The sequence below is a fragment of the Loxodonta africana genome, chromosome X, assembly GCF_030014295.1.
Source record: "Loxodonta africana isolate mLoxAfr1 chromosome X, mLoxAfr1.hap2, whole genome shotgun sequence".
Lineage (NCBI taxonomy): Eukaryota > Metazoa > Chordata > Mammalia > Proboscidea > Elephantidae > Loxodonta > Loxodonta africana.
Window position 1 is genome coordinate 89,456,139 of NC_087369.1, and position 72,089 is coordinate 89,528,227.

At 39.3% G+C, this 72,089-nt stretch overlaps 1 protein-coding gene across 9 annotated transcripts; it reads right to left on the bottom strand.

Moving 5' to 3' along the window:
- Nucleotides 1-1,954: 1,954 nt before the first annotated feature.
- On the bottom strand, nucleotides 1,955-59,955 carry CYSLTR1 (cysteinyl leukotriene receptor 1). 9 transcript variants are annotated; one of them, XM_064278586.1, is made up of 7 exons: nucleotides 59,735-59,955; nucleotides 22,147-22,186; nucleotides 21,932-22,032; nucleotides 21,293-21,437; nucleotides 10,459-10,515; nucleotides 9,296-9,381; nucleotides 1,955-3,379 (listed from the first exon to the last, which is right to left on the bottom strand). In XM_064278586.1, exon 7 carries the CDS (start codon nucleotides 3,347-3,349, stop codon nucleotides 2,327-2,329), a length of 1,023 nt encoding a protein of 340 aa, XP_064134656.1. In that variant the 5' UTR covers nucleotides 3,350-3,379; nucleotides 9,296-9,381; nucleotides 10,459-10,515; nucleotides 21,293-21,437; nucleotides 21,932-22,032; nucleotides 22,147-22,186; nucleotides 59,735-59,955; the 3' UTR covers nucleotides 1,955-2,326. The 9 variants fall into 9 exon arrangements, with proteins under 9 accessions (XP_064134656.1, XP_064134658.1, XP_064134657.1 ...); XM_064278588.1 differs by lacking the exon at nucleotides 21,293-21,437; XM_064278587.1 differs by lacking the exon at nucleotides 10,459-10,515.
- Between the last annotated feature and the right edge of the window lie 12,134 nt (nucleotides 59,956-72,089).

The window sequence follows — 72,089 nt, forward strand, 5'->3', positions numbered from 1 at the left end:
GCTTCAACTCTTGGATAGCTGTGAATATTAAAGATTTGAATTCCCTATCAGGTAGTTCTAGTGCCTTTTCTTCTAATGGAATGTCACCTGGTATTTTATTTTGGATGCCTATGGGAACCATCCTGTCCTGTTTTTGTTGTGTTTTATATATTCTGCTGTTTCAGGACATTCAATAGTTATTTTCTTCATTTATTGATTGTAGTTTTATTTCTTTGGTCCTATTTTTTGTCTTATTTGGTTATGTCTGACCAGGTGGGCTGTGTATTCTTTGTTGTTTGCTTCTCTGTGGACACAATACTTTTCACCTCCTTGTCCAATGGGCAGGGCCAGCCGCTCAGCTATGGTGCAGCAGGGCAGTTCTAGCTGAAAGGCAGGGGCTAGGATGGGTTGGTTGTGGCATGTACTGGGGCCGACAGGGTGGGCTGGGAGTCAGCACAAGGCAAATAGTGGCAGGCCGTGCCTGTGCTACTCGGGGGTATAATGCTCAGTGCATGGTACAGGTAGGCAGGAGGGAGGGCAGCAGTTGTGATGTGTGAAACTTAGATGGATATGGGAAAGAAGAGAGAGAGGAGAAACTGGAGCCAAGAAAACAAAACAAAACAAAAAACTGCTGAGGGATCTTGCAGTTGGAGTGGAGAGATGAGAAACTGAGAAATGAAGAAAAATAAAAAGGAAAAAAGAAAAATTAAAAAATAGAAGTGCCCCCAGGGATCCCACTAGCAACCAGGAAGTGGCTCCCTGGCCTTGGGTCATGGCCCGTCAAGTGGTGGAGATTGCACACAGTGCCAGGTACTCAAAAGACAGGAAAAGAAGGAAAGTGGAGAGAAATGGGAAACTGAGAAATCAAGGAAAACAAAAGAAAAAATAAATAAAAAAGAAAGGCCCTCCAGGGATCCCACTGGCATGGCTGCACAGACTGAGGATGTGGATTCCAAGCTGCACAGTACAGCCTGGCTAGAAGAAAAAAAAAATGACAAAAAGAAAAAGAAAGAAAGGACGAAAGAGAAAGAATGAAAGAGAAAGCGAGCAAGAGAGAGAGAGAGAAAAAAGAAAGAAGGAAAGAAAGAAAGAAAAAGAAAGAGAAAAGAAAAGCCCCCAGAGATCCCACTAGTGTGACTGTGCAGACCAGGGAAGTGGCTCCCAAGCCTCACAGTACAGCCTGGCTAGAAAGGGCAGTGATGGAACAAAGTGCCAGGTATTCAGGAGAAAGGAGAAGAAGGGAAGTAGAGAGAGACAAGAAACTGAGAAATGAAGAAAGATAAAAGTAGAAAAAGAAAAAAAAAAAAAGAAATGCCCTAGGGATTCCAGCAACGCAGCTGCGAGGACCAGGGAAGTGGCTCGCAAGCGCACTACAGCCCTGCTAGAAGGGGCTCCCAAGCCTCGAAAAGAAAAAGAAAACAAACAAACAAACCAAAACAAAGAAACAAAAAGGCCCCGGGGATTTCACCAGTGTGGCAGCACGGACTGGGGAAGCAGTTGCCCAGGCAAGCAATGCTTCACAGCCTGTTAGGAAGAGGCAAAGTTGGCACACAGAGCCAGGTGTTGGAGAGAAACGAGGGTCTTTGGAAGAGGTAAAAGACAGGGAAGAAGCCAAAAAGGCAACACCAGCAACAATGAAATGCCACTGAAGAAGCCGGCAGGTGTGGGCAGGGCGAATCCAAGCGGCATGGAGCCAGCGCCTCCCAGGCCACAGTCCACTCCGCTTGCTGGGAAGCTGCGGAGGCCCAGCAAGGGTAAGATGGGTGGGGGTGGGGAAGCGTGTGTTGCTGGTTACCAGGTGTTCTGTTTCCTGCCGGGGCTCCGTGAGGCTGCTTTCTCATACACCCTGCCTGCTGATCTCTGACAGGAGTTTGTTTCTGTTTTATTTAGTTTTTCGAGTCTTTGCTGTGGAGGGACGGTGTGGTACTTCTGTCTATAGTGCCATGTTGGCTCAGCCTCCTTAATTTTAGATTTTAAAGGTATAGTTCTTATCCGTTGTAAAGCTTTTATTTGAGGGAGAATACCTTGACTCAGACCCATTTTTTACAGTACAGAGACAGAAACATTCCCCAGCTATTGGGGAATGGTAAAACAAAACAAAACAAACGACGACAACAACAAACCCCATTTAGAATTCAGTTCATAGTTGTGGAATGAATTTTTAACACTTAAAATATCTTTATGACCTCTAATAATGTGGACACATAAATGAAATAGATTTATAGGCACAAATCTTCAGTTATGTATTTGTAAATTATTAATGAATATTTTTATTTTCATTGTAAATAATCTGAGAAAATACTTATTGGGGGAATTCTTATTGGTTTACACTGGAGATGGTTTTAAACTATTCTTTACATATTTCTTCTCCTTTTTCTGGCAAGGATGCCTTCTTCTTGGGTGCAAAAGTCACGCTGGATAAAGAATGTTTTCTAAATGTAGACAACCTTCTCCTAAAGTTCCCCCCTGAAAAGAAATATAGGAGAGGGTCAAAGCAACAATTTGATGCAGCCAAAGACAAGGTTACGACCACTGACTTCTGCATTCTAAGGACAGAATCACAGGGTTGAGTTTCATTGTGTAAAAAATGAAGGTGGATGGTGCGTTGAATATGATATGGCATGAAGCTGATTAAAAAGGCAGCTGTCACGACTATGATCATTCCTACAGCTTTTCTACGACTTGACAGGTTTTTCTTCATTGAATTTTTCAGTAAGGTCAAAATGATCATTGTGTAGCAGACCGTTATAATAACAAAAGGGATGATGAAGCCAAGAAACAATGACACATAATGTAAGATCAAAACATAATTTTTGGCCTTACTGTCTTTTGGAGGCTCAAAGCACTTGGTATGGTTTTTCTCATCTTTGTAAGATTTGCTCATTAAAAATGGAGAACTGGTCAAAATCACAAAAATCCAAATGCCAATACACACAAACCTGGCTTTTTTCTGTGTAACCAGATTAATGTTCTGGACCGGGAAAACAATTGCAACACACCGGAAAAAGCTCATGGCTGTCATAAAGAAGATGCTACAGTAGAGGTTGACATACAAGGCATAAGTGCTGAGGCGGCACAAAAAGTCACCAAAGAACCAAATGCCTTTATGAACATAATAGACCACACGGAGGGGCAGTGTGCACACACACAGTAGATCTGCCACTGCTAAATTAATCATGTATACTTGGAAGGCTGACTTCTCATGATATGTTTTTATAAGAACATAGAGCACAAAACCATTGCCAAAGAAGCCCACAATGGAGATCATAGAGTACAAGGTGGAATATACTTGATTGCGGAAGTCATCAATAGTGTCATGGCATGTGTTATTACTAGCAGAAGGCACTGTCATATTTATGACATCATCCATGTCCCTAAGAATGTCTGCTTGGTGCCGTGCCTACAATTAAAAAAAAAAAAACTTGTTAATTTTTACCAGACCATAAATTATAGGAATTCCTAATGTTTCATTTCATAGTGTCACTATGTATACTTTTAAAACACAACAGTAAACACTATACTCAACCTCTGCATTATTTCTCAGTTTGCTTCCAAGTTATCTGTCTCTTCCATCATTGGTTCTCTGAACTCAAGTGCAATTGTGGTAAAAAGGGAAAATGCCTGTAGTTAGTTAATCCACTTTTTTTTCGTCAGTCCTGTATTAGGTGTTTTCTCCAAACTGGATGATAGTATGCTATGAGGCACTAGATGGTGCTGTTGAAATTTCTGACACAGCCTTTGAAGAACCACACTTGAAAAAAAATTGATAATTCTTATCATTCCTTACTACGATCATCACCTCTGAATCCATCCTGCTACAAACTCTTTCCAGAATAATTTTTCATACATTACAGCTTTGAATTATGTCATGCCTTTGCTATAAAACCTTCAATCATTCCCCATTGCGTTCAGAATAAGATCCAGACCTCTTAACCTGATATTTAAGGCTCTCTACAAAACCAAAAATAATAATAATAATAATTTTTTTTTCAAATCTGGCTGCATCTTACTTTTCCCAGATTCTCTCTCACTTCTCCCCTTTACACATCCTATAGTTTAATAAAACAACTATTTTGCTACAGGGACATGCCCTGCATGTTTTTCCACCTGCCTGTCTCCTTTTTTGTCTTTTTCTATGGTATTTCTTTTCCAAAAGTGTCCTTTCCTCCATCTATGCTTATGCAAAATATAATAATCCCTTAGCTCAAATTACACCTTCTTGACCGAGCCTTCCCTCAGCCTCTTCCATAGTAATTTCTATCTTTGTTGAACTTCTGCTGTTGGTGGTGGGTGCCATTGAGTCAATTCTGACTCATAGCAACCCCATGTGACAAAGCAGAACTGGCCTCATAGAGTTTTCTTGGCAGCAATCTTTTGGAAGCAGATCCCAGGGCCTTTCTCTTGTGGATCTGTTGGGTGAGTTCGGACCACAAACATTTTGGTTAGCAGTCCAGCACTTAACTGTTGCGCCACCAGTGCTACTTGTTGTACTTCTATGGCACTTTAAATCTATCTTGTATCAATGATTTGTATACAAATGCTATCTTTCCTATCAGGCTGACTGTTGCTGTTGTTGTTAGGTTCCCTCCAGTCACTTCCAACACATAGCAACCATATGTACATAGCAACCATATGTACATCAGAATGAATCACTGCCTGGACCTACACCATCCTCACAAATCGTTGCTATCACTTAAGCTCATCATTGCAGCCACTATGTCAATCCATCTCATTGAGGGTCTTTCTTTTGCTGACCCTCTACTTTGCCAAGCATGATGTCCTCCAGGGACTGGCCCCTCCTGATAACATGTCCAAAGTAAGTTAAAGTCTTGCCACCCTTCCTTCTAATGAGCATTCTGGTTGTGCTCCTTCCAAGACAGATTTGTTTGTTATTTTGGCAGGCCATGGTATATTCAACATTCTTCACCAACACCATAATTTAATGGCATTAATTCTTCTTCCTTCTTCTTTATTTGTTGTCCAGCTTTTGAATGCATATGAGGCAATTGAAAATATCATGGCTCAGGTCAGGTGTACCTTAGTCCTCAAAATGACATCTTTGCTTTTTAACACTTTAAAAAGGTCTTTTGTAGCAGATTTGACCAATGTAAGATGTCGTTTGATTTCTTGACTGCTGCTTCCATGGGCGTTGAGTGTGTATCCAAGCAAAATGAAATCCTTGACAACTGCAGTATTTTCTACGTTTATCATGATGTTTTTTTATTGGTCCACTTGTGAGGATTTTTGTTTTCTTTATGTTGAGGTGCAAACCATACTGAAAGCTGTAGTCTTTGATCTTCATCACTAAGTGCTTCAAGTCCTCTTCACATTCACCAAGCAAGGTTGTGTCATTTGCATATCAAAGGTTATTAATGGGTCTTCTTCCTATCCTGATGCAACTTCTTCTTCACATAGTCCAGGTACTTGGCTTATTTGCTCAGCATACAGATTAAATAAGTACGGTGAAAGGACACAATCCTGACACACACCTTTCCTGATTTTAAACCACGCAGTATCCCCCGTTCTGTTTGAACAACTGCCTCTTGGTCTGTGTACAGGTTCCACGTGAGCACAGTTAAGTGTTCTGGAATTCCCATTTTTCACAGTGTTATCCATAATTTGACATGATCCACACAGTCAAATGCTTTTGCATGGTAAAACAAAACAAAGGTAAACATCTTGCCAGTATTCTCTGCTTTTAGCCAAGGTCCATCTGACATCGGCAATGATACCTCTCGTTCCAGGTCCTCTTCTGAATCTGGCTTGATTTTCTGGCATTTTTCTGTTGATGTACTGATATTAATGATATAGTTCGATAATTTCTTCATTCTGTTGGATCACTTTTCTTTGGAATGGATACAGATACGGATCTCTTCCAGTCTGTTGGCCAGGTAGCTGTCTCCCAAATTTCTTGGCATAGACAAGTGAGCACCTCCGGTGCTGTATCTGTTTGTCGAAACATCTCAATTGTTGTTCCGTCAATTCATGGAGCCTTGTTTTCACCAATGCCTTCAGTGCAGCTTGGACTTCTTTCAGTACCAAGGTTCTTGATCATATGCTACCTCCTGAAATGGTTGAACATCAACCAATTCTTTTTGGTGCAGTGACTCCGTGTATTCTTTCTGACTTCTTTTGATGCTTCCTGAGTAGTTCGATATTTTGCCCATAGAATTCCTCAGTATTGCAACCCGAGGCTTCAATTTTTTCTTCAGTTTTTTTCAGTTTGAGAAATGCCAACAGTGTTGTTCCCTTTTGGTTTTCTATCTCCAGGTCTGTGCACATTTCATTATAATATCTTACTTTGCCTTCTCAAGCTGCCCTCTGAAATCTGTTTAGCTCTTTTACTTCATTTCCTCCATTCATTTTAGTTGATCTATGTTCAACAGCAAGTTTCAGAGTCTCTTCTGGGATCCATTTTGGTCTTTTCTTTCTTTCCTGTCTTTTAATGACCTTTTGCTTTCCTCAGGTATGACGTCCTTGATGTCATCCCACAACTTATCTGGTCTTTGGTCATTAATGTTCAATGCATCAAAACTATTCTTGAGATAGTCTCTAAATTCAAGTGGGATATACTCAAGGTCATACTTTGACTCTCGTGGACTTGTTTTAATTTTCTTCTGTTTCAACTTGAACTTGCATATGAGCAATTGATGGTCTGTTCTGCAGTTTACCCCAGCCTTGTTCTGACTGATGATATTGAGCTTTTCCATCATCTCTTTCCACAGATGTAGTCGATTTGATTCCTGCATATTCCATCTGGCGAGGTCCATGTGTATAGAAAAAAAAATGTGTATAGTCCCTGTTTATGTTGTTGAAAAAAAGTGTTTGCAATGAGTTAGTCATTAGTCTTTCAAAATTCTCTCATGTGATCTCTGGCATTGTTTCTATTGCCAAGGCCATATTTTCATTCTGCTTTGTTTCCAACTTTCACATTCCAATCACCAGAAATTATCATACATCTTGATTGTATATTTGATCAATTTCAGACTGTAGAAGTTGTTAAAAATGTTCAATTTCTTCATCTTTGGCATTAGTGGCTGGTGTGTAAATTTGAGTAATAGTCATATTAACTGGTTTTCCTTCTTGTTGTTGTTCTTAGGTGCCATCCAGTCGGTTCCAATTCATAGTGACCCTATGTGCAACAGAAGGGAACACTGGTGGTCCTGTGCCATTCTCACTATCATTTTTATGTTTGATCCTATTGTTGCAGCCACTGTGTCAATTCATCTCATTGAGGATCTTCCTCTTTTTCATTGACCCTGTACTATTCCAAACATGATGTCCTTCTCCAGGGACTGGTCCCTCCTGATAACATGTCCAAAGTATTTTAGATGATGTCTTGCCATCCTGGCTTCTAATAAGCATCTGTCTGTACTTCTTTCAAGATAGATTAGTTCTTTCTTCTGACAGCCCATGGTATATTCCCAATATTCTTCACCAATATCATAATTCAAAGGCATCAATTCTTCTTCAGTCCTCCTTATTCATTGTCCAGCTTTCACATGCTTATGAGGTGACCAAAAACACCATGGCTTGGGTCAGGAACACCTTAGTCCTTAAAGTGACATCTTTGCTTTTTAACACTTTAAAGAGGTTGTTTGCAGCAGATTTGCCCAATGCAATGCGTCTTTTGATTTCTTGAGTGCTCCTTCCATGGGCGTTGATTGTGGATCCAAGTAAAATGAAATCCTTGACAACTACAATATTTTCTGTTTATCATGATGTTGCTTATTGGCTCAATTGTGGAGATTTTTGTTTTCTTTATGCTGTTGTGTAATCCATACGGAAGGCTGTGGTCTTTGATCTTCATCAGTAAGTGCTTCAAGTCCTCTTCAATTTCAGCAAGCAAGTTTGTGTCATGTGCATATCACAGGTTGTTAATGAGTCTTCCTTGTAGGCTTATGGATATTATCCTAACACTGACCTCATTGTATTAAGGACAGATCTTGAAATGTTCTTTTTGAGGATGACTGCAATGCCAGTCCTCTTGTTTATGAATAAAAACCCACTCCACACAGGGCCTAGCATATATGTACCTTGCTCATAAATACTCAATAAGTTAATTTAATGAATGAACAAATGAATGATGAAACAAGTTTATCATTTGAAGGTATTATCATTTGAATCTTTAGAGTTATGTTCTCATTCTAATATAATTCAAAAGCGTTACAGCTTCAGAGCCTGAAGTTATTCTGTAAGTAAATTGCTTCCAAAAGTATTAAGGAAGGTACTAAATCATAAGGATAATCATAAGGTTAAAACACATCTATACCATTGACACAGACTAAACCAAAGACAAACCAAACCCAGTGCTGTCGAGTCAATTCCGACTCATAGCGACCCTATAGGACAGAGCAGAACTGCCCCATAGAGTTTCCAAGGAGCGCCTGGCGGGTTCAAACTGCCGACCCTTTGGTTAGCGGCTGTAGCACTTAACCACTATGCCACCAGGGTTTCTGACGCAGGCTAAGCATTTGTTTGTTTTATTTAAATCTCTTAAATATTATAAATAATCTTGAAATTTCCAGTTCTTTGAATGAAAGATGCCAAATAAAAGTAATAAATAACTTAATGAAAACATGCAAAGAGACATATGATCTTTAGTCCTATTAATACACTTCCCAACCTTTACTGAACAAAACAAGCTTTTCTAGAAATTTTTATATTTAGGTTCAATTGTTTATTTACAATTGTAATTCAAGGCAATGCCTCATATTAAACCATAAAAGAAGCCTGTAAAAATTATAAACAATTAATGAGTCCTAGCCCTAGAGATGCAGTGGTTAAGAGCTACAGCAAGCTAAGGCTGCTAACCAAAAGATGGGCAGTTTGAATCCACCATCTGCTCCTTGGGAACCCTATGGGGCAGTTTTACTCTGTCCTATGGGGTGGCTATGAGTTGGAATTGACTTGACGGCAACAGGTTTTTTTTGGTTTAGAGGAGTAGAGATCATTCCGTCCAAGCCACTCATTAGCTTTACTTGTCTTAAACAATATTTAATTTTTATAGAATTTAATGAGAGCCTCCCACAATGTGACACACACGATGTGGATATAGAGATGCCTAAACCCCATCCCTGCATTCAAACAGCTCATACTAGTGGTGGAAAGGAGTGATAGCACAAAAAAGTGGATTGATTCAATACAATATAGTAAGAGACATTTTAGCGCAAAAGGGTCATTAATTCATTAACAAAAGAGAGTATAAACATAAATGGAACTAATTTTGTTTTAGTGTAGTTGATGAAGGTAGTTACTTTGTTAAGATAACTAGCAAGTTGAAAAGGCAAGTTTCACTTTGAAAATGGAGCCATACCTGTCGATGGAATTGCAATCCCCTTCACAAGTGTCCCTGGTTAGTGGTCAGTGCTTCTTATGGTACAATATCAAAGGAAGTCCAAGCTGAAATCATAAGATTAAAAAGGAAGTTGGAGTTTAGGAGCAGTCCAGAGAGGTCATGGTAGCTTAACAGCCTTAAACACAGATCCAGGGTTTAAGATGGGAGATCAAAGCTTTATTGACACTGGATTGCATGCCTCCTTCTTTTCCTTCCATCCAGTGTTATATCCCCAAGAGGAAAATTTGAAATACAGACCAGGTCTGATCACAGATATTTGCTGGTGTGTGCACATAATTTCTGTACCTAAAGATGAACACAGTATTGTAAACCTCTCTTCTCTCCATGAAATCATGATATTTCCCTGATTTTTTCTTCTAAACAGCCAAGGAAGAAATAATTTGGAAGTTCACATCCAAGGATCTAGTTTACTAGGGAAAGAGTTACAAGGTTAAAAATATCAAGTATATCTGCCTGGGATGGCTTAAGGACAGTTTACCTTGAAAGAAGGATGGCTTAAAGGATCTTGGACTCTTCTCCTTATAAACTCATAACAGCATTTATTATTTAATATCACTAATTTGGCATATATTATGTATCTTCAGATATTAACTGTCTTGTTGCCTTTATAGTTAAACTATATCAAAGAATATAACAAAGTATTATAAAAATCTCCAAGGAATGAGCAGAGAAAGGCTTTCTTCAAGCATTAGCAGCTGGGACAACATTCCTCTAAATTTTTGTTGCCCTGTGGCAACTTTCATTGCTGTTTTCAAGATCCCCAGAGGCTGGAAACTTTTCTGTTTTTCTGTGGTCCCAGTGCCAACAAAATAAACACTCTCCTGTAGTTTATTTTTAGCAAGTAGAAACAGGCTGGAACTTTCCAAAGAAAATCTACTGGAAAAAAAAAATCTTGGAAATTAAAAGAAAAAAATGCAAAAATATAAAACATAGTCAAGTTTTGAAAGTAGAAACTTGAACCTTCATCTATAGTATTTCTCTTTGAATCCATCCTGTACTCAGATAATAATTTTTCAGATCTCTATACATTAATAAAGATGTACTAAATGAATGTTGAGTATTAAAAACCATTTCTGATTCTGAAATTATATGATTCCAAAAAAAGAGATTATTCATCTTACCTATGGATAAAATTAACCTTGGTTCTGTCACAGCTTTTTATTTAGAAGATCAGGGAGCTTGTCATCACATGGAACAAGAAAGAGAGTTTATGAATTTCTAACACCCATCTATGAGAAGTACTAGTGTACTAACATATTAATTACCCATTTCCATGGTGGCTGTGCAATTACAATTTAGCACAATTTTTACATGCACAGGAGAGGTTGGAGGTTTGTATACACCTAGAGGTGCCTAGAGGTGCCTCAGAAAAAGGCCTGGCAATCTATTTCCCAAAAATCCGTCATTGAAAACCTTTTGGAGCACAGTTCCACTCTGACACACACAGGGTCACCATGAGTTGGAATCAACTTGATGGCAATTGATTTAGCTTTTGGTCATATGCACAAATGAGTAAATGTTGCATTGTCTGGGCAACAGTGTAATGGTTTCTCAAGTTTGGGATTCTGAGGGGTCTTCTATAGCTTCTTTATAAATTCTGAGATTTGCGCATAGCAGGAACTCAATACTTTCACTCCTTGCCCCTCTTTTCCTTTTCAGTTTTTTTTTGAGGATTCTTGTCTCTGACAAGGCACTTCTGCCAAAAGACTTTACCGTTCTTATCTGAGTAATTGGGTGGGTGAAGGGGAGGTGATAAAGTGAGAGTATGGATATATGAGTTCTGATTTCATTTGTTTAAATCAGGGGTTACTCAGACTTTTTATTTGGTTTATCTTAAGTTCAATTCAGTTCAGGTCAATAAACATTTACGGAGACCCTATTCTTACAAAAGAGAGGATACTCTCTTTCCATCAGCCCTCTGCCTCTATTGAACCTATAACCTGGCCAATCTCTAGTAAATGAGGTAAGTAAGAGAGCCCAGAGATATTATAAGCATATTAGTTCCCAATTCATATACCATACAACTTTATTGTTGCTGAAATCTAATTACATATGTGCTTTCTAAGTAGGTCCAGGTACAGCTGGTGATCCCCAGGTATCCCTAGGTAGACCCCAGGCTGGTGTCATCTACTAAATGAAGATGGTAATAGTGCCTCTTTTTTGTTCCTAGACAAACAAAAAAGCCATTCCTGATTCTCTCAACCCAATTTAATATTTCTCTTCTTTGAACTCCTACAATATTTTGTTTGCCCTTTCTTGATAATTTTCATTTATTGGTTTGTGTCATAGTCATCTGTGTGGTCATTGAAATTTCACTTCTCCATCCTTCCCAAACCAGTATCACTAGACTGAAAGGTCAATAACATGTATTTGTCATCTGCTATACATAGTACAGTATATATATATATTTTATACATAGTACAGTGCCTTTTAAATATCGATTGGTTTGAATTGTCATTTCATTGATATCCTATCAAAACCAGAGAGAATCCTTTCATGGAGAAAGGCAATGGTCATGGTGGAAAATTCATGGAATTGGTAGATCAAAGATCTAGATTGTACCTCTGGTTCTGGTGGTTGATTGATTGTATGATTTGGGGAAAATTACCTCCCAGCTCCATGATCTCTTCACTTATCTGTAATATAACAGGGTTGAATTATATGTTCTCTAAAGTTTCTTCCAGTCTGACATTCTATAAATCTATAAAGATAAAGGTATGCATTTTTTGTTTCCATTTTGTTTTGTCTTTTGCTTGGCTTAGTTTTGATCTTGGTCTTGGAAAAAAAAGAGCTAATTAGGATAAGAGATCTATGGCTTTATTAGAGAGGAACATGGGCATAAGTAGTTTGAGAGCTTGATTTAAAATTAGGTGTTCCCTGAGCTACATTTCTTTCAAGTGAACATCATTCACTTCATTCCTCTTTGAATGTATCAGCTGTGCTCAGTGTACAGCGTTGGTTAGGTCCCCTAAGTAGTGCAATAGTCTTAGACTTGAGGGTAGTTTCTAAATTAAGTGCTATTTTTTTATGATTTAAAGTTGTCCCACTTGCCAGGGCCCACAGGTTCTGTTCTTTGTCCTTTTTTTGTTTTACAAGTTACAACATCTCTGATTTTGACAGTAGGATCACTATTCTTCAGGTCTTCTAAGAGAAAAACTCCTCATCTTTGATAGTTTCTTCTTTATCATTCCTTATATAAAGTACATATTTCTGCTTGATCATATGGCTTCAGGGTTCCAGAACCAATAATTCATCCATCTATATCTTAGCTGATGCCTGAAATCTATTTGGCAGAGCTTCTAAGAGATTTTGACTCTTGTTAAAGTCATATTGTCTTTAGGAATGTCAAGTTCCAAATTTATCAGACCCTGTCATCTCAGTTAGATGGAAGAAGTCTGGGATGGTTTTGTTAAAGCTGATGGAGGAAAAAGGAAAAGAGCAGGAAGGCATTGGATATTTGAGACCTGAAGACACTGAAGTTAAAATTACAGATGGAGAAAACAGCATAGATACAGGAAGCTGGGAGTGAAGGGAAGAGGGATCTGACTCCTTCCCAATTTTGCCCAGTTCCAGCCAACCTTTATCCAGTCTGGTACCAAGTTTTGATTGTTCTTTCTCCTCTCTATTCCTCTTCATTCTTACCGCTGCTTATTCAGTTCTGACTCTCATTGTCTCAAACATATATGACTTACAATAGCCTTCTGCTGTTCACATGCATCTTCCTTTAGCCATGCATGCTGAAATGTGTAAATTTCCTGGAGTAGTATTTCATGTCCCCTTAACTTTGGGGCTTTTTCTTATCAAAATTATCTTGCACACTACTGCTAGACTAGTCATCCTTAACCCTTGGTTTCACCCTGTCTTTTACTCAAGAACCTGCAAATGACTGTAATCAAGTCCCAATTTTATATTTCAGGCAGCCCTCTCCACAATCTGACCCTAGCCTCCTATTCAACCTTTTGTCCCACAGAGAAAAGTAAGACTGACAGAGGCCAAACAAGTCTTACTATCTGGAGAAAGGAGAAATCCACTAGTAAGGATAGCTTAGGTGTCTCAGAAAGAGAACCTTGGAACAAGTGGCAACTTTTTGATGTGAAATTATCCAATATGCCATATGATGAAAGTGAAAACTCGAAGTATTGGAATAGTGACTCTTGGGAAAACTTGGTTCAGAAACACATTGTCCTAACATGCTGGCTTAAAATTCTGATTGTGTTCACAGGCATATCCCTTGAGTGCAGTATAATGACTCAACAACGTCAGCCAATATTTTTGTTTTTCAGATGTGCTATTTTGTCCTGAGACCGTATCTTGAAGTACGTACAAAAGTTCAGCTTCTTTTTATGTCATCTTCTCAACATTTACAAGTAACCATCATTCCCACTCCCCCTCCATCCCCCACCTTTGTCCAGCCCTGCCCCACCTGAACCATCTTTTGAGCAATGAAACACTCTTTTGACATTGTTATTTATATAATCTAAAAAAAAAATCATGAACCTTTTTTGTTTCCCTATAAATAATATTCTGGAAGGAAGTCAAGTGTACCTGAGGTATCCAAGAACCCTAATTAGGGGAGATGCCAGGGACAACTCTCACCGCCTGGATAAGCAGTGGGAATTTGTTTGCTTTCATGCATCTGGAGTCTAAAAATTATCTTAAGAGTTGACCTCAATTCTGAATTTGGTTCCCAGAAGGCTGTGAGAAAAACTTTTAAAATATAAGAACAGGAGGCGGAGCCAAGATGGCGGAATAGACAGATGCTTCCAGTGAGCCCTCTTTACAACAAAGACCCGAAAACAAGCAAAACAGTATATTTGTGATAAGCTGGGAGCCCTGAGCTTCAAAGGCAAGCTTAGAAAATGAACTGAGGGGCAGGGGGAGGAAGAGACCATTTGGAAGCGGAGAGGAGTTACTGGACCTGAATCGCGGAGAGCCCTCAGGCACCATTTCTGGAGCGGCAGCAGCGGTGGCAGGCTGGTACTAGCATTCAGCCACAGTTTCCTCAGGGAGAAGCAGCCAGCCACACAGCCCACTCACACCTCCAGAACCTAAGGAGAACGGCACTCTCGGCAAAAACTAAGTACTTGCGTATATTTTAACGTGCCTCCCCCCCACTAACCAACTTCAGTGGCTGAATTCCCTGGGCCTGAGATAGACGCTGTTGAGCACCTAGAGCCATCCTCCTGGCCTTGGGAAGGAAAAAAAAATTTGCAACTGGGGGAAAAAGAAAATTTGCTAGCTTCACTAACTGGGGGAGCTCAGGACAGAAGCAGCACCTGTCCAGGCATAAACCGTCCATGGACTTTGAACACCCTTCCATTCTGCATGGACCTGTGTGGGCCTATTTTGGGACAACAGGCCCTTGCTGGCAGACTCCAACCATTTCAGGTGTGTGGTGAAGAGGTGGGTGTTTGATGTTTGACATTGCTTTTTCTTATTAAACAAGGTCCCCACCTACCCACATCAGGGGTCTAAGGACTGGTAGCTCCACTCAGGTCACCCAGTCACCCACGACAGGGGTCCAAAGATAACTGGTACCTCCCTGTTCTTACAAACAAAAACTTTGGGTGCCCATGGGCCCTCTGCAGAACCCACCCACGAGCATGCTCTAGGGAACAGAGACATGTTTTCCTCAGAGACACTTGGAGGTCGGTTCTCAGCCCCCTGCCTTGTTCAGAGCATGCCCTCCTGCTGCAGTCAGATACTGGTATATACGCTAATCACCCCTGCCCCTCTAAGACTGTAGGACAGAGCCTGTAAAACACACTTGATGATCAGCTACCTGGAAACCTGAGCTGAATTTATAAAAGAAAAATGAATGGACTCCTAGACTGAAATACATGATAACAGCACTAGACATCTGGGGCCAGGACGTCAGAGATCCAAAGGTGAAAATAATCAAGGTAGCTCACTCAAGCAACCCATAGGGGTATACCAAAGCAAAACTAAGCAAGAAGCTATGACACAGTAAGCAAGCACAAACTAATACAATAACTTATAGATGGCTTGGAGACACAGGTCAATATCAAGTCACATAAAGAAACAGACCATGATCACCTCAACAGGCTCTCAAAACAAAGAATCCAGGGATCTTCTACATGAAAGTGCATTCCTGGAATTACCAGATGCATAATAGAAACGTTTAATATCCAGAATCCTTCAAGACATCAGGAAGGAAATAAGACAATATGCCGAACAAGCCAAGGAACACACAGATAAAGCAACTGAAGAAATTAGAAAGATTATTCAGGAACGTAATGAAAAGTTTAATAAGCTGGAAAAGTCCATAGACAGGCAGCAATCAGAAATTCAGAAGATTAACAATAAAATTACAGAAGTAGACAACTCAACAGAAAGTCAGAGGATCAGATTGAGCTAGTAGAAGCCAGAATTTCTGAACTCAAAGATAAATCACTTGGCACTAATATATTTGAAGAAAAGTCAGATAAAAGAATTAAAAAAAATGAAGGAATCTTAAGAATCCTGTGGGACTCTATCAAGAGAAATAACCTATGAGTGATTGGAGGACCAGAACAGGGAGGGATAACAGAACATACAGAGAAAATTGTTGAAGATTTGTTGGCAGAAAACTTCCCTGATATCATGAAAGATGAGAAGATATCTATCCAAGATGCTCATCGAACTCCACATAAAGTAGATGTTAAAAGAAAGCCACCAAGACATATTATAGTCAAACTTGCCAAAACCAAAGCTAAAGAGAGACTTATAAGAGCAGCGAGGGATAAACAAAAAGTCACCTACAAAGGAGAGCCACTAAAAATAAGCTCGGACTACTTGGCAGAAACCATGCAGGCAAGAGGTCAATGGGATGACATATTTAAAAAACTGAAGGAAAAAAATTGCCTGCAAAGAATCATATAACCAGCAAAACTGTCTCTTAAATATGAAGGTGAAATTAAGACATTTCCAGATAAACACAAGTTGAGGGAATTCGTAAAAACCAAACCCAAACTAGAAGAAATACTAAAGGGAGTTCTTTGGTTAGAAAATCAATAATATCAGGTATCAACCCAAGACTACAACACTGGGCAGAGCAACCAGAAGTCAACCCAGACAGGGAAATCCAAAAAAACAAACCAAGATTATATAAAAAAAAACCCAAAACAGGGTAACAGTGATGTAATTATAAAAAAGAAAACAACATTAGCAAAATAAAGAAGGACTAAGAAATGTAATCATACACCTTCCATATGGAGCGGAAGATACGGTGATACAAAGAAATAAAAGTTAGGTTTAAATTTAGAAAAATAGGGGCAAATAATAAGGTAACCACAAAGGAGACAAACTACCCTAATCATCAAAATAAGATACAAGAAAAAAATAGAGACACTGCAGAAACAAAATCAACAACAACAAATACGAGGAAAGGACAATATATAAAGATAATCTACTCAGCAAATAAAATTAAGTGGGAAAAAGAAACTGTCAACAACACACAAAAAAGACGTCAAAATGATACCACTACATTCATACCTATCCGTAATTACCCTGAATGTAAATGGACTAAATGCACCAATAAAGAGACAGAGAGTGGCAGAATGGATTAAAAAACAAGATCCGTCTATATGCTGCCTACAAGACACACACCTTAGGCTTAGAGACACAAACAAACTAAAACTCAAAGGATGGAAATAAATACATCAAGCAAACAACAATCAAAAAAGAGCAGGAGTGGCAATATTAATTTCTGACAAAGCGACTTTAAAGTTAAATCCATCATAAAGGATAAGGAAGGACACCATATAATGATTAAAGGGACAATACACCAAGAAGATATAACCATATTAAATATTTATGCACCCAATAACAGGGCTGCAAGATACATAAAAAACTCTACCAGCATTGAAAAGTGAGATAGACAGCTCCACAATATTAGTAGGAAACTTCAAGACGCCACTTCCGTTGAAGGACAGGACATCCAAAAAGAAGCTCAATAAAGACACGGAAGATCTAAATGCCACAATAAACCAACTTGACCTCATACACATATACAGAACACTCCACCCAACAGCAACCAAGTATATTTTCTTTTCTAGTGCCCATGGAACATTCTCTAGAATAGACCACATATTAGGGCATAAAGCAAGCCTTAGCAGAATCCAAAACATCGAAATATTACAAAGCATCTTTTCTGACTACAAGGCCATAAAAGTGGAAATCAATAACAGGAAAAGCAGAGAAAAGAAATCAAACACTTGGAAACTGAACAATACCCTGCTCAAAAAAGACTGGATTATAGAAGACATTAAGGAGGGAATAAAGAAATTCAGAGAATCCAATGAGAATGAAAACACTTCCTATCAGAACCTTTGGGACACAGCAAAAGCAGTGCTCAGAGGCGAATTTATATCAATAAATGCACACATCCAAGAAGAAGAAATGGCCAAAATCAAAGAATTATCCCCACAACTCGAACAAATAGAAAGAGAGCAACAAAAGAAACCCTCAGGCACCAGAAGAAAACAAATAATAAAAATTAGAGCTGAACTAAATGAAAGAGAAAACAGAAAAACAATAGAAGGAATTAACAAGACCAAAAGCTGGTTTTTGAAAAAATTATCAATATTGATAAACCACTGGCCAAACTGACAAAAGAAAAACAGGAGAGGAAGCAAATAACACTAATGAAAAATGAGGTGGGCTATATTACAACAGACCCAACTGAAATTAAAAGAATCATATCAGATCACTATGAAAAACTATGCTCAAACAAATTTGAAAACCGAGAAGAAATGGATGAATTCCTAGAAACACACTACCTACCTAAACTAACGCAGAGGTAGAACAACTAAATAGACCCATAACAAAAGAAGAGAATGAAAAGGTAATCAAAAAACTCCCAACAAAAAAAAAGCCTTGGTCTGAAGCGCTTCACTGCGGAGTTCTACCAAACTTTCAGAGAAGAGTTAACACCACTACTACTAAAGGTATTTCAAAGCATAGAAAAGCATGCAATACTACCTAACCCATTCTATGAAGCCAGCATATCCCTGATACCAAAACCAGGTAAAGAAACCACAAGAAAAGAAAATTATAGACCTATATCCCTCATGAAGGTAGATGCAAAAATCCTCAACAAAATTCCAGCCAATAGAATTCAACAATATATCAAAAAAAATAATTTACCATGACCAAGTGGGATTGAAATCAGGTATGCAGGGATGGTTCAACATTAGAAAAACAATTAATGTAATAGACCACATAAATAAAACAAAAGATAAGAATCACATGATTTTATCCATTGGCGCAGAAAAGGTATTTGACAAAGTTCAATACTCATTCATGATAAAAACTCTCAGCAAAATAGGAATAGAAGGAAAATTCCTCAACATAACAAAGGGCATTTATACAAAGCAGATAGCCAACATCACCTTCAATGGAGAGAGCCTGAAAGCATTCCCATTGAGATCGGGAACAAGACAAGGATGCCCTTTATCACCACTCTTATTCAACATTGTGCTGGAAGTCCTAGCCAGAGAAATTAGGCTAGATAAGGAAATAAAGGGCATCCAGACTGGCAAGGAAGAAGTCAAAGTATCTCTATTTGCAGATGACATGATCTTATACATAGAAAATCCTAAGGAATCCTCAAGAAAACTACTGAAACTAATAGAAGAGTTCATCAGTGTCGGGATGCAAGATAAGCATATAAAAATCAGTTGGATTTCTCTACACCAACAAAAAGACCATCGAAGAGGAAATCACCAAAGCAATGCCATTTACAGTAGCCCCCAAGAAGATAAAATACTTAGGAATAAATCTCACCAGAGATGTAAAAGACATACAAAGAAAACCACAGTCACAGTACACTTCTGCAAGAAACCAAAAGAGACTTACATAGTGGAAAAACGTACCTGGCTCATAGATAGAAAGACTTAACATTACTAAAAATGTCCATTCTACCAAAAGCAATATATACATTTAATGTAATTCCGATCCAAATCCCAATGACATTCTTTAATGAGATGGAGAAAGAAATCACCAACTTCATATGGAAGGGAAAGAGGCCCTGGATAAATAAGGCATTACTGAAAAGAAGAACAAAGTGGGAGGCCTTAGTTTACCTGATTTTAGAACCTATTATACCGCCACAGCAGTCAAAACAGCCTGGTACTGGTACAACAACATTTACATAGATCAATGGAACAGAATTGAGAATCCAGACATAAATCCATGCACATATGAGCAGATGATATTTGACAAAGTCCCCAAAACAGTTAAATGGGGAAAAGACAGTCTTTTTAACAAATGGTGCTTGCATAACTGGATATCCATCTGCAAAAGAATGAAACAAGACCCATACCTCACTCCATGCACAAAAACTAACTGGAAATGGATCAAAGACCTAAATATAAAATCTAAAATGACAAAGATCATGGAAGAAAAAATAGGGACAATGTGCGGAGCCCTAATACAGGGCATAAACAGCATACAAAATGTTATTAACAATGCAGAAGGAAAACTAGATAACTAAAAAAAAAAATAACTGGGAGCTCCTAAAAATCAAACACCTATGCTCATCCAAAAACTTCACCAAAAGTGTAAAAAGACTACCTACAGACCGAGAAAAAGTTTTTAGCTATGACATTTCCGATCAGCATCTGATCTCTAAAATCTACGTGATACTGCAAAAATTCAATTGCAAAAAGACAAATAAGCCTATTAAAAAATGGGCAACAGATATGAATAGATACTTCACTAAAGAAGACATTCAGGTAGCTAACAGATACATGAGGAAATGCTCAGGATCATTAGCCATTAGAGAAATGCAAATCAAAACTACAATGAGATTTCATCTTACTCCAACAAGGCTGGCATTAATCCAAAAAACACAAAATAATAAATGTTGGAGAGGCTGTGGAGAGATTGGGACACTTCTACACTGCTGGCGGGAATGTCAAATGGTACAACCACTTTGGAAATTGATTGGGCACTTCCTTAAAAAGCTAGAAATAGAACTACCATACGATCGAGCAATCTCACTCCTCAGAATGTATCCCAGAGGAGCAAGAACCTTTACAAGAACAGATATATGCACACTCATGTTTATTGCAGCACTGTTTACAATAGCAAAAACATGGAAGCAACCAGGGTGCCCAACAATGGATGAATGGATAAATAAATTGTGGTATATTCACACAATGGAATACTATGCATCGATAAAGAACAGTGAGGAATCTGTGAAACATTTCATAACATGGAGGAACCTGGAAGGCATTATGCTGAGTGAAATTAGTCAGTTGCAAAAGGACAAATATTGTATAAGACCACTATCATAAGAACTTGAGAAATAGTTTAAACTGAGAAGAAAACATTCTTTTGTGGTTATGAGAGGAGGGAGGTTAGGAGGGTGGGAGGGGGATTCACTAATTAGTTGGTAGATAAGAACTACTTTAGGTGAAGGGAAAGACAACACACAGTACAGGGGAGGTCAGCACAACTGGACTAAACCAAAAGCAGTTTCCTGAATAAACTGAATGCTTTGAAGGCCAGCGTAGCAGAGGCAGGGGTTTGGGGACCATGAATTCAGGGGACGTCTAAGCCAATTGGCAAAATAAAATCTAATAAGAAAACATTCTGCCTCGACTTTGAAGAGTGGCCTCTGGGGTCTTAAATGCTAGCAAGCTGCCATGTAAGATGCACCCATTGGTCTCAACCCATCTGGATCAAAGGAGAATGAAGAACACCAAGGACACAAGGCAATTATGAGCCCAAGAGACAGAAAGGGCCACATGAACCAGAGACTACATCATCCTGAGACCAGAAGAACTAGATGGTGCCCGGCTAGAACTGATGACTGCCCTGACAGGGAACACAACAGAGAACCCCTGAGGGAGCAGGAGACCAGTGGGATGCAGGCCCCAAATTCTCATAAGACCAGACTTCATGGTCTGACTGAGACTGGAAGGACCTCGGTGGTCATGGCCCCCAGACCTTCTGTTGGCCCAGGAGAGGAACCATTCCTGCAGCCAACTCTTCAGACATGGATTGCACTGGTCAATGGGTTGGAGAGGGATGCTGATGAGGAGTGAGCTTCTTGGATCAGGTGGACACTTGAGACTGTGTTGGCATCTTCTGCCTGGAGGGCAGATGAGAGGGTAGAGGGGGTTAGAAGCTGGCAAAATGGACGGGAAAAGAGAGAGTGGAGGGAGAGAGCGGGCTGTCTCATGGTGGGGGTAATTGGGAGTATGTAGCAAGGTGTATATGTTTTTATGTGAGAGACTTACCTGATTTGTAAACTTTCACTTAAAGCACAATGAAAATTATTTAAAAAAAAAACCCCAAAATATAAGAACATCTGTATTTATTAATCTAAATTAGGGGACTTTGTATTACTGATTGCACTTTGTTGAAGTAAAACAAATTACTAGACTTTTATTTGGGGGAAAGGGATTCATTTATTTGCATTGTTAGGGGCCTGGGGGACTAAAATGGTCCACATTAGGGAAGATTGAAAATGTACACTGAGCCTACTTTGCTTTCCAAACTACGGAAATGTAATGGAAAAATTCAAAATTAGAGGAAAGAGATCATAGTTTATTTTAAGGTTAGTTTTTTGTTTTAAAAATATACCTTTTGAAAGGTAGATTTGAGCAATGGTTTTGAGCAGGTAGAAGAAAGTCTCTTCAGTTCACAGCATAAGATGGCAACAGGACTGTAGTTATTTAATTTCCCTGAAAAATTCCACATTAAGGTTATAAACTTTAGTTATTTTAAAGTTTAGAATTTGAAAAAATGTCCAAATAGAAAATCTTCAGTTTAGGTTTTTAAATAAGAATGAGACTTACATAAGTAGCAGAGGACATATTCTATTTTGCCAAGTTGCTTCTGCAATGAGAAAGACACATTTCAATTCTTGTCCTATTGACTGACCATCTATCTAATGATTTGTAATTGTCCTTATTCTTCCTGGAAGTCCTAGTGGCATAGCGGCTAAGTGCTCCAGCTGCTAAGCAAAGGGTCGGTAGTTCAAATCCGCCAGCTCTCCTTGGAAACTCTATGGGGCAGTTCTACTATGTTCTGTACGGTCGCTATGAGTCGGAATTGACTCCACGGCACTGGGTTTTTTTTTTTTTTGGGTATTCTTCCTTGCTTGTATTTCTTGCTAGCTATGTGGAATTTTCAACCTGCATGATCTATGTAGGTTGAGGTAGTACCAAACAGATACCACTTATTGTATGGTTATAGAGAAGAACTTGAGATCTACCTTGTCTGAGCATGGGAAGATTTTGTGAAAGACGAAGTCAAACAATTTTGCCTTTCCTGATGGATCCATCATCTCTGAATTTCACTTTGAGATTATTTTTAGTTTTATTCTATACCATCTCTTCTTTATTTCAAAGTCTCCATTACATAAGCGAAGACTTATTTTTAGTATTCTAAACTACTCCTCCTTCAAGGAAGGAGAAAAATACAGCTTAATTTTTTCTACTGAAGCAATATCAATGTGGATATAGTGGCAAAAACACAATAGGCTTTGAACCAGAATAGGTCTGAGTTTGAATCATGGTTTTTCCACTTACTAGCTGTGTGAGCTTGAGTAAGTTATTTAACCTCTATGATACTGTTTTCTAATCTGTAAAATGAAAATAATAAAGGAAAGATCAAAAGAGTATCAAAGGGAAATAGGGAGAAAAAAACAAACAAAAATGTGTAGTATTATATTATGGAAGCAAAAGAGCAGTTTTAAGAAAGGATGTGGACATTAGTTTCAAACGTTTCCAAAGGATCAAAGAGAAATGAAGTTCATGAAGAGGCAATTGGTGGTAGACTTGGAAAAAACATTTCAATAGAATTTTGAGTATAGAGTATTGGGTTAAAACTTTTAATCAGATTTTTTGGCCTCCATTAGGCAGTCATCATAAAAAAAAAACAGAAAAAAGGATGAAAGAACATGTATTAATTTTCTATTGCTGCATAACAAATTATCACAAACTTAAAACAACACCCACTTATTTCCTCAGTTTCTGTGGGTCAGGAGTCAAGATATGAGTCAGTTGCGTCCTCTGCTCAAGGTGTCAGCCTGGACTGTGATAGCATCTGAGGTTTGGGGTCCCCTTCCAAGATCATTAGTTCTTAGCAGAATTTAATTCCTTGTGGTTGTGATTGAAGTCCCATTTTCTTGCTGGCTGTTGGCCAGGGACCACTTTCAGCTCCTAGAGGCTGCCCTCAGGTCCTTGCCACATTACCCACTCTTCTTACAACATGGCTGTTTGCTTTTTTCCAGGCCACGAGGAGAGATATCTGTCTCTTCAAATCTTTGTGACTTCTCTCTCTGACATCTAGACTTTTAAAAAGCTTAACTAATTAGGTCAGGCCCACTCAAGATAATCTCCTTTTTGATTGACTGTAAGTCAACTGATCAGTAACCTAACCACAGAAGTGAAATCCCCTCATATTCATACGGCCCGCCCACACGTAAGGGGTGGCGATTATATAAGGTTTGTACACCAGTATGTAAAAATCCTGGGGGCCAGCTTAGATTTCTGCCTACCAAAGAAGGAATGACTAGGAGTGTTTCCTAGAGAGGTGGGCCAAAGCCAAGCTAGCAAAATCTGCAAGAGAATGGCAACAATGGAAGTGTGGATTTATAAATACAATTGTAGGGGTGATTGGATAAAGTGTTTCAAGTGGGTGTTCATTTTATCTCAGACATTTTTTTTTCTGGCAAGGTGGGAGTGAAACAGTGTATAGTTTGTATATAAATGTTCCAACAGACAGGGTTTAGCAAAAAAAAAAAAATCTGGCTTGAGTCCAGGTAAAGTCTCCAAAATTATGACAGTTATGACAGAATTATGGGCATACAGATGAAGGTTCTCAGATAAAGGAAATTTCATACAGTATTGAAAGAAGTTCTTGGAAAAAAGGCACAAGATTCCATTAAAGAAGAATCCAACAGGGAAAAGAAGACCAGCCAGTTGCCTGATATCCTTACCTTTGAGCGGAAAGGAAACTAACTTATTTATCTGATTGTTACAGGTAATAAGAATGTAAATTACATTCTCATTAGGAACAAATAAATTATTGAAACTTTGGCAAGAAGATCCTCAGGTATCTGCTCTTAGTGAGTAGTGTGAATTGAAAGTAGCTCATAATCATATGCTCACAAGATCAGTTTATGTTAAGTACTAACAAATATTAATAAAGAATTAAGCTGGCTTTATAAAGAGAAGAGCTCTGTAGCATGATTTAAAATTTTATAAAACATACTTCATAATAAAGCAGGAAAATACAGCCTAAATATAGAATTTATTATTTTCTGCCTAATACTATATTAATTTATTAAAAATTATTTTTCTCAGCCTCTATTATGGCTATTTATGTAGTTGACTTAAACCAAAAAAACCAAACCCAGTGCCGTTGAGTGGACTCCAACTCATAGAGACCCTATAGGACAGAGTAGAACTGCCCCGTGGAGTTCCCAAGAAGCACCTGGTGGATTTGAACTGCCGACCCTGTGGTTAGCAGCCGTAGCACTTAACCACAACGCCACCAGGGACTTAGCTGTTCTTCATTGAAGCTCCTTAGAGCAAGAAGTGTGTCGTACTCATCTTTGTGTTCTTGGCAAGCTTAGCCCACCCAGGGCTTGGGACATGGTAAGCCCTCAATAGGTGTTACAGGTTGGCATTGAATTGGTGACAGGGTCATGCTTGAGGAAGATACCTGACCAGTGTTGGTCTGAGAGTGATGTAGCAATATTTCACAGGGTTAAATGTGGCATGGAGTCCTGGTGGCACAGTGGTTAAGAGTCTGGCTGATAATCAAAAGGTTGGCAGTTTGATTCCCACAGCCACTCCTTGGAAACCCTATGGGACAAGTGGAATTGACTGGATGGCAACAGATTTTTGTTTTTGTCTTTTTTTTTTTTTCAGTTGTGATTTAGGTGAGAGTTTACAGAGCAAATTAGTTTCTCATTAAACAGTTATACACAAATTGTTCTGGGACATTGGTTGCTGTCACGGATTGAATTATGTCCCCCCAAAAATGTGTGTATCAATTGGGCTGGGCCATGATTCCTGGTATTGTGTGATTTTCCCTTATGTTGTAAATCCTGCCTCTATGATGTTAATGAGGGAGGATGGGTGACAGTTGTGTTAGTGAGGCAGGACTCAACCTACAGGATTGGATTGTGTCTTGAGGCAATCTCTTAAGATATAAAAGATAGAAGCAACCAGAGAGACAGGAGACCTCATACTACCAAGAAAGCAGCACTAGGAGCAGAGCGCATCCTTTGGACACGGGGTCCTTGCACCTGAGAAGCTCCTCGACCAGGGGAAGATTGAAGATGATGACCTTCCTCCAGAGCCCACAGAGAAAGCCTTACCCTGGAGCCGACGCCCTGAATTTGGAAATTTGGACTTATAACCTATTAGACTGTGAGAAAATAAATTTCTCTTTGTTAAAGCCATCCACTTGTATCTCTGTTAAAGCAGCACTAGATATCTAAGACAGTTGCCAACACCTCTATGTGTCAACAAACTCCCCTTCTCTATCCCAGATTCCCTGTTTCCATTCGTCCAGTTTTCTTGTCCCTTCTTGACTTCACATCTTTGCTTTTGGGCTGGTGTGCCCATTAGTCTCATATACATAACTGAGCTATAAAGCACATCCTTCACGTTATTCTTGGCTCTATCCCAGGGCCCCAGTTGGCTCTATAGACCTATCTAATCTTTGGCTGAAGGGTGAACCTCAGAAGTGACTTCAGTACTGAGTTAAAATGGTGTCTGGGCCATACTCTTGGGGTTTCTCCAGTCTCTGTCAGACCAGCAAGACTGTTTTTTTTTGTGTGTGTGTGTGAATTTGAATTTTGTTCTACATTTTTCTCCCACTCTGTCCAGGACCCTTTATTGTGATCCTTGCCAGAGCAGTCGGTGGTGGTAACCAAGAACCATCTAGTTGTTCTGGGCTCAGTCTGGTGGAGGCTGTGGTTGGTTTTTGGTTTTGATTTTGGCTTCCTGCTGTGTTCATAACATTCTTGATAATGAGCAAGGAGACAGAATCATTATTTAATGCAGATGTTACTAACTGATGGGTAGGGGTTATAATCCTAAATAGTTTTGAAAATTAAATGTGATGTTGTTGTGTGCCGTAGAGTAGATTCCAACTCATAGTGACCCAATATGAGAGTTGAATTGCCCCATAGGGTTTCCTAAGCTGCCATCTTTATAGGAGTGGATTTCTTTTCTCCCATAGAGCAGCTGGTGGGTTCCAACAGCCAACCTTTTGCTTTGCAGCTAAGCTCTTAACCATTGCTCCACCTGGGCTTCTAGATGAGATAGGAGATGTAACTAAGGTGAACCTCTAGTAAGTTTCTGTAGTTTGTTAAATAAAACAAAAAACTGAACCCACTGCCATTGAGTCGATTTAGATTCATAGAGACTCTATAGGAGGTAGTAGAACTGCCCCATAGGATTCCAAGGCTGAAAATCTTTATGGAAGCAGACTGGATACCTTTCTCCCACAGAGCAGCTGCTGGGTTGGAACTGCTGACCTTTCCGTTAGCAGTTGAGTGCTTTTAACCACTGTGCCACCAGTTTGTTATATACTAGTCAAGAAATGTGCTGTTTAGTTGATTGTTGTTGTTAGTTGCTGTCGAGTCAATTCTGACTCATTGTGACCCCATGTATGCAGGGTAGAATTGCTCCATAGGGTTTTCAAGGCTGGGACCTTTCAGAAACAGATTTCTAGGTCTGTCTTCTGAGCCGCCTCTGAGTGGGTTTGAATCACCAACCTTTCAGCAAGTAGTCAGGTACTTAACTGTTTGCATCAACAAGGGACTTCCGTTTAGTTGTTAGTTGTTGTTAGGTGCTGATAAGTCGCCTCCTAATCATAGCAACCCTACGTACAACAGAACAAAAAATTGCCAGCTCCTGTGGCATCCTCATAATCGTTGCTGTTTGAGCCCATTGTTGCAGTCACTGTGTCAATCCATCTCCTTGAGGGTTTTTCTCTTTTTCGCTGACTCTCTACCAAGTATGATGTCCTTCTCCAGGGACTGGTCCATCCTGATAACATGTCCAAAGTATGTAAGAGGAAGTCTTGCCATCCTTGCTCCTAAGGAGCATTCTGGCTGTACTTCTTCCAAAATGGATTTGTTTGTTCTTCTGGCAGTCCATGTTACATTCAGTATTCTTCACCAACACCCTAATTCAAAGGCATTGATTCTTTTTCGGTCTTCCTTATTCACTGTCCAGCTTTCACATGCATGTGAGGTGATTGAAAATGCAGTGGCTTAAGCCAGGTGCACCTTAGTCCTTAAAGTGATATGTTTGCTTTTTAACACTTTAAGGAAGTCCTTTGTGGCAGATTTGCTCAATGCAAACATTGTCTCATTTCTCAACTGCTGCTTCCATTGGTGTTTATTGTGGATCCAAGTAAAATGAAATCCTTGAGAACCTGAATCTTTCCTGTGTTTATCATGATGTTGCCTATTGGTCCAGTTGTGAGGATTTTGTTTTCTTTATGTTAAGATGTAATCCATATTGAAGGCTATAGCATTTGATCTTCATCAGTAAGTGCTTCAAATCCTCTTCACTTTCAGCAAATAAGGTTGTGTCATCTGCATATCCACAGGTTGTTAATGCCTCTTCCTCCAATTCTCATGCCCTTTCTTCTTCATATAGTCCAGATTCTTGGATTATTTGCTCAGTAAACCGATTGAATAAGTATGGTGCAAGGATACAACCCTGATGCACACCTTCCCTGATTTTAAACCATGCAGTATTCCCTTTGCAGCAGATTGCAAAGGGTAAATCTGCTGCAAAGGACCTCTTTAAAGTGTTGAAGAGCAAAGATGTCATCTTGAAGACTAAGGTGTGCCTGACCGAAGCCATGGTATTTTCAATTGCATCATATGCATGTGAAAGCTGGACAATGAATAAGGAAGACTGAAGAAGAATTGACGCCTTCGAATTGTGGTATTGGCAAAGAATATTGAATATACCATGGACTGCCAAAAGGACAAACAAATCTGTCTTAGAAGAAGTACAACCAGAATGCTCCTTAGAAGTAAGGATGGTGAGACTGCGTCTTACATACTTTGGACATGTTGTCAGGAGGGATCAGTCCCTGGAGAAGGACATCATGCTTGGCAGAGTACAGGGTCAGCAGAAAAGAGGGAGACCCTCAACGAGGTGGATTGACACAATGGCTGCAACAATGAGCTCAAGCATAACAACGATTGTAAGGATGGCTCAGGACCGGGCAGTGTTTCGTTCTGTTGTGCATAGGGTCGCTATGAGTTGGAACCAACTCGACAGCACCTAACAACAACAACAAGTATTCCCCTGTTCTGTTCGAATGGGTGCCTCTGGGTCTGTGTACAGGTTCTGCACAGGCACAATGAAATGTTTTGGAATTCCCATTCTTCACAATGTTGTCCATAATCTGTTATGATCCATACAGTTGAATGCCTTTGCATAGTCAATAAAACACAGGTAAACATATTTCTGGTATTCTCTACTTTCAGCCAAGGTCTATCTGACATCGGCAACGATATGTTTCTTAACAAGTCCTCTTCTGATTCCAGCTTGAATTTCTGGCAATTCCCTGTTGATGTATTGCTGCAACTGTTTTTGAATTATCTTCAGCAAAATTTTCCTTGCATATGATATTAATGATATTGTTTGATAATTTCCTCACTCTTTTGGATCACCTTTCTTTGGAATGGGCACAAATATGGACCTTTTGAAGTCACTAGGCCAATTAGCTGTCTTCCCAATTTCTTGGCATAGACTAGTGAGCCCTTCCAGTGTTGCATTCGTTTGTTGAAACACCTCAATTGTCGTTCGGTCAATTCCTGGAGCCTTGTTTTTCACCAATGCCTTCAGTGATGCCTGAACTTCTTCCTTCAGTACCATCGGTTCTTGATCATATGCTGCCTGCTGAAATGGTTGAACATTAGCCAATTCTTTTTGGTATAGTGACTGTGTATTCATTCCATCTTCTTTTGATGCTTCCTGCATTGTTCAATATTTTGCCCATAGAATCCTTTAATATTGCAACTCAAGCCTTGAATTTTCTCCTCAGTTCTTTCAGCTTGAGAAATGCCCAGTGTGTCTTCCGTTTTGGTTTTCTATCTCCAGGTCTTTGCACATTTCATTATCATACTTTGTCTTCTCGAGCTGCCATCTGAAACCTTCTGTTCAGCTCTTTTACATGATCATTTCTTCTGTTTGTTTTAGCTGCTCTGTGTTCAAGAGCAAGTTTCAGAGTCTCTTCTGACATTTATTTTGGTGTTTTCTTTCTTGTCTTTTTAACGACTGTCATGGATTGAATTATGTCCCCCCAAAAACGTGTGTAGCAATTTGGCTGGGCCATAATTCCCAGTATTGTGTGATTGTTCTCCATTTTGTGATTGCAATTTATGTTAAAGAGGATTAGGGTGCTACTGTAACACCTTTACTAAGGTCACATTCCTGATCCAATGTAAAGGGAGTTTCCTTGGGATGTGGCCTGCACCACCTTTTATCTTAGAAGAGATAAAAGGAAAGGAGAGCAAACAGAAAGTTGGGGACCTCATACCACCAAGAAAGCAGTGCTGAGAGCACAGCATATCCTTTGGACCGGGATTCCCTATGTGGAGAATCTCCTTGTCTGGGGGAAGATTGATGAGAAGGCCAACATAGAGAAAGCTGACACCCTGAATTTGGACTTTTGGCCTGCTTTACTGTGAGGAACTAAATTTCTCTTTGTTAAAGCCACCCACTTGTGGTATTTCTGTTGTAGCAACACTAGATAACTAAGACAATGACCTTTTGCTCTCTTCATTTATGATGCCCTTGATGTCATCCAACAACTTGTCTGTTCTCCCGTCATTAGTATTCAATGTGTCAAATATATTTTTGAGATGGTTTCTAAATTCAGGGGAGATATACTGTTGTACTTTGACTCTTATGGAGTTGTTTTAATTTTCTTCAGCTTCAGCTGGAACTTGCATATGAGCAATTAATGGTCTGTTCTGTACTCAGCTCCTGGCCTTGTACTGACTGATATTGAGCTTTTCCATTATCTCTTTCCACAGATATATTCAGTATGATTCCTGTGTATTCCATCTGGTGAGGTCCACTTGTATAGTTGCCATTTATATTGTTGAAAAAAGTATTTGCAATGAAGTCGTTGTTCTTGCAAAATTCTATCATGTGATCTCCAGCATCGTTTCTATCACCAAGGCCATATTTTCCAACTACTGATCCTTCGTCTTTGTTTGCAACTTTCACATTTCAATCACCAGTAATTAACAGTACGTCTTGTTTGCATGTTTGATCAATTTCAGACTGCAGAAGTTGGTAAAAATCTTCAATTTCTTCATCTTTGGCCTTAGTGGTTGGTGCATAAATTTTAATGATAGTCGTATTAACTGGTCTTCCTTGCAGGTGTATGGATATTATTCTATCACTGACAGCATTGTACTTCAAGGGTGGATCTTGAAATGTTCTGTTTGACAATTAATTCAATGCCATTTCTCTTCAATTTGTCATTATGCATAGTAGACCATATGATTTTCTGATTCAAAATGGCCAATACCACGTCATTTCAGCTCACTAATGCCTAGGATATCAATCTTTATGTGTACCAATTCATTTTTGACTAGTCCCAATTTTTCTAGATTCAGGCTTCGTACATTCCGTGTTCCAATTATTAATGGGTGTTTGCCACTGTTTCTTCTCTTTTTGAGTCCTGCCAAAACAGCAAATGAAGGTCCCGAACTCTTGATTCCACCCATGTCATTAAGGTCGACTCTACTTTGAGGGCCAGCTCTTCCCAGTGGTATTTTGAGTGCCCTACAACCTGAAAGACTCATCTTCTGGCACTATATCAAATAGTGTTTAAATGTTATTTATAAGATTTTCACTGGCCAATTTTTTTAGAAGTAGATTGCCAGGTCGTTCTTCCTAGTTTTAGTCTGGAAGCTCCACTGAAACCTGTCCACTGTGGGTTGCCCTGTTGCTATTTGAAATAGTGGTATTATAGCTACCAGCATCACAGCAACACACAAACCACCATAATACAATAAATTGACAGGCGAGTGGTGGGTTTAGTTGGTAATAGAGCTTAAAAAAGACCTGGAGATAAAAATGGAAAGCAAGTTTAAACTCGTTCATAAATCAGCAATAGAAAAACGTAGTCCTGATTGAACGCCACCTGGACTATATCTTCTCCTTTCTCAGAAGGTGTTTATTACCTACAGGAGAAAGTATATATCTCACCCACTAGATTATATTAATTCTCAGAGTTCCTTCTGTTCCTGTGAATCTGATAGCATAATATCACATTCGTTTTTATATGGTGTCATGGATTGAATTGTGTCCCCCAAAAATATGTGTCAACTTGGTTAGGCCATGATTCCCAGTATTCTGTGGTTGTCCTTCATTTTGTGGTTGTAATTTTATATTAAAGAGGATTAGGGTGGGATTGTAACACCCTTACCCAGGTCACATCCCTGATCCAATGTAAAGGGACTTTCCCTGGGGTGTGGCCTGCACCACCTTTTATCTCTCAAGAGATAAAAAGGAAAGGGAAGCGAGCAGAGAGGGGGGAACTCATACCACCAAGAAAGCAGTGCTGGCAGCAGAATGCATCCTTGGGATCCAGAGACCCTGCGTGGAGAAGCTCCTAGTCCGGGCGAAGATCGATGAGAAGGCAGACAGGGAGAGAAAGCCTTCCCCTGGATCTGACACCCTGAATTTGGACTTCTAGCCTACTAGACTGTGAGAAAATAAATTTCTTTTTTTTTTAAAGCCATCCACTTGTGGTATTTCTGTTATAGCAGTACTAGATGACTACGACATAAGATGTATTCAATCCTTTGAAAAATTCTACTAGTGTTATCTGGGCTCTTTTTACAATAAGTAATGTCAGGACAAAGAGTAACTTAGTAGTGTCCTGGTGTTCAGAATTCCATGAGTTGAGACCAGACATATGACAAAGTGAGTCATATGAGAAGAGATGAAAGCTATGTTTCCACACAATTGTTAGGTGAGCCAAGTCTCTGTGAACAAGTCAATTTAAGGAAGTGTCAGGATACTGGAAATAATCCTCAAACAGTGCTACTCTGTTGAAGAAAGCTGCCGGAAGTGGATATAAAACTCCTGGTTTGGACTGAATGGCCTAGTTTTATAGAATATTAGAGCAGGAAGTGCACTTAGAGAACATCTAGCACAACCCTACTCCTTTCATGACTAAGAAAGATAAAATGATTGCAGACAGTATCAGAGAATTAGTGACGGATCCAGGATGTCTGCCTCAGTCCAGTGCTATTTTCACTACAGCACACTGTTTAGTTTCAGATCCCACAAGGCCTGTCACTAAAACACTGACATAAGACAAATTCATACACTGGTATAAATTATGACAGTTGAACAAACTGTTGTGCAGAGGACTACATAAAAATAAAGGTTTGTTCAGTTTATTTGCTCTCTCTTTTGGTTATAATTTTTTTTATGGAAGTATTTTTTACTGGATGTTAGAAATTACAACTTTCTTTTAGATTTTCTTGTCTCCTGTTCAGTCTGTCCTTATCACTTGGCTAGATTATTCTTCTTAATGCACAGTTTTAATCATATCATTGCTCTCTCAAAGATCTCCAGTGGATTGACCCTTTAATCATTATATAATATCCTTCCTTGTCCTTTATAGTGGATTTTGCTCTAAAATCTATCTTATCAAAGATTAATATTGCCACTTCTGCTTTTTTTGGTTATTGTTTTCTAGACATATCTTTTTCTATCCTTTAAGTTTTAGTTTATTTATATTATTTATATCTTTGTGACCAATGTAATGTTTTTTTAATCCATTCTACCACTGTCTGTCTCTTTACTTATGCATGTAGGCCATTTACATTCAGTGTCATTGTCAATAGGTGTGAGTTATTGCTGTCATTTTCTTATGTTGTTTTGTTTTGTTTTTGTATGTGTGTGTGGTGTTGACGGTTTCTTTGTTCTGCTTAATTTTCTAAGCTGAGTTTTTTAATTGTGTCTTGTCTTTTCATTTCCTTCGTCATTTTTGGTTTTGTGTGTACTGAATCTTTATGATTCTCTTCTTTTATATTTTGATAAGTAGGCTTGTTGACTTTCTTTGTGGTTACCTTGAAATTTACCATTTTTCTTCCTTAAGTTTAAAGTTTAATTTATTTCGTGATATCGCCTTGACTTCCTCTCCATGTGGAAGTTCTTAACCTATACCTTTTATTCTTCCTTTATGTTTCGAGGTGGTCATCAGCTACAGATTGATGTCTCTGGTTCCTTGTTTTCCATCTTTTAGCTTTATTTTATTTTTGAGAGTTCTTCATCTGGGTTGATATCTGTCTGATGTTGTCACGTGTTTTAACCTCAGGTTGTTGTCTGGTGCGTTGTTTGTGTTCTGTCTGAAGGATTCCCTGTAATATTTTTTATAAATTTGGTCTGTTTTTTACCAAGTCCTTTAATTTCTGTTTATCTGGCAATGTCCTAATTTGACCATCATACTTGAGGGAGGGATAATTTTGGTGGTATATAATTCTTGATTGGAACTTTTTTTTTCTTTCAAGGTTTTATATATATTATCCCATTACCTTCTTGCCTACATGGTTTCTGCCAAATAATCAGAACTTAGTCTTACGGATGCCCCTTTGTAGGTGATCTTTTGTTTGTCCCAAACTGCTCTCAGGATTCTTCTTTGTCTTTCGTGTTGGAAAGTTTGATTATGATATGTCTTGGTTTCTTCTGTTAAGATCTATTCTGTATGGGGTTAGTTGTGCTTCCTGTATGGTTATCTTCTCATCTTTCATGACATTAGGGAAGTTTTCTGTCAGCATATTTTCAACAATTCTCTCTGCTTTTTGTTGACTTCCCCCCTTCTGAGAGCCCAATCGTGCATAAGTTATTCCTCTTGATGGTGTCTCACATAACTCTTAGGCTTTCTTCATTTTTCTTCATTCTTTTTTTTTTTTTTGATTGTTTCTTAAACAGATTAGTGTCAAGGTATTGGTCGTCTATTCTGCTGATCCTGTCTTCCATTGTTTCAGTTCTACTCCTATGACTTTCCACTGAGTTGTCAATTTCTGCAATTTTATTGTTAAGCTTCTGAATTTCTAGTTGCTGTTTCTGTATTGTTTCCAATGGTCTGTTCTGTCATTTTGTTCTTGTATTGCTTTCCTGAATTCTTCTAATGCTTTGTCTGTGCTTTCTTTAGTTTTGTCTGTGTTTTCCTTGATTCCTTTGAGCACCCTATACATATGCCTTTTGAATTCCTTATCAGGAAGCTCCATTACCTTTTCTTCCTTAGGGAGGATTTCTTGTTCCTTATTATGGTCACTTGCTGAGGCCATCTCACCCTGCTTCTTTAGATGGTTTGCTGTTGTCTATTTTCTCTGAGACCATAAGGGGCTACTGTATTTATTTTTTATTTATATAATTTTTTACTGGGTACTGTTTTTTGTTTGTTTCATTTTGGTGATTCCTGGCAGGCATGGATGGGGTGGTGCTCTGGTGGCTGGATTGGCTGTGCTGGTGCACCCCCTACTTGTCTTTGGGCCAGCAGAGTGGCAGATAAGTGTGGAAGGTTAAGTCTCTGTTACTGATCTTGTGGGGCAGCTGAAGGTGGGTTGGTTGGGCTTTAGCCTCCGTCTGTCTTCAGTTCAGTGGCTCAGGAGTGGGGAATGGTGCTCTCTGTTCAGGTAGAGTAGCCAATGTGGTGGGCGTGGTGGGTGAGTGGGGGTGTTTTCCTCACCTCTTGCTAGTAGAGGGGGTTGGCACGCAGATGTTCATGAAGTTGCTCTACCTCCACCTCCTCTTGGGCATGAGGAGGGAGAAAGGAAGAGCAAGCAGATGTTCACTCAGTCTTGCTGCATCTGTCTGTTGGTGGTGGGAAGAGGGAGGAAGCTACGGGGGTGGATACATGCGCACTCACTCCTCTTCTGCCCTGTGCTGGGCAGGAGGAGGGAGGAAAGGACCTCGGGGGGCTGTGCACGTAGCCATAGCATCTCTGCCCCTTGCTGGGCTAGTTAAGGGATGGAGTTGCACCTGGCAGATGTACACACACTGGTGATGTCTTGTGTCAGGCAAGGGGAGTGAGGAAGGTGCTGCGGGGGAATGTGCACACAGTCATGGCTCCTCTGCCCCTGGCTGGGTGGGTTAAGGGAAAAAGTTGTGCCTGGCAAATGACAACACAATGGTGCTGCCTTGCATCAGGTGGGAGGAGTAAGGAAGGGGCTGTAGGGGGATATGAGCACAGTCAAGGTTCCTCTGCCCCTGGCTAGGTGTGTTGAGGGAGAGAATTTCACCTGGCAGATGAGAGCACAGTGGTGCTGCCCCATGTCAGTGGGTGGGGGGGGAGGAGGAAGGGGCTGCAGTGGGATGTGCACACAGTCACAGGTCCTCTGTCCCTCACTGGGTGGGTTAGGGGAGAGAGTTGCACCTGGTGGATGCGAGCACAGTGGTGCCATTTTGTCTTAGGTGGGGGCAGGGGAGGAAGTGGCTACAGGAGGATGCCCACACAGTCAGGGCTCTTCTGCCACTTGCTGGGCAGGTTAAGGGATGGAGTTCCACTTGGCAGATGTACACACAGAGGTGCCACCTCATGCTGGGTGGAGGTAAGGAGAAGAGAGTGGTGGACAAGTTCTCACTCTCCAGCTCCCACTGCCCTCCACCAGGCCCTTGAGAAGGAGTAGGTGGCAGGTAGCATACACAGGGGAGCCTAATTTGGCTCAGTGGATGGGCAAGGGGATGTAGTGGATGGGATTGAGTAGGGTAGAGGGGAAGAGGATAAGCTTTTGTTGTGGCCCCCCAGTTAGGCAAGGCAGTCAGGGAATGAGACCCTCTGCTGCTTCTGATCAGGAGGATGGGTTGAGAGGAAGTCCTTTCCTCTGAATAGGATATGTGGATGTCAGGACACCTTGCATCCATTGCAGTCAGTGAGCAGGACCTGCCCTCTCTCTAGTGTGTGTGTGGGGCACCCGGGAACCAGTCGGGTAGGAGCGCTCCCGCAGATACTCCACGGGTCCACTACCTTGTGTGAACCACTTACCCCTGAGGTCAAGGGCTGCCTCTCATGAATATTTCCAGTCCTGGATCTGGCACCCTCCGTCTCTACTTCTTTCTGCGTGAGGTTCTCTGTTGCTTTTGGGTAAGTCGTGAAATTGCCTTACGGTTTTCATCACCCGAGGTCGCTGCTGGCTTTGTCCTAAGTTAGCCACGGTGGGTCCGAATGGCTGGGTGAGCTCATCTGTTCCTTTTTACTCTTCTTTCACTGCCTTCACTCTCTTATTCCTTACAACTGGTGTTTGGTTCAGTTCTTTGACCTTCTTTTTCGATGTTCAGGGTTCCTGGATTGTTATCTGCTTCCGTTTCACTTGGTTTTTGGTGCAGCAGACATTACGGTGCATGTGACTAAACTGCCATCTTGGTTCCACCCCGTTTGGTCTCATATAGGTGATTTTTTAAAGAAGCAGAGTACTTATGGGTGATTTTCATTATTTTTTTGAGCCAATTTGTGATTCCACAGGGATTTCTAGGCTGTAATCTTTATGGGAGCAGATCCCCAGGTCTTTAGCCCATGGAGCAGCTGGGTGGGCTCCAACTGGCAAACATTCGGTTAGCAGCTGAGCACTTAACCTTTGCGCCACTCACTATGTGTGAACTATGTGCTAGATACTTTGGAAAATAAGGCACAGGCCTTGCCTATCAAGGATTTAGGCCTACTAGAGGGAGACACAGATATGTTAAGAAATTAATGCATTTCACTATTGCAGCTGCAGTGATTAAAAAAAAAAGCTTACTGCCATAGAATTGATTCTGACCCATGGTGACCCCATGCGTTACGGAGTAGAACTACTCCACAGAGTTTTCTTGTCTGTAATCTTTATGAAAGCAGTTCGCCAAGCCTATATTCCACAGAGCCTATGAGTCATTTGAAACAGCTTGTACCACCCAGGGACCTCTGCTGTGTTATAACTGTCAAGTGTATAAATGACACAGAGAATGGGAGTAGTAAATGGTGTATGTATGTTAGGAAAGGTTTCACAAAAGAAATACGAGTGGGGCAGGTGGGAGAAAGTAAAATAAGCAAAGGCATGGAGGTGTGAAATAGCTTGGCATGTTTAGAGAACAGTTAACAGTTTGATATGGCTAAAATATAAGATGAAGGGTGTCTGTGTGTGTGTCTCTGGTGTGATTAGACTATGGCATTTAAAAGTGAGAAATTAGGTTGGGAAAAATGCAGGAACTAGAGTGTAAAAAAAAAAAAGAGGGTCTTATATACCATTCCAGATAGTTTTGACTTTATCTTCTAGGGAATGGAGAGCTACTAGAGGGTGCAGAATGAGAAAATAATACTAACAGGTCAGGGAAAGAGGAAATAAAACAGCTAAAGATAGTGGTTGCTCATTCCTGAGAGGTTTAATTTTCTTGATGGAGTGAGAGACAGTGTTATCTGCTGAGAAAAAAGTAGACTGCAATAGAGTTCATGTTTTGTGGAGATTAGTGAAGGTTTAAATAATGGCTTTGGGGAATGCAAGAGGAGTATGATCAAGAACAGACTGAAGGCCCCACTGAGGTTGGAGAGTATGAGTTTTTAATGGTTCTAGTCTGCATGATGGTGTGATTTATTCCAATAGTGTTTAGCAGCCTGGGTGTAGGAGAGAAAAAAAAAAGCAAATGCTCAAATTGATCTAAGGTTAGGGGTTGTAGAGCAAATGCTATGAAAGGACAATGGGGTAAGGAAGTTGAGAATGTTACTGAAAGAATGGTTTGAAGTGAAACCATGAAGAAGTTTAATGTATTGAGAGAAAATGGAGGGATCAAGGGACTGGAAGAGCCACTGAGATTTAAGAACTGGTGTAATGGAAAAAAGAGAGTTAGAGAACTGAAAGTCTATGAGCTGCGATCAGAGAGTGGTACACTGGAATTTCATATTTTGGTTCTGTGATGGTAAATAAGGTTCCAGGTGTGGCTGTGGAATGAGTAAACAAGGTGGAATATGAATGAATGTTGTTCTAGATAAGGTGGTCAAGAAAATTTGAAGTCAGTTTGTTGGGTTGATTGTTAAAATGAAAGATGAAGTTACTAACGTGACAGCAGGATTTGGGTTAGAAAGGAGGCTGGAAGTCAAATGTCAAAGTATTCAGTTCATTAGGGAAACATAATTAGTAGGTTGATAGATGATTGTGTTTATAAGGAAGGTTATAGGGTAGCATAGATAAATGGCTTTTATATTATATAAGAAGAGCAATGGTTTAGAAGTGGTGCTAGGAAGCCAGGAGATAGTCAACAGACTCTACATCTCAGTATATGTGATATAGAAAAATAAGTAGCTTTCTTTTGAAGAGGAGGATCAAGTTTCACTTAAGACAAGCAGGTAGTGGAAGAATTCCTTGAAGAGGTTTAGAATGTAGAGGTAACTTCTTTATAATGGAAACTGTGTTCTAAAGGGCGCAGTGAAAATGTTAGTAGAAAGATCAGAAGTGGAAGGAAGAACTAGGAGAGAGGAAGTAAAGAGTAGATTCAGGATGATAGCAACTTTGGAGAGCCACTGATCAGAGAGGTTATCAGTTCAACCACAGAATTCAACTTTGTTTCTATTTCCTTATTTCTACCTCTTCTTTTTACTTTTTCTTATAGTAATTTGTGTATTTGCCTAGTCTACTACTAAATTATAGACTTTTTTGAGGGCAAAGATCAGATCTAAATATGTATAGTTTCTGAAGACCCTAACAAGGAGCATTACACATACTTGGTGCCCAATAAATGTGTTGAATCAGACTAACTAATCTCAAAATTCCTTTTTTGAAGCACACTATATATATATATATATATATATAATTCATTTATTATATTATTTTCTAATTTCTTTCTTTTGGTGTAACTCTTGAAACAATAACAATACTTTTTTTCAGAACATTGTATCAAAGCAAGAACTTAACAAGTACAACTTTTCACGAAAGCTAAATTGAAACTGATTGTTCCCCATCCAACTAAAGATATAATTAAATCTAACAGCTGAATTATGATTTATTGTGATCAACTGAAAATGAGGCCAGTAATTTCAACTAGATTGCAAATTCCTGGAATGTAGGGATTATATCTTCATGTGTTCTCTTTACTATTTTACTTCTTCCTCACTTTCCCACTAGAGTGATTAGTATTTTGCATACAGCAGGAGTACAATGAATTGCTAGTGAGATTCTATATATTCTTCTTTAAAAAAATTATGTTACTGACCCATGCCAGTAGAATGTGCCCTTTATTATTCCAAGAATAGCTGCAAGTTTGAGCTGGAAGGGAAGGGATCTTAAAAATCTTCTTCCAGTGGACTCAATTTACAGGTGAAAAAACTGAAACCTGGAGGTGTGACTGGGTTGGTGATGACTTGTTCAAGAGCACAAAGTGACAAGGTTGGGACTAGAATAGGGCATTACAATCCTCAGATCAGTGTTCTGCTACAACACTGCTGCCCCAGTTCCTAATTTTCCTTTTGGTCACCTTTCATCAATAACAGAGTTCTCAGATAGCAACTGAGGTTATCAGTGTAGCCTGGATCTGTGAAATGCCAATGTCTGGTTCTCAGTTCTCTCTTTCCTTTGGAGGATCTATGGTTAAAAAGATCACTTGTGAGGCGGAGCCAAGATGGTGGAATAGACAGACGCTTCTGGCGAGCCCTCTTTACAACAAAGATCCGAAAAAACAAGTGAAACGAGTATATTTATGACAAGTTGGGAGCCCTGAGCATCAAAGGCAAGCTTAGGGGTAGGGGGAGGAAGAGACTGCTCAGATGTGGAGAGCAGTTCCTTTACCTGAATCGCGGGGAGCCCTCAGGCACCATTGCTGGAGCGGCGGCAGTGGGCTGGTACTAGCGTTCGGCCACAGTTTCCTCAGGGAGAAGCAACCAGCTGCACAGCCTACTCACACCTCTGGAACCTGAGGATAATGGTGCTCTTGGCAAAAGCTAAGTACTTGCATATATTTTACCGTGCCTCCCCCACCCCCAAGCCAGCTTCAGCGGCTGAATCCCTGGGCCTGAGATAGACCCTGGTGAGCACCTAGAGCCATCCTTCTGGCCTTGGGGAAGGAAAAAAATTGCAATTGGGGGGAAAAGATAATTTGCTAGCTCCATTAACTGGGGAAGCTCAGGACAGAAGCGGCTCCTGTCCAGGCATAAACCGTCCGTGGACCTTGAGCACCTTTTCCTTCTGCGTGGGCCTGTGTGTGCCTATTTCAGGAGAATAGGCCCTTGTCGGCAAACTCCAACCATTTCAGCTGTGTGGTGGAGAGGTGGGTGTTTGAAGTTTGGCATTGCATTGCCTATTAAACAAGGCCCTCACCTACCAACATCAGGGACCTAAGGAATAGTAGCTCCTTTCAGGTCACCCAGCCACCTCTGACAGGGATCTAAAGACAACTGGTACCTCCCACTCCTTACGACCAAAAACTTTGGGTGCCCATGGTCCCTCTGCAGAACCCACCCACCAGCATGCTCTAGGGAACAGAGACGTATTTTCCTCAGAAACACTTGGGGGTTGGTTCTCAGCCCCCTGCCGTTTTCAGAGCATAATCCCCTGCTGCAGTCAGATACCGGTATATATGCCAATCACCCCTGCCCCTCTAAGACTCTAGGACAGAGCCTGTACCACACACTTGATGAACAGCTACCTGGAAACCTGAGCTGAATTCATACAAGAAAACTGAATGAACTGCTAGAGAGATACGCCTGATAACAGATCTAGTCAGCTGGGGACACCAGAGCTCCAAAGGCAAAAATAATCAAGCCAGCTCACTCAAGCAACCCATAGGGGTATACCAAAACAAAACAAAGCCAGCAGCTACGACACAGTAAGCAAGCATAAACCAATACAATAACTTAGAGATGGCTCAGAGACACCACTCAATATCAAGTCACATAAAGAAACAGACCATGATCACCTCAACAGGCTCTCAAAACAAAGAATCCAGGGATCTTCTACATGAAAGTGCATTCCTGGAATTGCCAGATGCAGAATACAGAAGTTTAATATCCAGAACCCTTCAAGACATCAGGAAGGAAATGAGGCAATACACAGAACAAGCCAAGGAACACACAGATAAAGCAACTGAAGAAATTAGAAAGATTATTCAGGAACATAATGAAAAGTTTAATAAGCTGGAAAAATGCATAGACAGACAGCAATCAGAAATTCAGAAGATTAACAATAAAATTATAGAAGTAGACAACTCAATATAAAGTCAGAGGAGCAGAACTGAGCAAGTAGAAGCCAGAATTTCTGAACTCAAAGATAAATCACTTGGCACTAATATATTTGAAGAAAAATCAGATAGAAGAATTAAAAAAAATGAAGAAACCTTAAAAATCTTGTGGGACTCTATCAAGAGAAATAACCTATGAGTGATTGGAGGACCAGAACAGGGAGGGATAACAGAACACACAGAGAAAATTGTTGAAGATTTGTTGGCAGAAAACTTCCCTGATATCATGAAAGATGAGAAGATATCTATCCAAGATGCTCATCGAATTCCACATAAGGTAGATGTTAAAAGAAAGTCACCAACGCATATTATAATCAAACTTGCCAAAACCAAAGATAAAGAGAGAATTATAAGAGCAGCAAGGGATAAACGAAAATTCACCTACAAAGGAGAGCCACTAAGAATAAGCTCGGACTACTCGGCAGAAACCATGAGGCAAGAAGGCAATGGGATGACATACTTAAAAAACTGAAGGAAAAAAATTTCCTACCAAGAATCATATAACCAGCAAAACTGTCTCTTACATATGAAGGTGAAATTAAGACATTTCCAGGTAAACACAAGTTGAGGGAATTCATAAAAACCAAACCAAAACTAGAAGAAATACTAAAGGGAGTTCTTTGGTTAGAAAATCAATAATATCAGGAATCAACCCAAGACTACAACACTGGGCAGAGCAACCAGAAGTCAACCCAGACAGGGGAAAAAAAACAAAAAAAAACAAAGCAAGATTCAATGCCAAAAACAGGGTAACAGCAATGTTATTATATAAAAGAAGACAACATAAAAGAGGGACCAAGAAATGTAATCATACACCTTCCATATGGAGAGGAAGATACGACGATACAAAGAAATAAAAGTTAGTTTTAAATTGAGAAAAATGGGGGTAAATAATAAGGTAACCACAAAGGAGACAAACTATCCTACACATCAAAATAAAATACAAGGGAAAAATACAGACTCAGCAGAAATGAAATCAACAACAACAAATATGAGGAAAGGATAATATACAAAGAAAATCTACTCAGCACATAATATCAAGTGGGAAAAAGAAACTGTCAACACACAAAAAAGACATCAAAATGATAGCACTAAATTCATACCTATCCATAATTACCCTGAATGTTAATGGACTAAATGCACCAATAAAGAGATATAGAGTGGCAGAATGGATTAAAAAACAAGACCCGTCTATATGCTGCCTACAAGAGACGCACCTTAGATTTAGAGACACAAAAAAACTAAAACTCAAAGGATGGAAAAAAATATATCAAGGAAACAACAATCAAAAAAGAGCAGGAGTAGCAATATTAATTTCTGACAAAATAGACTTTAAAGTTAAATCCATCAGAAAGGGTAAGGAAGGACACTATATAATGATTAAAGGGACAATACACCAAGAAGATATAACCATATTAAATATTTATGCACCCAATAACAGGGCTGCAAGATACATAAAACAAACTCTATCAGCGTTGAAAAGTGAGATAGACAGCTCCACAATAATAGTAGGAGACTTCAAGACACCACTTCTGTTGAAGGACCGGACACCCAGAAAGAAGCTCAATAAAGACATGGAAGATCTAAATGCCACAATCAACCAACTAGACCTCGCAGACATATACAGAACACTGTACCCAACAGTAACCACGTATACTTTCTTTTCTAGTGCCCATGGAACATTCTCTAGAATAGACCACATATTAGGGCATAAAGCAAGCCTTAGCAGAATCCAAAACATTGAAATACTACAAAGCATCTTCTCTGACCATAAGGCCATAAAACTGGAAATCAATAACAGAAAAGCAGGGAAAAGGAATCAAACACTTGGAAACTGAGCAATACCCTGCTCAAAAGACTGGATTATAGAAGACATTAAGGATGGAATAAAGAAATTCATAGAATCCAATGAGAATGAAAACACTTCCTATCAGAACCTTTGGGACACAGCAAAAGCAATGCTCAGAGGCCAATTTATATCAATAAATGTACACATCCAAAAGGAAGAAAGAGCCAAAATCAAAGAATTATCCCTACAACTCGAACAAATAGAAAGAGAGCAACAAAAGAAACCCACAGGCACCAGAACAAAACAAATAAAAATTAGAGCTGAACCAAATGAAATACAAAACAGAAAAACAGTTGAAAGAATTATCAAGACCAAAAGCTGGTTCTTGGAAAAAATCAACAATATTGATAAACCAGTGGCCAAAGTGACAAAAGAAAAACAGGAGAGGAAGCAAATAACCCAAATAAGAAATGAGATGGGTGATATGAGAACAGACCCAACAGAAATTCAAAGAATCATATCAGATTACTATGAAAAACTATGCTTAAACAAATTTGAAAACCTAGAAGAAATGGATGAATTCCTGGAAACACACTACCTACCTAAACTAACACAAACAGAGGTAGAACAACTAAACAGACCCATAACAAAAGAAGACATTGAAAAGGTAATCAAAAAAACTCCAACAACAAAAAAAGCCCTGATCCGGAGGGCTTCACTGCAGAGTTCTACCACTTTCAGAGAAGAGTTAACACCACTACTACTAACAGTATTTCAGAGCATAGAAAAGGACGGAATACTACCAAACTCATTCTATGAAGCCACCATATCCCTGATACCAAAACCAGGTAAAGACACCACAAGAAAATTATAGACCTATATCCCTCATGAAGGTAGATGCAAAAATCCTCAACAAAATTCTAGCCAATAAAATTCAATAACATATCAAAAAAATAATTCACTATGACCAGGTGGGATTCATACCAGGTATGCAGGGATGGTTCAACATTAGAAAAACAATTGATGTAATGCACCACATAAATAAAACAAAAGACAAGAATCACATGATTTTATCAATTGATGCAGAAAAGGCATTTGACAAAGTTCAACACCCATTCATGATAAAAATTCTCAGCAAAATAGGAATAGAAGGAAAATTCCTCAACATAATAAAGGGCATTTATCCAAAGCCAACAGCCAACATCACCCTAAATGGAGAAAGCCTGAAAACATTCCCACTGAGATCAGGAACCAGACAAGGATGCCCTTTATCACCACTCTTATTCAACATTGTGCCGGAAGTCCTAGCCAGAGCAGTTCAGCTAGATAAAGAAATAAAGTGCATCTAGATTGGCAAGGAAGAACTAAAAGTATCTCTATTTGCAGATGACATGATCTTATACACAGAAAACCCTAAGGAATCCTCCAGAAAACTACTGAAACTAATAGAAGAGTTCAGCAGAGTATCGGGATACAAGATAAACATACAAAATCAGTTGGATTCCTGTACACCAACAAAAAGAACATCGAAGAGGAAATCACCAAATCAATGCCTTTTACAGTAGCCCTCAAGACGATAAAATACTTAGGAATAAATCTTACCAGAGATGTAGAAGACTTATACAAAGAAAACTACCGTACACTTCTGCAAGAAACCAGAAGAGACTTACATAAGTGGAAGAATATACCTTGCTTGTGGATGGGAAGACTTAACATTATAAAAATATCTATTCTACCAAAAGCAATCTATACATTTAATGCAATTCTGATCCAAATCCCAACAACATTCTTTAATGAGATGGAGAAACAAATCACCAACTTCATATGGAAGGGAAAGAGGCTCTGGATCAATAAGGCATTACTGAAAAAGAAGAACAAAGTGGAAGGCCTTACTTTACCTGATTTTACGACCTATTATACCGTCACAGTAGTCAAGCAGCCTGGTACTGGTACAACAACAGATACATGGACCAATGGAAGAGAATTGAGAATCCAGACATAAATCCATTCACACATGAGGAGTTGATATTTGACAAAGGCCCCAAAACAGATAAATGGGGAAAAGACAGTCATTTTAACAAATGGTGCTGTCATAACTGGATATCCACCTTCAAAAAAATGAAACAAGACCCATACTTCACTCCATGCACAAAAACTAGCTGAAAATGGATCAAAGACCTAAATATAAAATCTAAAATGACAACGATCATGGAAGAAAAAATAGGGAAAACGTTAGGAGCCCTAATACATGGCAAAAACAGTATACAAAACATTATAAAGAATGTAGAAGAAAAACTAGATAACTGGGAGCTCCTAAATATCAACCACCTATGCTCATCCAAAGACTTCACCAAAAGAGTAAAAAGATTACCTACACACTGGGAAAAAGTTTTTAGCTATGACATTTCTGATTAGTGCCTGATCTCTAAAATCTACATAATACTGCAAAAACTCTACTGCAAAAAGACAAATAACCCAATTAAAAAATAGGCAAAAGATATGAATAGACACTTTACGAAAGAAGACATTCAGGTAGCCAACAGATATATGAGGAAATGTTTACAATCATTGGCCATTAGAGAAATGCAGATCAAAACTACAATGAGGTGTCATCTCACTCCAACAAGGCTGGCATTAATCCAAAAAACACAAAATAATAAATGTTGGAGAGGCTGTGGAGAGATTGGAACACTGATACACTGCTGGTGGGAATGTCAAATGGTACAACCACTTTGGAAATCGATTTGGCACTTCCTTAAAAAGCTAGAAATAGAACTACCATAGGATCCAGCAATCCCACTCCTTGGAATATATCCTAGAGAAATAAGAGCCTTTACATGAGAGATACATGCACACCCATGTTTGTTGCAGCACTGTTTACAATAGCAAAAAGATGGAAGCAACCAAGGTGCCCATCAATGGATGAATGGTTAAATAAATAATGTTATATCCACACAATGGAATACTATGCATCGGTAAAGAACAGCGAGGAATCTGTGAAACATTTCATAACATGGGGGAACCTGGAAGGCATTATGCTGAGTGAAATTAGTCAGTAGCAAAAGGACAAACATTGTATAAGACCATTATTATAAGAACTTGAGAAATAGTTTAAACTGAGAAGAAAACATTCTTTTGTGGTTACGAGAGGGGGGAGGTTGGCAGGGTGGGAGAGGGGCATTCACTAATTAGATAGTAGATAAGAACTACTTTAGGTGAAGAGAAAGACAGCACGCAATACAGGGGAGGTCAGCACAATTGGATTAAACCAAAGCAAAGCAGTTTCCTGAATAAACTGAATGCCTCAAAGGCCAGCGTAGCAGGGGCAGGGGTCTGGGGACCATGGTTGTTTCAGGGGACATCTAAGTCACTTGGCATAATAAAATCTATTAAGAAAACATTCTACATCCCACTTTGAAGAGTGGCATCTGGGGTCTTAAATGCTAGCAAGCAGCCATCTAAGATGCATCAATTGGTCTCAACCCACCTGGATCAAAGGAGAATGAAGAACGCCAAGGACACAAGGTAATTACGAGCCCAAGAGATAGAAAGGGCCACATGAACCAGAGACTACATCATCCTGAGACCAGGAGAACTAGATGGTGCCCGGCCACAACTGATGACTGCCCTGACAGGGAGCACAACAGAGAACCCCTGAGGGAGCAGGACAGCAGTGGGATGCAGATCCCAAATTCTCATAAGACCAGACTTAATGGCCTGACTGAGACTGGAAGGACCCCTGTGGTCATGGCCCCCAAACCTTCTGTTGGCCCAGGACAGGAGCTATTCCCAAAGCCAACTCTTCAGACCTGGATTGGACTGGACAATGGGTTGGAGAGGCATGCTGGTGTCGAGTGAGCTTCTTGGATCAGGTGGACACTTGAGACTATGTTGGCATCTCCTGCCTGGAGGGGAGATGAGAGGGTGGAGGGGGTTAGAAGCCGGCGAAACGGACGTGAAAAGAGAGAGTGGAGGTAGAGTGTGGGCTGTCTCATTAGGGGGAGAGTAATTGGGAGTGTGTAGCAAGGTGTATGTGGGTTTTTGTATGAGAGACTGACTTGATTTTTAAGCTTTCACTTAAAGCACAATAAAGATTATTTTTAAAAAAGGTCACTTGTATCAGACACTACTGCCTATTAGATGTCTTGTTTTTTTCTCAATTTCAACATGTTTACAGACAAATGTGTAATCTTTTCTCCCAAATAAACTTCCTCAACTGACTTTTTTGTTTTTTCACTGACACTGAAAGTCTTCTGGTCATCCAGGAATAGAACCTGACAGTCATTTTTTACTTCATCCCACCCTTACCTCACTCTTCACTAGCAAACTCCAAGTTCTATTGATTGTTCCTTTACAGTATCTCCTGACCCTCTCTTTTCCACTAACTTACTTCAGGGCCCTTATCACAACACGCCTCGGCTGTTTGCAGATACTTGAACTATACATCCTCTTTTACCCTTTCATGGTCAAAGAGGTGAACCTGGTAAATTTCTACTTCAAGATTCTGGTTGAAGTTGTCATTCTCTATGAATGCTCCCATGTATGTGATTCTGATATAGCATTTATCATAGTGCTCCCATGTGCATCATTCTAATATTTAACACAATGCTATAATTACCCTTTTGCTTACATGTCTGTCTTACCTATTTAGAGCCCATTAATGGCAGCAAATGTGCTTTATTCATTTTTGCTTTCTTCTCCTAATTGGACAACTTTGGAAGAGTAACAGTGTGATATCAAGTACTTTCGATTAACAATTTTTTTTTAACCTCCCAGGGTGGGCGGGGGGAAGAGCATGTTTTGTTTGGAAATGCAGGCACTATTATGCAGGAATCAAAATAATGATCTAAAGAGGAAGTGAAGTGTGAACACCTCTAAGGGATAAAGTCTATTCAAAAGAAACCTAAAAAATAAAAAACAGCGCAGGTGATCATGACTCCTAGGTGGACACTTTACAAGTCACTTTATGAAGGTGATGGGGCCGATCAAATCCATACAGTTAGGCGGGAAGGGAGGCCAAGTGCTTAAAAAAGAAGGTAGGAGCGATCTGATGGGGTGGGAGGAGAGTTCGAAAGTGGCCTAGGTCAGAGACTGATGAGAATCCAAAGATCTAAGGATGTATCTGACTATAGGGTGTGGGTGAGATAGATGATGGTTGCTTTTGATTTGACCCAATAGGAGACGCTAGAAGATTAAATCAGTATCTGGATGCAGTTTATTATTCTATTAAGTTGAATGTCTCCCCAAGACTTCCTTTACCTTTCTAGTAAATGCTAGCATGCACTGGATGATCTGCGTGTGTTGGAGGACTGCCAACAGGGGTGGGGTGATTAGGGTAAGGCCGAAGCAGAAGAGGAAGTAGGGGAGGCTGGGACTCAGGGCTCAGCCTCCAAAGGCAGATACCTCTTCCACTTCTGTTGAGTAGTGTTAAGATGCAGGAAACTTAGATTTTATGAGAGTGCAGCTCAGCAAGGCCCCACTTTTATTTGGTCAACTCCCTTGTACCCTCTTTCCTCCTCTCCATGTATCCTATTATTGACAAATAAAAAAAAGTTAGTTGTACTATTGATCTTATAAGGCTGAGTTCAGGGAGATTAGGGACACGTTGTATTAATCTTTTGATATACAGATACTTATGTTTGTGAATGGATACAAGAATCAATAGGATAATCAGCAGACACAAATGTTTTGTAAACTAAGAGCACTATGCAAATGTAAAGTGTTACTATTCTCTTTCTTACCTATATTAGGCTCAGCTCGGGTCCCACTTCCTGACAGCTTCTCTGCTCACCCCATCCCACACTTTCAACTTTTATTATATTTATTGTCAGTACCAATAATATGGTACTCAGTATTCTACTACTTTATATTTTTTAATGTGTATGAATCTCTTTAAAAAAATTTTATTGAAAATATACACAACAAAACATAAACCTGTCCAGCAGTTTTTACATGTGCAGTTCAATGACAAAAGGTTACATACTTTACATTGCATCACCATTCTCACCATCTCTACTAATATTGTTTCACCATTGTTAACTGAGACTCTCTGTCACCTTAAAGTTCCTATCTGTGCTTTAGAGTTACTTTTATCAGTCTAATAGATAATTCTTTAACAGAGCACAATTCTTGGTCTCAGGGAACATCTAGCTCAATTGGCATAACATAGTTTATATAGAAAATGTCCTGCATTCTACTTTGGTGAGTAGCCTCTGGGGTCTTAAAAGCCTGTGAGCAGCCGTCTAAGACACTTCACTGATCTCATCCCTTCGGGAGCAAAGGAGAATGACGAAAACTAAAGATACAAGGGAAAGATTGGTCCAAAGGACTAATGGACCACAACTACCACGGCCTCCACCAGACTGAGTCCAGTACAGGTAGATGGTGCCCAGCTACCACCACTCACTGCTCTGGCAGGGATCACAATAGAGGGTCCTGAACAGAGCTGGAGAAAAGTGTAGAACGAAATTCTAAATCACAAAAAAAGGCCAGACTTATGGGCCTGACAGAGACTGGAGAAACCCTGAGAGTATGGCCCCCGGACACCCATTTAGCTCAGTAATGAAGTTGCTCCTGAGGTTCACCCTTCAGCCAAAGATTAGACAGGTCCATAAAACAAAACGAGACTAAAGGGGGACACACCAGCCCAGGGGCAAGGTCTAGAAGGCAGGAGGGGACAGGAAAGCTGGTAATAGGAAACCTAAGGTCGAGAAGGGAGAGTGTTGACATGTCGTGGGATTGTTAACCAATATCATAAAACAATATGTGTACTAACTGTTTAATGAGAAACTAGTTTGTTCTGTAAACCATCTAAAGTACAATAAAAAAAATCTTCAAGGGAAAAAAAGAAAGCACAATACTCAAGGCAAACAATTTTTATTAACTGAGCTAAACTTTTGTTTAGTTTAAAGATGACTTCATGGGATAGTATCGGTGCTATTGTTTCCAGGTAATAGATTCAGGGGTTCACCTGGTCTCAATGGATCTAGTAAGTCTGGTTTCTATGAGAATTTGAAGTTCTAGTCTACATTTTTCCTCCTTTTGATCAGGATCCATCTGTGGGGTCCTTGATCAAAACGTTCAGTCTCAGCTGGGCACCATCCATTTCTTCTGGTCTCACAGTGAAGGAAACAGTTGTTCATGGATGCAATTAGACCTGCAGTCCATTTCCTTCTCCGATTCCTGGGTCTCCTTCTTCCTCTGTTGCTCCAGGTGAATAAGACCAATTGTTGTATCTTGGATAGCCTCTAAGAAGCTTTTAAGACCCCAGACACTACTTACTGAACTAGGAGGTTGTACAGAGACTCTAAAGACAATATTAGGCCAATTGACTGCATAGACCTATGAAACCATGACCCTAAACCTTTGAACCAAGAAAACTGATTCCATGAGGTGTTTAGTTGTACCTCAGCAGTATCAACAGCTGCTGCCTTATTATTATTTTGGCTTTTTTTTAAATTATGAAAGTTGTAGAAGTTTATATTTGTCAATTCACCCACCTCCCCTTTTTTCTGGTGTACAGCTTAGTAATATCAGTTACAGTAGTTAAGCTGTGTAACCATTACCTTTCCAAAAAAACCAAACCAAACCCATTACCATCAAATAGATTCTAACTCATGACTCACTAGACCCTATAGAACAGAGTAGAACTGCCCCATAAGGTTTCCAAGGAGTGGCTGGTGGATTTGAACTACTGACCTTTTGGTTAGCAGCCATAGCTCCCCATAGTTCCTAACCATTGGCCGTCGAGTTGATTCTGACTCATAGCAGACATTACCCTTCGTTGATGCCAGTTTTCCCATCATCATAGACAAAAATTCACTACTTCTCAAAAAATGACTACCCTATTCGTCCCTCCTCCTGCCCCTGGCAACCACTAGTAACCATTGGTTTCCATATATTTATCTATACTTGTTATTTCATATAAGTGAGACAATACAATATTTGTCTTTTTATAATAGAATTATTTCACTCAACATAATGTCTTTGAGGTTCATTCATGTTATTGCATGTATCAAGACTTCATTTTTCTTTAAGGCTGAGTAGTATTCCATAGTATGTAGGCACCACGTTTTGTTTATCTATTCATCTGTTGATGGACACTTAGGTTGTTTCCACCTTTTTGCTATTGTAAATAGTGTTGCAGTGAACATCAATGTACATATGTCCGTTCATGTTACTGCTTTTAGGTCTCTAGGGTATACCTAGAGTGAAATCACTGGGTCATATGGTAGCTATATTTCTCATTTTTTGAGGTATCGTCATACTGTTTTCTACAATGGTTGCATCATTTTACATTCCCACCACCAGCGGATGGGGACTCCAGTCTCCACACATCCTTGCCAACATTACTTTTTTTCTGTTTTCCTGACCATTGCCAATCTAGTAGGGAGTGAGGTGGTATCTCATTGTAGTTTTGATTTACATCTCTTTAATGGCTAATGAAGATGAGCATTGATGGCACAAGAATTAAGTGCTTAGCTGGCAACCAAAAGGTTGGCAGTTTGAACCCACTCAGTTGCTCTGAGGGAGAAAGATATGGTGATCTGCTTTCATAAAGATTACAGCCAAGAATACTGTATGGGGCAGTTCTACTGTCACATGGGGTCACTATGAGTCAGAGTCGACTCAACGGCACCCAACGACGACAGCAGCTAATGACGATGAGCATATTTTCATGTGCTTGTTGGCTACTTAAATATGCTCTCTGGTAAAGTGTCTGTTCATGTCCTTAGCCAATTTTTGATTGGGTTATTTGTCTTTTTGTTAAGTCATAGAAATTTCAAATGTATTTTGGATATTAGACCTTTTTAGGATATGTGGCTCCCAAAGATTTTTTCCCACAGATTGTCTCTTTAGTTGTTTGATAAAGTCTTTTGATGAACAAAGGTATTTAATTTTTCAGGAGGTTCCTAATGTGTGGGAGTCTTGTCTTCCTAAGTGGAGAGTGAACCCCCCATGGCAGGAGAGAAGAAGCCCAGCCTTTTTTTTTCCTTGAGCTCTCTTCTATCACATCTAGATGTTTTGCACATAGAAGAATATGCAATAAATGTTTGTGGAGTGATTGGTTACTAATTAACTGGAGCAAATCTACCCATGCTTCATAAGGATTTAATCTATAAACAATCAGACTTGTATTAATGACCCCAGTGGCTTCCTTTCATAGTGATAAAAGATCTTGGGGAGAAGGCCAAAAAGATCCTCCTTTTTTTTTTTATCATCACTGTAGCTCTATTTTTTTTTTTTTGTAGCTCTCTCATCACAATAAGTAGCTTTCTTAATTGGTATTTCCAGGATAATGCTTGGAAACATTCTCATTGGTATTAAAAACTGTGAGGTAGTTGATTCTGCATTACTGACAGCTCTCAGATGTTCCTTCAGTGATAGCTTATTCATCCTTAAGGGGAGAACATCATACTCACCAAATTTGTCCACTCTGTTATCAGACAGTTGGAATCCAAGGACAGGACATTATCCAGCCCCAAAATAACTTGGATTGTGGCATTCAGGGCTAATGACAAAGTGTAACCCTGTTATAGATTGAATTATGTGCCCCCAAAATATGTGCTGTAAGTCCTAACCTCTATGCCTGTGGTTATAATCCCATTTGAGAATGGGTTGTCTTTGTTATGTTAATGAGGCAGGATTAATGTAGGATATATCTTGAGTCAATCTCTTTTGAGATATAAAAGAGATTAAACGAGCTTGCAGAGGACAGATGGGATAAGACAGGTGCCAAGACACATGGAGATCTCCAAAGAACCAGGAAGCAGAAGCTGAAGACACAAGGACCTTCCTCCAGAGCCGACAGAGAGAAGAAAGCCTTTCCCTAGAGCCAGTGCTCTGAATTTGGACATCTAACCTTCTAATAAGTGCTACGGCTGCTAACCAAAGGGTCGGCAGTTCAAATCCTCCAGGCGCTCCTTGGAAACTCTATGGGGCAGTTCTACTCTGTCCTACAGGGTCGCTATGAGTCGGAATCGACTCAACGGTACTGGGTTTCTGGTTTAGCCTTCTAAACTGGGAGAAAATTAATTTCTGCTTGTTAAAGCCATCTAATGGTATTTCCATTAACAGCAGCGTTAGTAACTAAGACAGCCTTCTTCCGTATTACTTACTGCACCACAGATGTTTTTATACTGTGTAATCAGATTAAAATGATGCATAAAACCAGGCCTGAAGGTAATATAAGTCACAAAAAGCAAGAAAGATCTTGAGGAATGCAGGAGTGTGGGTGAGTTGAGTGTGTAGTGAGAGGGTAAACCTAAACCAGAACCAACAAACCCATTGCCACTGAGTCTATTCTGACTCATAGTGACCCTATAGGACAGAGTAGAACTGCCCCATAGAGTTTCCATGGAGCACCTGGTGGATTTGAACTGCCAACCTTTTGGTTAGCGGCCATAGCACTTAACCACTACACCACCACAATTTCCTGTGACAGGGTACTTCCACCCTTAATCTGGATGATAGAAATGTGTTACAGACAGCTGACGTACTTTTAAACTTTTTGTAAAGCATTAACTACAGAGGCCTACCTTCTTCCAGGGTTACCTGTATAAGCCTCTACCTAATTATCAGCAACCTGGAACCCCCCAAGTTCATTGGCTGTTGCTCACATCTAACTCTGAGGCCTGCTTCTAACTTCTTAGCATTTAGATGCCTGGATCTTGGAAGCAAGATAATTGTTCTCTAAGAGATTGCTTTTTATCGAAGGCCTTTTGTTTTAAGAATCCAAATTTAGATTAAACACAAAGGTTAACCAGTTCACAATGAAACAAAGCTTTTAAGATCTTTGGAGATCTGGGGACTTCCTAGGAACCTTGTAAAAAAATACTTAAGACATATCAGAGATATTTGTGTTGTTACTGTTAGCTTAATTGCAATTAACATGCTGAATCCCTGACAACGCAACAACCCTATGTAAAACAAAGACTGTTAATCTGAAATAGGAAATCCTAACAGGTCTTATATGTTAGAGATCTTGAAATGTGATTCCAAACTAAATTTTTCTTTCCTTTTTAGAAAAAGGGGAATTATAAAAAATAAAAGAATGCTTGACTCTGCCAAGGAACTTTAAGTCTAGATCTTAACTCCTTTTCTATTTTTCATTAGTCACATTTACGTAGGAGCTCAAATGTCTGGGATGTACGAATTTCACAAGCACTCTAAACAAGATAACGTTTTTATTCATCACAAGGAAAACCAGCTCTGTGTTTAAGTGCTCAAGCATCTATGTTTACTCTTCTGTTTTGTCTCATTCCCTCTTTATCTACCAGGGCACCTCTCTGACGTTTTCCCAAACTTGTAAAGACTTTTCTTTCTCTTTGTTCACATATGTGCCCATCCATCCAGAATTAGTATTGGTGGGATACGAAGAAGGAAACGGTCATAATGAAATGGGGTGAGATGGGATGGAATGAGGAAGCAGGACTGAAGAGTTCTGTGGAGCACAGCTTATGTCTAAACAGTGACCAACCAATGAAGAATTTTGAATTAAAGGAGAGGTAACTGTCAGTTTAAGGTATTTTAGCATCTCTATTGTAACATTGGAAACCCTGGAGGCATAATGGTTAAGAGTTCTGCTGCTAACCAAAAAAGGTCATCAGTTTAAATCCACCAGGTGCTCCTTGGAAACCCTATAGGGCAGTTCTATTCTGTCCTATAGGGTGGCTATAAGTTGGAATTGACTGGAAGGCAATGGGTATTGTAACATTAGGGGCCCTGGTGGCATAGTGGTTAAGTATTCGGCTGCTAACCAAAAGGTCAGCAGTTCGAATCCATCAGCAGCTCCTTGGAAACCTTAGGGTGTAGTCCTGCTCTGTTCTATAGGGTCGCCATAAGTCGGACTAGACTCGACAGAAATGGGTTTTTTTTTTAATTGTGACATGAGAGAAGCCCTGGTGACACAGTGGTTAAGTGCTTGGCTGCTAACTGAGAGATCAGTGTTTTGAACCCACCAACAGCTCTGCAGGAGAAAGATGTGGCAGTCTGCTTCCTTAAATATTTACAACCTTGGAAAACCTGTGGGGCAGTTCTACTCTATCCTGTAGGGTCACTACGAGTCCAAATTGACTGGACGGCAATGGGCTTAGTTTTGGGTTTATTATAACATGAGTTAATGGGCCTAAGATGTCTGGCCTTATGTAATCAGGTTAAATGGCTTCTTTTATTGCCTTTCTATAAAGATGAGGATGGGCCGCCATCTGATATGAGTTGATCAGGCTTCTTAACAATGAATGTATTTTCTCACTCCAAAACAATAAATTTGCAGTTGTTTATAAATCCATCTTATAAATGGCTTATAAATCCATCTTTTTTGCAGGGTAAATTAGTATGAACCTATCTCCCAGGCATTTTATCACCCCTGATTGAACCGAGAAAGCTGTTTGTCACTGGCCCTCAAATCATATCATGTAGATATCCATGTATGCTGAAACCGAAATAACACTGGTGTGAGGGATAAAAATAACTTTAAGTCTTTGTGTTTTAGGGAGAGGCACCTGCACTATACGTATGTATATATTCTAGGAAAATGATTTGTGTAATAAACAAATCTGTGGTTGGTTGGACAAGTGACTTTATTACAGAGCATTCTTATGTTCAGTACCTAGTGTAAAATATTATTTTGATACTTAGCCTTTAATATTAAGAATCAGTGGACTTAATGGAAGTAGTAGCTAATGAAAAAAGATACTGTGTTCACAGAAATACTTCTTAAATCCTAATTTTAAATAATTTATTCCTTTTAGAATGCACATTGATGCTTCACAGGCATCGTAAGACTAGCGGCAACTGGACTGATCCTAGGAGCAGGAGGAGATTGCTGAGACTTAGGGTGAGGCCCTTGGCATAAAGGAGTAGTGTAAGGAGCAGAAAGTAACTGGCCTTACTCCCTCCTTATTCAGTTGGTTTTGTTTTGTGTATTATGCTCTAGAAACGGGCTTTAAACAAAACCCTTTTGGATAGTGGTTTGTATTTTCAAGTTGCTTTTATATTTATCATTTCAGAAGATCTAGAAAATATCTCTATAGGCTCATTACTGAATTTTATACACAAGTAAACCAAGAAACACTGATGTTCAATAACTTGCTAGAAAACAGAAAGATGATTAAATGACAAAGCAAGGATGAACTCTCAGTTTTCTGGGCCCAGTTTCCTTCCCACTGAAATCCAGGCAGCAAAGTAGTTTACAGCAGCCACTGTTAGGTGATAAAGAGTTCTTGGGAAGACAGCTTGAAACAAAAATTAACCATGCTTGCTTATGTTAGAATTATTTAACATTTATTGAGGGCCCATGATGTGTATGAGACAGTATGCTAGGTATTGTTGAGTGGGAGAGACTAAAAAAAAATAATAAATCCAAACCCAGGTATCTTATTTAAAGATTCTCAGTATCTTTTGAGGAGAAGAATTAAATTTCTGTGGCTTTTATTTCTATGCACCCCCTTTTTCCTTTTTCCCTAAAGTATAGGCACTGCCAGAGTTTCAGTCCTTAGCTATCTCTTAGATTTGCTTTCTTTGAGTTCAGCCATTCTCATGATCTTGACTATCACAGCTCCCAGATTTAACATCTTACCCATCACTCACATTCAGGGCCATTACTTCCAACTATACATCAGATATTTCTACTTGGAATTCTTGTCAACACCTCAAACTCAATAGATCAAAAACAGAACTTATCATGTCCTGCACTCCCTACTTCCATTACCGGGTTACCTATTTCTATGAATAGTATCAACACTGCTCAGATCCCGCAGGTTTAAAATTTCAGAGACAGCTCTGGTTTATTCCTCTCTTATGCTGCCTGTATCCAATCACTCACGAACATTCATATATTCTTTCTTGTAAAGGTCTTTTGAGTTCCTCTTCATTATGTGTCCACTGCCACTAACCTAGCCTAACACCTCATTAACTTATACCCTCTAAGTAGCCTCTCCAACTCCAGTTGTAGTCAAGACTATCAAACTCTCCCAGATTTATCTGCTCAAAGCAGTTTCCCATCATGTCCTTGCTTATTGAAAGTTCGCTGATATGATTGGCCATTAAAAAATGTCTGGAACTCAGTGCCTTTAATAATCTAGCCTTAAATTTCTCTTTAAATTAGTTTTTTTTTGTTATTCCCCCAACCTAACCCCTTTACTCTAGCCAGATTAGTCTTCTCAGGATATCTTGTAGGTGCTAAGCTGACTTCTGACATGATATATTTCTGACTCAAATTGAATTTAAACAACATATATTGACCACTTGTGTGCACAGCAAGTTTGCTCAGCTTGTTCCCAAATCCTAGATATTCTTTTAGGCCTATCTCATTTTGTCTCCTTTGTGAAGCGGTCTCCGTTCAGCCCAGCCCACTGCTATCTTTACTCTCTAAACTTCTTTTCTATTAAAAATAACAATGGTTTACTCTCTCATATTTTTAAGCTCTGTAGGTCTTGTATCCTGAACAACATTGTAAGCTCCCCAAGGGCAGGGACTATGTATTTCCTTATTTTGTGCCATATGCTGTATTGTTTAATTGGATTATAAGATATTTGAGATGTTTTGATAGGAACATAAGAAATATATTGGATCAAAGTAGAGGTTCATGCAGAGCTATGTTATTTGGGAGATTATGTTACTTACCCTTCATGTTGGGTATGTGCCTTAAGCATTGGTGCCCTCCCTTTAAAATATTATCAGCCAATGATATTGCAAAGCAAATGTATAGTTTTCTGTACCATGCTTTAATTCCAGATAAATAGTTGCCAAACTCATCAAAATCTGGATTAAGGGTGGGAGAGTGAAGGTAGTGGAAAATGAAAATTGATGATTCTGGGATAGGAAGACACTGAAATGTGAAGATTCAGCTTAGACTCAATCTGCAAACTGTCCTTAATCCACCATTCTGGGTGGTCTCACTGTCCCCAGGCTGACTTATTTTATTGTCAGAAAAGGACTGCCTGGTGTAGTCATGTAAATATTATAGTGCTTTTTTTTGGGGGGGGAACAGTTTTTTGTTAAGGGGATGGATATAAATAGAGTACTTGAGGTTGTTTATTTGCTATGTAAACACAGACATCTTTTGGTTCTCATTGGGCCGTTAATAGTAAAACATAAAAAAAAAGTATTTTGGAATGATTAAGACTTGTTGCAATAGATACCAGAAACTTAAAATTGTTTAGAGATTTCACTAATATATTTAAAATACAATTTAGTTCTGAGTCCAGGTTTAGTCACATATTGTTTTTAAATAATCACTTGCTAGATTTATGATTTATGAGCACTGGTGACAGAGTGGTTAAAGTGCTCGGCTGCTAAACAAAAAGTCAGTGGTTCTAACTGACCAGCCGCTCCATGGGAGAAAGATTCGTCGGTTTGCTTCCGTAAAGATTTACAGCCTTGGAAACGCTATAGACTAGTTCTACTCTGTCCTGCAGGGTTGTTATGAGTCGGAATCTACTGTACAGCAGGGAAGTAGGTTTGGTTTGGTTAGATTTATGGAGTCATGACCTCTCTTTAGGCTCCAAAACAATCAGAGCATTGGAAAAAGGAACCACTGAATTCATGGATTTTTAGTTAGAGATGGACCCCTACCGAGCCTTTGTTTATCCTTGAAAACAACTTCCTTCTGCCAAGTTGTAGAATACTCCTGGCCAAAGATTTTCATTAAAATTTACGAATTGTTGGCTCTGTGTAAACCTAGTCTGTGTCTGATATGTTTAATTTCTGAGTTACTAAATAGATTATGCAATTTCCTTGATTCATGTATAGTTAAAAGAGCTATCTGCAGTCTCTAGTCCGAACTTGCCAATTTCTAGCTGTGCAGTGTGTTTTCAGGAAATTACTTACCTTTTCTGAATCTATTTCCTCATTTGTAAAACAGTGATAATAACAACTACGCTGTCTACATTGTGGAGTGTTGAGAGGTTCAAGTGAGATAATGAATGTGAATCACCTTGTGAAAATGCCAGATCATTCTGCACTGTTTGGTTTACCTTCAGCAGTCACTATGTATTTTCTTTCCATATTGAAGGAAACTGCCATTACAGATTAAAGAAACTCCACCGAGCCCTTAAAAACAGGGTTTTCACTTGTGCTCTACATTTCTGGTTTAATTGCAAAGGTGCTGGAGGTTTGGGGAGTGTCTCCTTTGCATTTTGCCACATTGAGCCCCTAGCAGAAGCACTGAGAATACTTGTTGACAAACTGATTAGATTATCAAATCTCTAGTTAAGAAAGGAAACAGAAAAAACCTCATACTTGCAGCCTAATTTAAAGCAGACAAGGCAGATTAGTTATCCCAAACCTCCCTGGAATTTGCTAAAATCTGCCATCCGCAGAATTTTACTACATACTGTTCTGGTCCTAACATTGAACACTGGATCTCCTTACCTGCTACCTTCAAGGTTGACAGTTTAGGATCCTTTTGTGTTCACTCTCAGAAGCAAGCTCCAGGTCTTCAGTAAATCCAATCTACCTGCCCCTTAGAGAGCCAACCCTTGCTGGTGAGCTGCACAGTGAGGGTCCTGAAAGCACACCGCATTCACAGGATGCTTCCTCTTTAAGCAAGAGTCTTTGAAAAGATAAGTTCCTGCTATTTTCAAGAAAGGGAGGGCAGGGCACATTGGCTAGCCAACATATACAGATTCTTCTTCCTCTTTCAGATTAGTCCCCAAACTCAAAGCATGCTTGTGTTTGGCTTCTCTGGTGCAAAGTGGGGGTGGGGTGGGGAGGGAGGAAGAATAGAAACTGGAGACTTGTATCTTGTTGTGTGTATAAATGAGCTTTTATTCCTGGCTCCAGCAACAGAATCCTCAGGAAATCACACAGCTGCTCTGAGATGGGAAGCAGGGAAGAGTGTACTCTGTTCAGCTTAGTTGTCTCTGATTTTTAAAAATATTTTTATTGTGCTTTAAGTGAAAGTTTACAAATCAAGTCAGTCTCTCATACAAAACCTTACATACACCTTGCTATGTACTCCTAGTTGCTCTTCCCCTAATGAAACAGCACACTCCTTCTCTCCACCCTGTATTCCCCGTGTCCATTCAGCCAGCTCCTGTCCCCGTCAGCCTTCACATCTCCCCTCCAGACAGGAGCTGCCCACATAGTCTCATGTGTCTACTTGATCCAAGAAGCCCACTCCTCACCAGTATCATTTTCTGTCTTATAGTCCAGTCCAATCCCTGTCTGAAGAGTTGGCTTTGGGGCTGGTTCCTGTCTTGAGTAACAGAAGGTCTGGGGACCATGACCTCTGGGGTCTCTCTGGTTTTTATGATTGGGGAATGGTTAGACCATTTGTAGGAGGAAAAAATAAGCCTACTAAAAAAAAAGTATATGCTAATATAACTGGCATGTGAAACTTGATCCTATGATCCTAGGCAAAATAAATTTCCTATCTCTCTCTTTCCTTTATGACACTTGTGGCCCTATCCACATTCTAAAAAGCCTTTTCTTTTCTGGTGCATTGTATTTTGGAAAATAATTATTTTAGCCTGAGCTTTGTTTCTTGGAATCTCCAGAATAACCAATTGCCTCCACTAGGTTAAAAGTGGATTTTTTTTCCTGTCTAACTGAGAATGGTCTGGAGTGACTGGGTTCACTGTCAGTGGTCCTATGTGTTAGGAATTTGGGAGCCAGGTAAGTGGTCTTGGGCTTTGGCTAGGCTCTGGGATGTTAGAGCGTGGGGTGTTTATCTGACTTCTATGGAATAGGTAACATGGCAATTAAGCATAACATCAAGGCAGCGATGTTTTGAGCCAGATGGATAAGAACTTGATATGAATTGGTTACTTCAATCATACTGAGTTATATTAGAAGATTCTATATGGGAATGGACATAACTTATGTTCATTTTAACACCTTTAGAAGGTGATCCCACCCCATAACTAATAACTGGTTTAACGTACTCAGTAAAGCATGAGCCTAGCAATCCACTCTGGCTTGCTACCTGCTACAGGAACAAAGCCATTTACTCAACCTTTGCATTTCTAAATACCAGAATTACCTCACAGCCAACCTGGGGCCAGAGTTTTAAGGCCCCTGGAATCTTCATTTCTTTTTGCAGAGTCGTTGGTTGTGGTGGTGGTGGTGGTTGGAGAAAAAGATCATCCAAAAAAATTAAATGTGAGATAATATTTGTATCTAAGATCAGACTTTTAAATCCTTCCCATGGTGTCTTTTACTAAGTAAACTGACATTCCAACTAGAATTTCTTCACCTGAGTTTGAATCCCCAGAGATCTAGGGGAAAGTTCATAAGGGAAACAGAGGGTGAGTATCACTTACCCCCTAGTCTGGAATGTTACAGCCATCTTGAGCTATGGTGAAAGGTGTTCATATTCAGGTAATGGAGAAAAGAGAAAGGGGCTAGATCCTTGAGCTGCAAGATGGCACCACTATAGCTGAGGAGCTTCTTTGTGCTCCATTACTTGTTTCCTCCCTTAGTTGCTTCTCTTCCTCCTGATTTATGGGAAGGGCCATGCTCCACCCATCCCAAAATGGGTTTTTGCCTTGTACAGCTATATCCATTTATACCATATTTGCTGTAATTGCCAGCAGATTCCTTGTCTTTTTTCTTTGTTCATCCTTTCTTTTCTTCCCTGACCATCTTCGTTACGTACCCATCCTCACATCTTTTATTTTTGCAGGAGAAGGTGAAGTGCCCAGGATGATACTGCTTTGCTGCCATATTTCCAATTTTTCTCATTTCCCCAGATTCTTACAGTTGTTACTTTCTCACTGAGGTAGAGAGAACCAAGTAAGGAATGAGTGGGAAGAGGGGAAATAACATGTAGTTGGATGAGGAATCTGCCTTAATGAAGTAGTACTTAGTAGAAAGTTTTTTTAGAAAAAAAAAAAAAAAAACTTAGTAGAAAGTTAGGGTATTTCCAGCCATACAGCATTTACATATTAGCCATCAGCCACAGGATTAATAGCTTACATAGACTCATAGAGCTGGAAGGGGCCTTGAAAACTCATCTTGTTTAGACTTTTTTATTAGATTGAGCTTCTGAGGGTATGGTATATCTGATTCATCATTGTGTCCCCAGCTTTTAGCTCATTGCCTTGTTTGGATTGTTGAATAAATATATCTATTCCACCTTTCTCGTATTACAGATGAGGATACTGAGGCCAGAAAGAAAGGCACTCTGTCAAGATGTATTGCTTTTGCCACACAATCAAGAGGAGTCATATTTTTTTTCCTCTAGGACTGAAAATGTTCCACAATCAAAGGTAATAATATTTTGGAAGCGTGGCTAAAGAGTGTTACCATGCCCATAGCCCAGTTATATACACACATGTACACTAATCTACACAGGCTGAGATAGCCTTGAATACCCTTTTGTTCCAGCTTGTAGCAACTTAGTCAATGACAAAAATCAATCTGTGAAAATATGTCTGTCACCACTTTTTGTCTTCTTCCTGCCCCATGGCCTATCCCATGGGTATGAAACAACCCTAAGTTATCACTTCTGGTGAGGCAGGGCCACTTTGAGAATGCTGGGTGAGTTTAAATGAACCCTGTACAATAGAACAGCATAGAGCACCTCGGAGAGATGGTGCAACTCATTTAAGCCAACACTCCTACATTATTTTGCACTGTCCCATATGGGAAGTCCTGGTGGTGCTGTGGTTAGGCATTCAGCTGCTAACCAGAAGGCCAGCAGTTCAAATCCACCAGCTCCATCTTGGAGACCCTGTGGGACAGTTCTACTCTGTCCTATAGGGTTGGTATGTTTCTGAATTGAGTCGACGGCAAAGGTTTTTTTTTTTTTTTGGTCCAGTATTCTAGCCACTAGCCACATGTGGTTACTTAAATTTAAATGTAAGTTAATAAAATAAACAGTTCTGTCCTTCAGTCACACTAGCCACATTTCAGGTGCTGAATAGGTTTATGCATGGATAGTGACTACTCTATTTGGCAGCATAGGTTTAGAATAGATGTTAAAATTAATGCCTGGTTTGGGACAGGTGGTGTCAGTTATACAATGTCATATAATTAAGTTCCAAAGTTGGGAAAAGAACTCAGGTTTCTGAACTCTTGATCAAGAGTAAGCAGATTTATTTCCACCACTGTGTATTTATTTCTATCTCAGTGTGAATCTATGGGAATTGTTGAGGCACACTGAGTCTATGTGACTTTATATGTGGGTTTTGAAGTTTTTTTTTTTTTTTTTGAGGGAGGCATCTGGTTAGCATGAATAAGGGAACTCCCTTCTATGGTTTTGTATGATTCTTGCCTTTCTTCCCTAACAGGACCAAAAGAGAGAATATACATAAAAGTGTAGTAAAAAAGAAAAAAAAGTTATACAAATAGAGGGTGTAGTAATGATGATAAACTCCAAATTTACTTCCTCCTACTCAGTGTTTGCCCCTGGGTCCAGCAGGAGATGGGTATAGGTTGGGAAGTGAGCTGGGTTGGTGGGTCATTTTGGTAGCTGAACTGAGAAGGAGTCTGCTGGTTGTGTGTGGTTAGGGAACCTGCTAGTGACCTACAACCTTAGGAGCTGGGGTTGGTTGGACTTGCCCCCACCTCAGTTTTTGTCCTAGAAGAGGATCAGGAATGGAGGAATTAGGTAAGGCCTTCAGTGAGAGCTAGGATTTTCCTTAATTGGAGGAAATGTGTACAACCACTTAAAAGTGTGTCAAGTTTAGGTTTTTCCAAGGAAAATGAAAGAAAGATTTCTAAGAACTCATTGTGCTATAAATTCCTAGTGAAAGTGGTGTTATAATTAGAGACTAGTCTACTAAGTTATTTTAGGAGTGTCTGAAAAGTCTGCAGCTCTTTATGCTCCTGATACAGGAAACTTGCTAGCAGAAGCCTGAAACACTTTTACGTGCAGTTCACAACAACAGTCCTTTCTTAGATACCTGTAAATTCAGATGCCTTAAGGAGAGGGGCTGAAGGACTGACTGTCATAGAAGAGGTAATTTACTAAGTAGGAGGCAGGGGTTAGTTGTGAAAAGCATACCCTGGATTATAGAACGAGAGGATTGAGATAATGATGAATTTACACCCCTCTGTAGGTATGAAAGATACAGAAAGAACGTTCATATTGTAGAGTCAACCTCTCACTCCCACTCACCAGGAAGGTGTGGGACTCACAGAGCCTGGCCTAAGTTTCAGCTTGCCCTGCTCTTTCCAGTGAGTCCTACAGAGTCCTGCAGAGTCATAGAGTGTTGGAGCTGGAGGGAACCATAAGGAAATTTGTGATGAAAATTAGCAGTGTATTCTTGGATAAGTTATTACAACATTCTGAGTTTTAGTGTTCTTATTAGAAAAAAATGATGGTTAATATAAGTTCTGTTTCACAGGATTTGAGAATCAAGTTAAAACTAGAGCCATTTAAGGGCTTTGTAAAGCAGGTAAGATTGTTTCATTACCTGTTTCTCCATCTTCCTCCTCAATGCCTTTTCTCACCCTAAATATTGTATGGCTTTTTATAAATAAAAATTCTACGGAGAGAGAAATTTGGGTCACTTTAAAGTGATTTGGAGCCCTGGTTGCACAGTGGTTAATGGGTTTGACTGCTGACCGAAAGGTTGGCAGTTCAAATCCACCAGCTCCTCCTTGGAAACCCTATTGGGTAGTTCCGCTCTGTCCTATAGGGCTGCTATAAGTCAGAATCAACGCGATGGCAACAGGTTTGGTTTTCTTTTTCTTTTGGTTTAAGATGATTTAGGGCTCTATAGGGTGTTATATACAATCTCAGGGCAGGAATTATTGCCATTGAGGATTTAGTTGCAAAGATTCTCTTTTATTCTGAAGCTGTTTGCCATAATGTCAGCATCTGTCGTGTGTATTTTTTATGTGTTTGTTGCGTACGTGGTAGTGGTAGTAAAAATGAGGCTATTAAAATATTATTTATAAAACTGCCTTAGCCACTCAAGCACTCTGAAAGTAAAGTGAAAACATTCATTTGACTCAAAATTAGAATTGCAAGCCTTGGGTTTATGTGACTCCATCACTTTTTATTGTGACCTAGGATAGAACAACGTACTTAAAATCTCTGAGGCTCAGTTTTCCTATTTGTAATTAATGATAGTAGAGGGTTAATAATATCTGCCTTGTCTCTCCACTGGGAATCAATTTGAGCTAATGCATGTGAAAGCGCTTGTGAAGTGTAACTAGCTGTACACACAACCTCATAGTTATTTCCTAGTATGGAAGAAGAAACCCCAGGGATATGCTCAGGAGCTGCCTTTGGCATGTTTCCTTTATCTCAGCAAGAACCAGCCAAATCTCAAGCCAAGAAGATAAATTGATTTAAATATTTGATCTTGAGGCCTAGCCCTTAACTTAGCTTCACCTCTCTTCTGAGGAAGCCTCAATTTAGAAAAATACAAACAAGACTAGCCTTGGGCAAAAATTGTGAAGCAAACCAAGCATGTTTGCAATGATTTCGCTCCCACCCCTTTTTTCCTTTTAGCACATGGAAAGGGTTGGAGGGTAGCAAAAGAAACTACATTCTGAGAGGCTGTATGCCCTAGTGGTTAATAGTTTAAACTCTGGAGGCAGACAAATATGGACTGAATCCTGGTTCCCACATTTACTAGTTGTGCTCTTGGACAAGTTATCCAACCTCTTGTTACCTCAGATTCCTGGTCTATAAAATGGGACCAATAATTGTACAGGCAGTCCCCAATTTATGACATATGTGAGTCATGACAAATCACATTTGCAACCTTATTCTTTTTTTTTTTTTGGTACATCTTATCATTCGTACATTTTCCTGGGAGGAAGTTCCAGGAAAATGTATGCAGTGGATATGGAAAAATAGTGCTGAGTTATGTGAACACACCCCAAATTTTTGATCAGGATAATATGATGGAAGAGATTGGTGGAAAAATTGTACATATGGCAAGAATGCTGAATTTAGAGCTTGATATCACCAATGTGGAACAGCTCATAGATCATAAGGAAGGGAAACTGATACATCAGATCTTAATAGATTTGGAAGAGGAAAGAAATGCTGAAGAAGAAAGAAATAATGAGGAAGAAGAAGGAGCAAGCTGTCAAATGATTTGCTGGAGTTTTATCTTAACTAAATCAGGGGCTTCAGTTGCTTGAAAACATGGACCCAAATGCTGATCACTTTGCTAAAGTCAATAGGCAGATTCGAGAGGCAGTGAGATGTTGCTGCGAAATATATGAAGAGAAAAAGAAAAGGACCTTAAAAGACAACTCTAACTAATTGTGTGACTAGAAATGCCAATCCTTTTCCCAGGGATAATCCAAAAGATCCAGAACCTTCCACGAGTGGAGTTATTACTGCAACTAACAAAATGCCAACGTCATCCGTCCTACTTTTGTTCATTGTTGGAGTAAATCTTTTATGATTTGTGTATTTTTTTGTATGTACGTCTGTATTAAAATATACCTGTAAGTTTACATGTAATGTTTCTAAACCCTAAAGTCAAATAAAAATCAGATTTATAAAGATACAAATAATAAAAGTCAATTACAATGAAAATTAAAAAAAAAAAAGAGGAATTCGACCTACATCAAAACTGACCTAAGACGGAGTCTTCTGAACAGAACCCTGTCATAAATCGGGGACTTCATATGGTTGTTATGAGGCTTAAATGCAATAGTTTCTGGCAGAATTTATGTTCTCAATAAATGTGGCTTTTTAAAAATTCACTCTACTGTTTTTGTTCTCTCAGAGGTATTTATATTTTAGTTAACCATCCTGGAATTAGACACTATTCCAAAGAATGACTTCTGAATTGGAGCCTTAAGAACGTTCCCACATCTTAAACTTACTGGCTTGGAAGCAAGCCCTCAGGCAATAGTGGGGATAAATTTGAATACAAAACAAAATTTCTGTTTTTTTGGAGGATATTTCCATAGCCGTTTCACTTTGGACTTTTTTTGGTGATTTTCTTTTATTTTTGCTTGCAGATGGTCAGAAGTACTTGTCTTCTTTTTTTTCTTTAAATTTTGTTTTGTTGTTGTTGTTTTGAGAATATACACAGCAAAACATACATCAATTCAACAGTTTCTACATCTACCATTTGACGGTATTGATTATGTTCTTCCAGTTGTGCAATTATTCTCACCCTCTTTTTCTGAGTTATTCCTCCCTCATTAACATAAACTCACTGACCCCTAAGGTTCCCATTCAATCCTTCCAGTTGCGGTTAGCAATTTGATCCCAAATAGATAGTTCTTAAAAAAGCATAATGCTCAAGGCAGACATTTTTTTTTTACTAGTTAAGCTAAACTATTGTTCAGTTTTAAAAAGAGTTCAGGGAATATTTTTGGTTCAAGATTCAAAGATTATCTCAGGCAATATTTTCAGGTGTTCATCCACCTTCCATGGCTCCAGAAAGTCTAGAGTCCATGGAGAATTTGAAATTCTGTTCTGCATTTTCCCACTTTTCATCAGCATTCTTTTGTGGAATTGTTGATCAAAATGTTCAGTAATGGTAGCCGGGCACCATTCAGTTCTTCTGGTCTCATGGCAAAGGAAGCAGTTGTTCATGGAGGCAATTAGCCACACATTCCATATCCTCCTCCTATTCCTGACTGTCCTTCTTTCTGTTGTTCCAGGAAAACAGAGACCAATTGTAGTGCCTTGGATGACCACTTGCAAGCTTTAAGACCCCAAGAACTACATAACAAACTAGGAGGTAGAAAAAAGAAAAAAGAGAAGACTAAATACGCTATTAAACCAGTTAACTTGGATGTCCCATGAAACCATGATGCCAAACCTCCAAACCAAGAAACCAAATCTCATGAGGTGTTTGGTTGTACATAAGCAGCCTCAGCAGCTACTGTTTTCTTTGTTGTTGTTGTTGTAAATAAATCTATCACGGAACTTTAGTCAATTCAACTTTTTACTGGTGTATAATTTATTGACAGCAATTAGAATAATCGGCTATGCAACCCTACCCTCAATCAATGCAATTTTCATTGTCATTAACCCCCCCTTTTCCTCCTCCCTCCTGACCCTGGTAACCACTAATGAACTTTGGTCTCTATACATTTGCCTTTTCTTGTCTTTTTATATGAGTGAGGTAATACAATGTGTGTTCTTTTGTGATTGGCTTATTTCTCTCAGCATAATTTCTTCAAGCTTCATCTACACTGTAGCATGTATCAAGACTTCATTTCTCATACTGGCTATGTAATATTCCATTGTATGTATGTACCACATTTTATTTACCCATTCATCTTTCAATGAACATTTAGGTTGTTTCTGCCTTTTGGTTATTATGAATAGTGTTGCAATGAACATTGGTGTACAAGTCTCTTTCTGAGTCTCTGATTTGAAGCCTTTTGGGTATACACCTAAAGTGGAAAGGCTGGGTCATATGGTAGTACTATTTTTAGTTTTTTGAGGAATCGCCACACTGTTTTCCACAGTGGCTGTACCATTTTGCATTCCCAACAGCAATGGGTAAGGGTTTCAATTTCCTCATATCCTTGCCAACATTTGTTATTTTCTTTTTAAATCTTAGCCATCCTAGTGAAAGTGTAATGTTATCTTATTGTGGTTTTGATTTACATTTTTCTTGTGGCTAATGTCGTTGAGAATCTTTTCCTGTGTTTGGTGGTCATTTGAATGCCCTCTTTGGTGAAATGGCTATTCAAGTCCTTTTCCATTTTATGCTTGAGTTGTCTTTCTGTTGTTAAGTTGTCAAAATTTTATATATATTTTAGTTATTAGATCTTGTCAGATTTATGGTTTCCAAACATAGTCTCCCCATCGGTAGCTTGTCTTTTCACTTTTTTGGTAAAGTTTTTTTTTATTGTATTTTAGATGAAAGTTTACAGAACAAACTAGTTTCTCGTTAAACAGTTAGTACACATGTTGTTTTATGACATTGGTTAACAACCCCAAGACATGTCAACACTCTCCCTTCTCGACCTTGGGCTCTCTATTACCAGCTTTCATATCCCCTCCTGCCTTCTAGTCCTTGCCCTTTGGCTGGTGTGCCCCTTTGGTCTCGTTTTGTTTTATGGGCCTGTCTAACCTTTGGCTGAAGGCTGAACCTTGGGAGTGACTTCATTACTGAGCTAAAAGCGTGTCCGGGGGGCCATACTCTCAGAATTTCTCCAGTCTCTGTCAGGGCAGTAAGTCTGGTCTTTTTTTGTGAGTTAGAATTTTGTTCTACATTTTTCCCCAGCTCTGTCTGGGGCCCTCTATTGTGATCCCTGTCAGAGCAGTCAGTGGCGGTAGCTGGGCACCACCTAGTTGTACTGGACTCAGTCTGGTGGAAGCTGTGGTAGATGTGGTCCATTAGTCCTTTGAACTAATCTTCCCTTTGTATGTTTAGTTTTCTTCATGCTTCCTTGCTCCCAAAAGGGTGAGACCAAAGGAGTATCTTAGATGGCCGCTCACAGGCTTTTAAGACCCCTGATGCTTCTCTTGGTAAAGTCTTTTGATGAACAAAAGTTTTTTTTTTTTTTTAATTTTTATAAGGTCTCATCTATTTATTTTGTCTTTCACTGTTTGTGCTTTTGTTATTATATTAGATAACCCATTGTTGAAAGCTTGTCCTGACAGTGTTGCCCCTGCTTGTTCTTCTAAGATTTTATGGTTTTAGTTTGCTCATTTAGGTCCTTAATCCATTCTGAATTTGTTCTTGCTTATGGTGTGAGGCAAGGATCCTATTTTTTTTTCTGCATGTGGAAATCCAATTTTCTTAGCACCATTTATTTAAGAGACTCTTCTTTCCCCATTGAATATACTTAGCACCCTTGTCAAAAATCAGTTGACTATAGATATGTGGGTTTATTTCTGGGCTTTCAGTTGTATTCCATTTGTCTATGTGTCTATTAATGTACCAGTACCAGGCTGTTTTGATTACTGTAGCTGTATAGTATGTTTTAAAATTAGGAGGTGTGAGTTCTCCTACTTTGTTCTTACCTTTCTGCTTTGTTGTAGTTATTCAGGGCCTCTTGCCTTTCCATGTAAAGTTGATGATGGGTTTTTCTATTTCTGTAAAGAATGCTGTTGGAATTTTGATCGGGATTGTGTTGAATCTATAGATCACTTTGGGTAGTATTGACATCTTAACAATATTAAGTCTTCCAATCCATGAACATGGAACATCTTTCCATTTATTTAATCTCTTTCAGCAGTGTTTTATAGTTTTCATTATATAAGTGCTTCATGTTCCTGATTATGTTTATTCCTAGGTATTCTTACGTATTTTATTCTCTTAGGTGATATTGCAAATGGAATTTTTCCCCTAATTTCCCTTTCAGAGTTCTCATTGCTGGTGTATAGAAACCCAGCTTATTTTTGTTTGTTGACCTTGCAGCCTACTACCTTTCTAAATTTCTGTATTAGCTCTAGAAGTTTTCTTATGGTTCTTTTTTTATTGTGGTAAAGTATACAGTAAAATATTTGCCATTTCTTCCATTCTTACGTGTACAATTCGGTCACATTAATTACGCTCACCGTGTTGTGCAACCTCCACTGAGATCCGTTTGCAATTTTTTTCCTTACTCTTATCAGAAACAAAGTGCCCCTTAAGTAATAACCTTCCCTTATTTCTCCCACCCTCCCACTGGTAATCACTAATAAACTTTGATCTCTGTGCATTTGCCTATTCTAGATATTTCACTTAAGATTGGGAGAACTGCTTTACTTGGTATTGATTATCTCCTAATAAGTATGTGTTTTCCTATTCTGTTCAGAGTGACCTCACCACTGGCAACTTGGGGCCTAGATAGGCTGGCCAAGGCTTTGGACTTGACTGAAACAAACCAAGAAACACGAAGCTATTTTCTGTTCTTCAGAGAAAAAAACAGATGGAATGTGTCTCATGGGGCTAAACTGATCCCTAGAGGTATAACATTATGGTTATGGAAGAAAGGGCTCAACTTGTTTAGTTTCATCATATCTAACTTGGGACACCCTTCTATGGATCCTCAAATTCACTTTGTCAGTTTACAGATTGCCTTTTGTTTTCATGAAATTCTACCTAACATTTTATTACTTATCTATAGAGAGAAAATTGTGGGCACAGTTGTGAGGAAGGATGAGCGTGAGGTTCCTGGATGGTTGAACATTTTCTTTATAGAAGGAAAACGTTTTTCCTGGTAGTACCAGGAAAAGAGGAAAATGCACTTAATGGGATGAGGAATAAAGGTTTATCTTGTGTATCAGGCACTCAAATTTTTCACTTTTGTTATATCTTGACATAGAACCTGAGATATTGATTTTTGATTTCTTACTTTTGATCAATGAGGTCTATAACTGCACTTTGAAAATGGGAAAGCATTATAAAATTCTAGATTGTTATTTTTATTATTATTATTTATCAACTTAATGTTGCTTATGGAATACTCTTGTTAAAGAATGTTGACTTTTCTCTTTTGCACCAAGTTATTTTTGATGTCCTCCCTCCTCTGAAATGGTTCTAATATCCACTTTGATTTCTAAATGAAGTACATTCTTGAATATGATAATCATTCAATCTCCAGGCTGTCTAGGGTCCAATATAGTTTAAACAAACAAACACACACACAAACAAAAAGTCCTCTCAGGAACAGCAGTCACGAGCAGTCAAAATGATAGCTGTAAGAGTTTGTCTTTTGGTTCCTGAGATAAAGAGGCCTTCTTATTTTATTCATTTTTGGTTTATAACTGTCTTCCTCTTTCTTCCTTCCTCTTTTAAGCAGGAAGTGCTGATAGTGTCCTATATAAATAAGTACTCCATGTTACATAACTGGTGCCTACTTTCATGCTTTTAAGAGTGCCTTAGATAGTGCTGCCCTTAACATGTAC

Bases quoted from the DNA above. Each gene is read 5' to 3' on its own strand.
- CYSLTR1 (XM_064278589.1), bottom strand. From the start codon at position 3,349: ATGGATGATGTCATAAATATGACAGTGCCTTCTGCTAGTAATAACACA.